Raw genomic sequence first — 72089 nt, 5'->3', positions numbered from 1 at the left:
CAAAAACAAAATATCATGTTAGTAAAGGCTGATCCTTTGATCGGGCGAGGGGGGGTGCTTATTTCAGGACCATCCCCTCTCGTACCCAAGTTCCCGAGTCGAGGCAGCTTTGGTGATGACAGACATGTGGCCTTAGGCATGGGTCAGGGTTTCCTAAATTTTCCCAAAATAAAACATTTAGGTGACAACTCTGTATCTGGTAATGCAGTCCATGTTTGGCACTTCTTTATTAAAAATTAGTTTTCCAAAATGATTTGCCGGATTTAGACTCTTTGGTGATTTATCGGTCATGCGTTGCACTTTGCGAGATTAGATTCAGAACCGTGACATTGAGTCCGAACTGTAGTAGCTACGAACAACGATTTCACGCCCTGGCGCGCGGAGCCGGGAGTTCCAGGCGGTCTACAATATCAAAAATGGTTTTGGAAAGTTTTAATAAAAGTTGATTTTGCTCAAATTAATCTTTTTACAACTTAGACCATTTTTGGACCAAACGGAAAATTTTCAGTACCCACAACCTTCAATTACATTGATTTCAGTACAGAGTTCTCCTACTCTTGAATACAAATTGAAATTGCTTTTTATTGCATTCATAAAGAAAACTTGAAAGAACTTATTAAAGCAAATAAACTCAGGGCATGGATAAGTCAGGTGTTCCTGCACCCCCTCCCAGAGCTTGTGGAAGCCTTTGAAGCCAAAGTAGGCCCGGTCTATGCCTCTTTGTCGAGCCAAGCTATACACTCACTGGAAAGGGCACAACTGAAAGTGGGAGCGGGGGCCAGGAGCTCTCACATCCTCCATGCTGTGGCATATCGGGCTAGCTGTGAGCCTCAGACTGGAAACGCAACGGGTACTCTACCTTATCTTCTGGGCAAGTCTGATCATGCCCAAACTGACGTCGAAATCTGAATGGGAAGTAGAAGACACAGTGTGTCAGGGCGACCAACTGAATACCGAGCTGCCGGGATATGCTGTAGCTCATCGCCGGCATATTAAGTCAGGGCCATCGCCAAGCAATGTTGACAGCAGATAGGCGGCAAATCCATTCGCACCACCATCCCTCGTCTGGGGCATCAACTAGTCGTTGCTGGAAGAAATAGCCACATGCTGAATATGCTGGGCAGGAGTCCACCACTCTCAACTTGTCCATCAACCATATCTGGGGAGGGATGAAGAATAAGAGAGAATGAAGAATAGAGAGGTGTACGCGGAGAGAAAAGAGAGGAAGGGTTTTGAGGGAAAAACCGTGCCTGAGGGCTTAGTGATGTGAGAAATACACATGTAAGTAGGGTGGGAAACATTACATACAACAGTAATAGACTCCCCACGAATCTAGTCGTCTCCCAACGATGGAAGGCATCCAAACACATCAGAGTCTCAGCTAGTGTCATGGCAATACAGCTCTTGCTCTCCTTCAAACCTTCGGCAACCTCAATCAAACGGACGCTAGACCCTCCGAAGCTTGGGGCAAGCAAGAAATGAGACAACATGCACAAGCAAAGGGCATGTCGCCGAAAACCCTGCTAGTGATGATCGCCGCGGTTTTGGCGTTAGAAAACTGATGAATCAAGTTGGGGATGTCCAACACGCCGTCGCGAATCAAAGACCGAGCTTCATGCAAAGTAAGCCCGCACATTCCTCCTAGAGCTTGGACGTGGCCAAAACGAAATTGGGGCAAGGTCTCTTCATCGCGCTGAGATTCCATCAAAGCTTGGAAATCTTCAAAGGTGGGACACATCTCCTGCCCGCTAAAGCTAAAAACAGGAGTTACTGGATTCCAACACCTAGTTGCGGCGTGGAGGAACGGAAAACACAGCGGGGTGCGGCTCAGCGTGAATAGTGCATTTATTCTGAAACCTCGAAAATTTAACTTTTTTGAGCCATCCAAGTTTGCAATCCAATTTGTGACGTTTTGGACAAGAAATTCTTCCATTTGGGGAAAAAACAGTGTTGAAATGGAGAAACTACGAAGCTGGGGCTTTTGTAGAAGATAGAGTGTTGAGTGGAAGACAGGTGACAACAATCCGGAGACATTCTGCATTAATGCCCGACTGGCCAAATGTGATGTCCGACCGACCATTTTTATAGCCGATTGGCTATTGATGGTGGCCGATGGCTCTCTATGGCGGCCGGTAGCCTCCTACCTTGGCCGATGGCCCCTCCTTTTGCTCTCTGAGTTGTCCATGTGTTTGAAGTGTTAAGAACTTGTGTTTTGTTCCACTTTGGGTACATTTTTTTGACGATTTTGCAAAGTTGTACCTGTGTTGTTTCAATTTGTTTATCGAGTTGTTGCAATTTTGTTTATTGAGCTATTTTTGGGTTGATTGTTAAGTTCTAGTTTTGTTTATCGAGTTGTTTTGTTCCTTCGGTTGTTAGTTGGTTTGCTACCTGATTAAGACAATGCAATTTGAGGGTGCAATTTTCAAACAAAGTTCAATCTCATTTTCATACTGTGCGATGTTATGTGATGCTTCGAATGCAAAATGTAACACTTTTTTTTAAACAAAAGCTGTTTTTATTCCATCATGGTTTCCTTTTTTGCAAAAGTACAAAGTTTTAAAGAAAATAAAACTGCCTAAGGCTATACAATGTGCAAATATTATTAGCAGAAAGACAAAACAAAACATCTAAATCGGCACCAGTCGCCTCAAGAGCGGGAAGCCCTCCTCGCCCTCTTCCTCAACGAAGGCCCAGAACTACTGCCGTCATCGCCGCTGCCCGAGTCTGAACCTGAGCCATCTCCAGCCTCATCACCATCCTGAGACGACTCTGACTGTGGACTCGCTGCCTCCTCGTTAGACTCATCATCACTTGAGGCGGGCTCTCGTGAACTACTCCCGGTGTGAGTACGCCTGGCTTTGCTTCGGCTGTGCACCGATGTCCTTCGTCCCTCTCTCCTTGCTGCTCAAGGAGGCACTGAAGGTCCCGCAGGGGCTCTTCCTGTGGCTGGCATCTGGAATGGGGCCTGAAAGGAATAATTTGACAAATGCATCAGTTATGATATGCGAAGTTGAGTATGGTATTAAATGCAAAGTATGAATGTTGTGGGCGGTATGTGGGTGCAGTGTATCAATGTAGTATGGTTGAATGCATCAAATCAGTGTGGAGCAGATTACAGAAAGTTTTGGAGTGAGGTAGAAAGAACTTACCGGAATACCGTAAATACTGAGAAGGCCCATGCTCGTCTGCACCATCCCCATCAGAGAAGCCGACAGCTCTAGAGCCTGCCCAGTGTACTCTATGGAAGCCTGCAAAAGTGCTGAGATGATTAGCAACGTACAAAGCATAAACTGAAATGAAATGAGTGTGCAGAATGTAAAGTATCGTACATACTAGGGTCGGGCCTCGAACTTCGACGAGCTCGTGATCAGCTGGGGCAGGAGCGATAAGAATTTGAAAAGTCTCTCCAGCGCATCCTCGGCATGTCATAATAGTGGGCAGGTTTGGCCACCCCGCCCTCTGTCTCCTCTGGGAACCTCTCCTACCATGGGCCTAAGTCACCCTGGATCCACTCGCTTTCTCTGCTGCAGCTGCAGGTCTGTCTCTCTCATTTCGGTGAACACTAGCCAGAGGCTGCGTGAGATATGTCTGGATGATGACGGTATAGTCGCCGTCGAGCCTGAAGAAGTCGGCCTCCCAACCTTTAGTGAAGTCGATCATCTCCTGCTCAGTGTACCTCTCTGCGATCCTCATATAGGTGAGAGGTGGCATCGGGAATATCTGCTTAGGCAAACCGAGGCTCTGTCGCAAGAAACGCTCTCCCAAGTACCATGCCCCACAGACTGGACCCTCGAGCAAGAGTCGAAATTGGGAAGCCTCCCGAGCACCCATAAACTGATCTCTAACCACGTCAGGTAGCATTGCCCAAGGCTGCCAGGTGATCTGCAAATGACGGATGTATAAGTTGTTAGCTGCTACTGAAAGTGCAATATGAAGTAAAGCTCAGATAAACTGTAAGGTTTGAAATACCTCTGTTGCGGCTACAGTGTCAAAATATCGGCGGAAGAATAAGAAAGACTCTCGGGGCGTTCGTTCGCACCTCACATCGTATCTGTGTGAATACGGGACCATGGGAGGCGTCTCTACTTCTGGCTCTGGGGCAAGCCTCGGGAAGTAGGCATATACCCACGGCTATGGAATGCGGAAGGGTAATGATGAGCATGTTTATTAGATGTAAAGCAGTATGCAGATAAAGCAGAAATTAAAGAGTGATATGCAGTGTCTTGTAAAGTGTGTGCAGTGTACAAATAATGTAAAGCAGAACTGTAAAGAAAAAGGGAAAGATGTACCTCCCAGGCTCTCCAGTAGCCTCCTAGCAGGTGCCCGCTCAGGCGAGATGAAGAGCTCATGTACCCATACAGTGTGGCCAAGCCTGCGCTGCCCCAGCCGTAGAGTCGGACGCGAGAAAGGTCCACTAGCGCACTCAAGAGGTAGAGGCCAACAGTGTTTGCCCGGTCGGCGAAAAGTGTGGTGCCAAGCAAGAACAAGAGGAACTCCCGGGTGTAGTGCTCGACCTCCTCGTGGGTCGTCGGCGTCTCCCCTCTGAAGTGGTCGGCGAACCACGAATATCATACCATCCCTGGTCGGGAGAGAGGTGGGCGAGTCCCTAGCAAAAAGATCTGAGCAGCATCCCACTCATCCATATCAGCGTTGTAAGGGATCGGGTCACCCTCTACTCCTATACCGGTGAGCATGGAGAAGTCGAAGGGAGTCATCGTCATCTCCCCTGCTGTAGAGAGATGGAAGGAATCGGTGGTGTCCCACCACCTCTCCACTAAGGTGCCTAGAAGAGGACGACTCGTAGTGAGGCGTGAGAGTCCCATACAGAATGCACCAAAACCAGCCTCATTGATGATGTGGCGAACAACATCAGGTAGCTCCATGTACCAGTCTTGTGCGATGGTGTTCCCATAGCCCCGGAAGGCATGAGAATCTCCCTGTGTCCAAGATAAATAGATGCAAGGCAGTGTCAGAAATACAGTGTATGCGTGTGTTCAGAATGAGCAAAAATACAGTATGTATTTGTATCCAGAACAGGCAAATGAAATATAGATGAAGAGCGTAAGCTATGCAAGAAATGTAGAGTGCATTCTGGAAAGTAAAGAGGAAGTGTGTACCTCAGAGGTGCCGTAGGATAAGTGTAACTCCGGCTCGCGTAGCAAGAGGTCCTCTGGTGCACCTCGCGCAAACCTCCTAAACTGACGAATGCCGTCGGGAGGCAGCACGTGTACCTCAGGGTCATACGTCTCTGGGTCTAATGGCCGAATGCCTAGCACTAAAGGCTCAAAATCGGGATCCATTTCCATCCCCGGAGGAGCTCCGCCAGCTAGCACGTCGTTTTCCATCTACGAAGAAGTTGAAAAATGAACAAAATGGGCGAAAAATGCCAAAAGCCTACAAAAGTCAACTCTTGGGAAGAGAAGAGGTCAAAAAGTCAAAACCCGAGAAAAGGGCACCAAACTCAAGGCAAAGTTGGGAGAAACATACCTCAAAGGGTGAAAATGGAGAAAAAGGCTCCGAAAACAACTTTTGTTCGGTTCAAAACGAAGAGAATCGAAAGTTTTTCGCGAATCAACTTCGCGCGGGGCGTTCAAAAACGCGTGAAAAGCCCGGATCTAAGAGGAAAATGTGTCTAGAAAGGAAGAGGAGTAGATTTCGGCACTTTGGGTGTGAGAAAAAGTGATTTGGGTTTGTGTTTTTAAAGCCCTCCATGCAAAAAGACAAAGCTGCCTTGAATCTGCTGCTTCTGGCCGACCGGCCACATTGTTGGCCGACTGGCCACTTTGTTGGCCAATGGACTAGTCTCAAGGCCGATGGCAGGCCGATGGCTTTCCAGAGTGGTCGGTGGGCCTCTAGTACTCTCCTTGGTTGTTGTGTATGTTCTTACATGCCCCCTTCATCTCAAGAAAACACAAGAAAGTACACTTTTGAAGCATGAGTGGCTTCCGTGGCAGCCCCGAACTGTGTTTTCAGTGTGCGGTGCTCAATATGCACAAAATGTATCCTTTTCGTATCCTTTTGTATATCGCAAGATTCGAAAATTGCTTTTGAAAATGTTACATTCCAATGTCCTTGTCACGTTTGCAAGGTTGGCATTTGTTATATACCTTTTTACTTCTCGCATTAAATGCGCATCAACTCGTTTTGAGGTTGTATCTTGATATTGTGGAAAACATGCCTTTACCATGCTTGTATTGAATATGTGCATCTCTATGTCGTTGCATGGAACATGTATTTTGCATCATCGCATGGAACATGCATCATCGCGCTTACATAGCATGTGCATTTTTGTATTAAATATGTATTCATGATTATATTGCATAGAGTATGCATGCTACGTTGAACATGCATTTTTGTTGTTTCGCATAGAATATGCATTTGCTCACTTTTGCATAGAATACGCGTCTTAATATGGCATGGAACATGCATTCGCCACGTTTGCATAGAATTTGCATTTCTCACACTTGCATAGAATATGCACCCCTTATATTCATATCGAACGTGCATTTGGAAGTTAGCATAGAAAATGTTGTTGATTTTGCATGGAACATGCATTCTTATTGCAATGTACCTGTGAAGCTTCTTTCAATTGCAGGCACGATATTGTCTGTACAGTTCGTTTGAAGCTGGCGCAACCTAGCGATATTATATGTACGGTTCATTCAAAGCTAATACGTACGGTTCATTCAGAGAGGTTCTGCACAAGATCATTTATGTCCTGGTAAGAGAACGTCTTTGTTCACTTTGTGTATCTATTGCACATTCGCTTTGTATATCTATCACACATGCTCACTTTGTGTATCTATCACACGCATTCACTTAGTGTATCTATCACACTTTGTTCGCTTAGTGAATCTATCACACTTTGTTCACTTTGTGTATCTATCACACTTTGTTCACTTTGTGTATCTATCACACATGCTCACTTTGTGTATCTATCGCATGTTCGCTTTGTGTATCTATCACACATGCTCGGTTTGTGTATCTATCACACGTTCGCTTTGTGTATCTATCACACATGCTCACTTTTTGTATCTATCACACATGCTCACTTTGTGTATCTATCACACACGTTCACTTAGTGTATCTATCACACTTTGCTCGCTTAGTGTATCTATCACACTTTGTTCACTTAGGGTATCTATCACACTTTGTTCACTTTGTGTATCTATTGCACGTTCACTTAGTGTATCTATCACACTTTGCTCACTTAGTGTATCTATCGCACTTTGTTCACTTAGGGTATCTATCGCACGTTCACTTAGTGTATCTATCACACTTTGTTCGCTTAGTGTATTTATCACACTTTGTTCACTTAGGGTATCTATCACACTTTGTTCACTTTGTGTATCTATCGCACATGCTCACTTTGTGCATCTATCGCACGTTCGCTTTGTGTATCTATCACACATGCTCACTTTGTGTATCTATCTCACGTTGGCTTTGTGTATCTATCACACATGCTCACTTTGTGTATCTATCCCACGTTGGCTTTGTGTATCTATCACACATGCTCACTTTGTGTATCTATCACACTTTGTTCACTTAGTGTATCTATCACACTTTGTTCTCTTAGTGTATCTATCACACTTTGTTCACTTAGGGTATCTATCACACTTTGTTCACTTTGTGTATCTATCACACGTGCTCACTTTGTGTATCTATCACACGTTCGCTTTGTGCATCTATCACACTTTGTTCGTTTAGTGTATCTATCGCACATGTTCACTTCGTGTATCTACCGCATTGAATCTTGTATGCCCTGGGCATTGTTGTTCTTTGTCCTTGCGTGCGTGGTGTGCTAGGCTATCTTTGCTTAAAAGCATTTGAAACGTATTCCAATGCTTATACCACTCCTTTTCCTTTCGCGTGCAACGCGTCGGAATCTTTTTGAGACCTCGGGTGTGTCCGACGGTGGCTTTCAATCTTTTCTACGCGGTACGTAGTTAGGATTAGATAATTTTCTTACATCCTTTCTGTTGAAATGTGTGGACTGCTGTTACTTGTCGATTTTTTTAAAATGTTGCATTTACTTTGCATAAGTGTTTCATTACTGCTCTCTTTCCATAATCGTAAGTTATGCTCTTGCATCATGCATGTCGTCTGCATTTTGCCCCGGCCTACGGGTGCGTCGTTGTGTTGTTATCTTGTATGTTTGTCTAAGTCTTCGGCCTTGTCAAAAATGGGTTGTCTCTGGGCTTTGACATTCACTCTCGTCATTTCATGACTTTCGAGTTCTATGAAAGAGAGGCAACTGTAGACACCCCATTTTTTACCGTCCTCAAGACTTGGACGTCATCATTTGAACACTCGATGATCATCCATGCACCTGTTCATTTTGAGTGCCTAAAGTTCTTGACGGAGTGCCTTGCCTTCGGACCTCTTGATTTGCCTCTTTTGTGCTTGGTTGTACACCAAGAACTTGTAGCTTTGCTTCTAGGGGAAGAAGATGGTCTGCTGGCCAGCCCTTCAACCCATCGGCCAGGCCCTCTTCCTATCGGCCATCAGTGATGGCCGGTCGGCCTCATGAATGGCTGGTAGACCACAAGTTTTGGCTGACGCCTTTTTTTCTGCTTTTGCAGATATTTTTGGTGCCAGCTGTGCCAGCTGTTGGGCACTTATGGAGGGATTGGAACAAGCTCTAGGCTTCTCTAGCAAGCTTCTCCTTGCATTGCTTGTAAAAGGGGAGGTCGCTCCTCCTTATTAGGAGTTCAGATGTTTTAGAAGCAAAAATTTGACTCTCTCTCTCTAGAACTCTCTCTGTATATATATATATATATATATATTGCTTGAAAGTGAGTGTTCTTCACATATTTTGCCTACAACCCCTTAGCCAATCATCTTGACCTTGGAGCTGAGATTCCATAAGGCTTGTTTGGACATCCTAAAGTTGGTTTTGGCTCAGAAAAGCTGCTGATTTTTGCTGTTCTTCAAGGGTGAGCATATTTCCTTTTAAAGCTTATTTTGGTATACCATCTTAGCCACCTTTGCATGCTGTTTTAGGCTTGGTTGTCAACTACAAAAACCTTTTGTTTTTAAATGTTAAAAATGGTTGTTTGAGGCCTTGTTTGAGTTAGGGGTGGTCTACCCCCTCTTGTGGCTTGTTTTGCTTTGCTTTGAGCTATCTTTTAAAGCCTTTGAGATCACCTTCTCTTGGCCTTTTGACCACTGAATTTCAGAGGAATTTCAGTGGTGGAAAGTGGGTTTTGAGGTCCCAAATAGGTGGGGGTGGTCCCCCCTCCTCTTGTCTTGTTAGCATGTGTTGTTGGCCTATTAAATGAGCATGTGTTTCTATTTCTTTGTGGCTTTGTTCAAGCCTTTTTTTTTGTGACCTTTTAGACCTGCCATAACCCTGTTTTTGGCTGGTTTGATCATTGGTTGCATGCTTCATACACTTGTAGTGTAATCCTACTTGCTAGCCTAACATGCTTCATGTCTTAGCCTGTAATTCTATCATGTTTTTGGTGTTATTTTCACATGCTTTAACTCTGATTTTAGTTGGTAGGGTCACCTCTTGCTTGGTTTTTGTGCTTGTAGTGCAATCTCACTCATTAGCCTTGCATGCTTAGTGTTTTGGCCTATTATTCTAGCTTGTTTTGGCTATATTTCAGTATACTTTTGGCCTTGATTTAGCATGCTTAAACTCTGTTCCGAGTGGTCTTGGTCATGTATGGCTTGCCTTGTAGGGCTATAGTATAATTGGCTTTGCTAGTCTTGAGTTTTGAGATCCCTAGCATGTCTTATTTGTGATGTTTGTGTGATATGGCATCATTTGGTATGTAATTTCAGAGCCTATATCTTTGCCATGCTTCCATTTAAATCACTCTTTAAGTGCTTTTTGAGAGTTGAGCTTTTTGCCTTGCTTGTGAGCCATCAAATGAAGATGCTTCTCTTGCTTTTGAGCATAAGATTCCACATGATTAGGCCACTGTTTTGGCATGTTTAACCTCTATTCGGGGTTGGTTTGGTCATTTATGCTTGGTATTGTATGCCTATAGTGTTATGTTTTTTGCTTGCTTTAGTGCTCTTGGTCTCTTAACATGCCTTGTATGTATTGCTTACATGATAGAGCCTTGTGCACGCCACTTTAGCATTGGTAGATAAGCATGTTGTATGCATTGCATTGTGTTTGGATCGGACGTTAATCCAAACACAAGGAACGTGGCACGTTTCATACTCAAAGTGATGAAACGTGTTGCGTTTCTTGGTCGTTACCACTCTTGATGATGCATGATAGGGTGAAGACACTTTGAGTCTTATGTGCGCATTCATCAACATTGTGCAAGCTTTACTCTTTGGCCATCATACATTGAGATACGTGATTGGTGGCTTGAGAGCCAAGCACTACACTCCTTTGAGCTTGAGACATGATAAGGAGTGTGGTTGCACACACATTTCCTTGCAAATACACTGCCATGCCTCTGTTTATGCTCTGTCGCAGCAAAAGGAGAAATTGCAGGAAGCAGTGGCCTACCGGCCATCAAAGCCAGCCGACCGGCCACCAAGGCTGCCGACCGGCCATTAGAAGTGACCGATGGCCACCAACTCTGGCCCATGATTCCCCCAGAGTGTCCTTAAGATCAGACAGAAGCATTCTGGAAGTTGGCATAATTTTCAGAGATCCAAATATGTGCAAATAGAGGCACTTAGAGGCAAGGTAGTGAATTTCTAGGAGGACGCAACCGAGCATGCATGCCTCCCTCATCTGTGAGGCCATTTTGTCGCTATATTGACTAGTTGAAATTGATTACATGAGCTGCAATTATATTAGCTTAGTTCATTTTGTAAATATTCTAATTAGCTTAGATTAGCTAATTGATTAATTCGGTTTATAACTAACTAGCTTAGCATAGCTAGTTTTCAATTTGGTTTGTAATTAATTAGCTTAGCATAGTTAATTAGTCGTGTTGTAATAAGTGGCTTAGTTTAGCTCTTATTTATTCAGACCCTCCATTGAGAGGGCACAATGTTGTAATAAGGGTGCATGTGTGTGTGCATGTCTTCCAACCCCCTCTTCTTTCTCCCTTTTACTTATCATCTTTCGATGGTTAGTTTTAGGGCATGTTTTAATTAGCATCCTTATGCTTACATGCGTGCATCATTCATTTGTCTTGCATGCACCGAGCTCGGTGCATCATTCAAACCACATTGTATTTCAATACTTACTCGAATACGTGTTTCAAAGCATGTTATCAAGTTGCTTCGTAGCCGAGCCTATTTAGTTGCATTTTGCATGTATTGCATTAGGCATTTTGTATAGTTAGGAGCATGCGTGGTTTTCTAACTAGTTTTCTGTTTTGGCTCGGAGTACACTGTAAGTGTTTACGCTTTGGCATCCTTGCATGAGTGTGAGTGTTGCCACGACATCATGCTTGCCATGAGGCTATTTGCTTAATTGATATAACTTCTTGAATGCCTGTGGGTGGAGGCTTGATTGCCTGAATTGGAACAATTCGATGATTGTGAGTTTTAAGCCCACTTGAGGGTGGCAAATTCACGCTTTAGCCTACTTGCGAGTAGCACTTTCAAACCATTTTCGAAAAACAAACATAAGTTGTTTTGTTCCAATTCTCGTGATTAAGTCTATAGTTGTTTGTTGTGCACATCACATAGTAAGTTAGCTAATAATCAGACAAGAACACATGTGTTTATAAAAACAACATATCATTTTTAGTAGAGGCCGATCCTTTGATCGGGCGAGCGGGTGTGCTCATTTCAGGACCTTCCCCTCTCGTACCAAGTTCCGGAGCCGAGGCAACTTTGGTGATGACGGACACGTGGCCTTTGGCACGAGTCAAGGTTTCCTAAATTTCTCAAAAAAAACAAAATATTTAGGTGGCGACTCTGTAATCTGGCAAAGTAGTTCATGTTTGGCGCTTTTTGATACAAAATTGATTTTCCAAAACCAATTGCCAGATTTGGACTCTTTAGTGATTTATCAGTCTTATATTGCACTTTGTGAGATTAGATTCAGAACCGTGGCAGGAGTCCGAACTGTAGTAGCTAGAACCCAAATCGTGCCCTCGCGCTCGAAGCGAGTTCGGGGCGGTCTACACCTTGCTGCTAGCACCAACTCCCTCTTCTTTTCTAGTCTCCCTTGTCTGTTCCTCAACATCTGACTCCTCCTCACTCAACCACCCGTTGCTTATTTCTAGCTAGTTGGGGTCCCACCACTCGATCTATACACTACTTGTATCCTCTTTTTCAAAAAATGAGGTTGTCTAGATCCTCTTCCAATTCTGTCAGGTCCTCTTCTAACTCGGCCAAGTGATTAAGGCCTTGTTCAGGCCAATCGTTCTGATGTTGCCCTAGCTCATCCTCTCCAATAGAATTAATGCTGAGGGAGTCTGGCAGTATGACTACTGGCTTTGGCTGATCAACGGCCACAATGTATAAGCTGGGATGATATTCCTTCGCGAGCATGGCCCCCTTCTCTATAATGCGGGTTTTAGACAACCTTGTCTTCCGTGCATTCTACTTTTCCTCCGTTTCTGCCGCCACAGGCCTGGGTTGGGTTTACGGTGTTAGGCCCATCATGCACATGTCTATGCCTTCTGGGATAGCCACCTCAGGTTTCGGTAAGTGGGATGAAGTAATATATATACTGGGGATAAATGAGGGTGGTAGTGTATGGATTTGGTTAATATTTCTGGGTAGGGGGACTTGGTTATAAGCAGGAAGTGGATTGGTGGTTACGTTCGGTTTGGCAGATGAAGAAATGACTTTATTGTCAATGAGATCCTGGATCTCTTGACGTAAGCAATAGCAGAGTGTCGACTCGACTTTCTTTGCCGGAGAGCATCGAATTGGTCGCACAATTCGGACTCCGTCACGGTTCTGAATCTAATCTCACAAAGTGCAATGTGAGACTAATGAACACCAAAGAGTCCAAATCTTGCAAATCATTTTGGAAAATAGATTTTAATCAAAAAGCGCCAAACATGGACTGTTTTTCCAGATTACAAAGTCGCCACCTAAATATTTTATTTTGGAAAAATTTAGGAAACCCTAACTCGTGCCAAAGGCCATATGTCCGTCATCACCAAAGTTGTCTCGGCTTAGGAACTTGGGTACGAGAGGGGAAGGTCCTGAAATGAGTACCCCCGTTCGCTCGATCAAAAGATCGGCCTCTACTAAATATGATATGATGTTTTATAAACCTCATGTGTTCTTGTCAGATTATTTAGCTAACATCACTATGTGATGCGCACAACATAAAAGTATAGACTAAGTCACAAGACTTGGAACAAAACTATTCATGTTTGTTTTCGAAAATGGTTCGAAAATGCCACCCTCACGGTGGGCTAAAGTGCGGATTTGCCATCTCACAAGATAGGCTTAAAACATGATGTGCCACTTCACAAAGTGGGCTTAAAACTCACATTTGATGAATTGTCCTAATTCAAGCAACAAAGCCTTTATCCACAGGCATTCATGCATTTAAGCATATAAGCACATAGCCTCATGACAACACTCACACTCATGCAAGGATGCTAAAGCGAAAACACTCACAGTGTACTCCGAACCAAAACAAAAGATAGTTAGAAATATGCAGGATCCTAACTATACAAGATGCCTAATGCAACACATGCAAAATACAACTAAAAAGGCTCAGCTATCTAAGATGGCATATGAATGCAACTTGATAACATGCTTTCAAATAAGTATTGAAATACGGTGCAGTTTGAATGATGCGCCGAGCCCGGTGCATGCAAGACAAATGAATGATGCACGCATAAGGTATGCTAATCAAAATATGCTCCTAATCTAACCATTGAAAGCAGTTAAATAAAAAGGAGAAAGACGCGGGTTAGGAAGACATGCACACACGCACACACACTTATTACAACATTGTGCCCTCGCGAAGGAGGGTCCGAATGAATAAGCCAAGCTAATCTAAACTAAGCTAATCATTATAACACAAAACTAATTAACTATCATAGCTAATTAATTATCACAACATGAATTGAATAACTAGCTATGCTAAGCTAATTAAAATAATTAAACTAATTAACTATCTAAGCTCATTAAATAATTACAACACTTGAATTAATTAGCTACAACTAACTAATAAAGCAATTTAAATGGCCTCGCGGGCGAGGGAGGCATGCATGCTCAGTTGACGTCCTCCCGAAAATCCACCACTTTGCCTCTTGATGCCTCTGTTTGCACATCTCTGGACTTTTGAAAATTATGCCAACTTCCAGATTGCTTCTGTTTGACCTCAAGAACATGATGAGGGATGATCAGCTAGAAATGTTGGCCATCGGCCACTACTGATGGTCGGTCGGCTGCTTTAGTGGCCGGTCGACTGGCTTTGATGGCCAGTCGGCTAGTACATGTGGCCGATCGGCCATTGCTTCCCTGAAATTCCTCATTTTGTTACAACAGAGAGCAAATAGAGGCATGGCAGTGTTTTTGCAGGGAAATGTGTGTACTACCACACTCCTTATCATTTCTCAAGCTCAAAGGTGTGCGGCACTCGGCTCTCAAACCACCAACCAAGCATCTCAATGCATGATGGCCAAAGAACCAAGCTTGTACAAAGCTTAATGAATTCACACATAAGACTCGAAGAGCCTCCACCCTATCATGCATGATCAAGGGCGTCGGTGACCAAGAAACATGACACGTTTCATCACTATGAGTATGAACGCCCCATATTCCTTGTGTTTGGACTAACGTCCGATCCAAACACATGTAATGCAACACAAATGCTTATCTTACACAAGTTTTACTTGGTTCAATTCTTGTGTACACATTTTAGATTACCAAACCATTCTTTAGCCGATTAGTCCAATGTGAAAGTCCTCTAATGAGAGAGGTCAACCAAAAGGGTGGTTTAGGACATGAGAGGGATTATGCCTTTGACTAGGAGGAACCCTCAAAAGAGGGTTAAAGCCATTTAAGCACAAACCCTACCTCATGCTTAAACACAAACATGAGATTAACCAACCCTCAAAACAAATTGAAAAATGAAGAAATGAGGGAGGTTGCAGATGCTTTAGTGAAATGGCACAATAAATAATGCTACAACATGCAAGCAACACATGGACAACATGTTAGGGGCCAAAGCATTGAAACTAGTGAAGGACACAACACTAGAGGCATGCAATACAATGCTCAAATGGTCAAACAGCTATGGACAGACCTAAAACACGCCAAAACAGTGGCCAAAACATGCTGAAACTTTGGCACAAAGAGCAAAAAATGCATGCTCATTCATTGGCTCGCAAGCAAGGCATAAGGCACAACTCTCAAACACGATGAAGGAGCGATATATGTGAGAGTGAGACAATGATATATGCTCTGAAATCATATGCTAAATGATGCTATGGCATACAAACATCTCATACAAATCATGTTGGAAGCTTTAAACACAAAGCTATTGAAGCCAACTACACTATAGCTATACAAAGCAAAGCATATATGACCAAGACCACTTAAAATAGACCTAAAGCATGTTAAATCAGTGACAAAAATGCGCTGGAGTTAAGCTAACACATGCTAGAATGATAGGCTAAATCATCAAGCATGCTAGGCTAGTAAGCAAGATTACACTACAAGTGCAAGATGCAAGCAACAAGTGGCCAAACCAGCCCAAAATAGAGTTAAAACATGTTAAAATAGGGCCTAAAACGTACTTGAACTAAGCCAACACTAGCCACAAAAACATGTTACTTTGTAATGCTAACTAGGCATGGCATAGAGAGACAAGGAAGGGAGGCCACCCTCTCCTATTTTGGACCTCAAAATGAACTTCCTACCAATGAAATTCCATTGGAATTTAGTGGTTTTAAGGCCAAAAAAGATGGACTCAAAAGCTTTAAAAAGAAGGCTCAAAAGGCTTTACAAGCCAAAAAGCAAAGGGAGGAAACCGCCCCTTAAGCAAACAAGGCTCTTAAAAATAGAAGTTTTTAGAAGCTGAAACCAGCCTCAAAGTAGTGTAAAAAAGATGGCCAAACACTTAACCAAAATGAAGCTTAAAAGGGACAAAGCCTTACCCTTGAAGCACAACAACAAAACAAGCAATTTTCTGAGCCGAAACCAGCTTTAGGAGCCCCAAACAAGCCTTATGGAACCTCAGCTCCAAGATAGGGATATTTGATCAAGGGGCTCTTTGCCAATATGTAAAGAAAATTCACTTTCAAGCACTATATAAAGAGAGAGAGAGAGAGAGAGAGAGAGAGAGAGAGAGAGAGAGAGAGAGAGAGAGAGAGAAAGAAATTTCAGCTATGAAATTTTGTAACCCCAAAAATGGGGGAGTGGCCTCTCCTTATATAGAAAATGCAAGCAAAAGCTTGCTTGAATCCCTCCATACACGTGTATGGAGGATACACTCAATGACCAACAGCTGGCACAACTGGCACAGAAAATATCTAAAAAAGCAGAAAAAAGGCTGCCGGCCATTATTGGTGGCCGACCGGCCATCAATGAGGCCCACCGGCCATCAGTGTAGCCGACCGACCACCACCGATGGGTACAAACCCTGGCCGATGGGTTGTAGGGTTGGCCGGCAGGCTACCCTCTCCCCCCAAAAGCAAAGATACAATCTCTTGGTCCACAACCAAGCACAAAACAGACAAGTTGAGAGGTCCAAAGGCAAGGCACTCTACCAAGAACTTCAGGAACTCAAAATGAACATGAGCCTGGATGATCATTGAGTGTTCAAACGATGACGTTCAAGTCTTGAGGACGGTAAAAAATGGGGTGTCTACACACAGGTTTGTGGGGTGGCCGTGTTGTTGGTGAAAGAGACAGTATTGGGTCAGGTTATGTCTAGGTGGTAGTGGGTCAAGGAGAGGTCGCAGATCAAGGGGCTTGAGATGCCCCCTTTCCATTAACATTTTGAGGGCGCGGGATGGGCTCATATGGAGAGGGATAAAAATTCTTCGATTTCAAGGTGGGCCAGTATTTTGTGAAGTTTGTGAGGCTGTTGTGGCAAAGACATCGACCATTTTGGCTATTGTGACAACAACACTGACATTTGCAGGCCGTGGAATAATGCTATTACTAACATTGGTACTCCGCGAGAATGGCCTTCTGGCGGGTTCACTAGTTCTGTGAATGATGCCCTTCTTGAATGCACTCTCAATCTGGACCCCCAACTCGTGTAGAGAAGCAAATGTAGATAACGGTGCCGCTATCATTCTCTACAGCATATCTTGCTCAAGGTTCTGGACTACTAGTCGGACCTGCTCTCTTTCAGAAGGTCTATTTGTCATATGGGCTGCCTTGGCTATCCACCAGCCAACAAAATCTATAAAAGATTCTTTGGGGTTCTGGGTAGTGGCCTCCAACTCACTGATGGTTACCTCTATCTGAGTGTTATATGAGTACTGGTTAACAAATGCCTCAGATAGCTCCTCTCAATTATGCTTCGTGGAATCCTCTAGTTTAGCGTACCAGATGTCGTCAAGTTAGTTTAGCGTACTAGAAAAGAGGACGTCGAGTCAGGGGAGAACAAAGTCCAAATTGGAGAAAAGTCTGAATGGGAATCCAGTAACAAGGAAAAGATGCCAAGGAAACTCAGATAGTATTGAAAAGCAAAAACTGAATTAGCCATAGAGGAGGAGCAGCGTGCAGATGGAAGGCGCGATGTGAACATGATTTGGGTAGAGCCCGACAATGGCCCAGTAATGACTGTGGAAGAATTGTGGGAGGACAGTGATCTAAGCCTTGCCTACAATGATGAATGGCGGAACATCGGTACCCCTGACAATACATGGTACACAGAAGAGATCAACCTCATCCCTAGACCAAGCAAAACCCTCCAGGAAAAAGGCTAAGAAGATGAAAAAGAAGGAGATAGAAGAAGACCTGGTGTTGAGGCAACTTAAAAAAATCCAGGTAGAGATTTCAATTTGGGGGCTGTTGATGGCTTCTTGAGAACACAGGCAAGCATTGTTAGAGGCGCTAAACAAATCCAAGCTACCTATAGATGTCACGACTAACCAACTGGTGTCTTTCGTCATATCTGGGGATGTTATTCCATTGTTGTCTTTCACAGATAAAGAGTTGTCACCCGAAGGGGCCAACCACAACAAACCACTGTATGTAACCTTGGAAAGCTGAAAGAAGTGGATCCCAGTAGTACTGGTGGACACCAGCTTGGTAATCAACATATGTCCGACGAGGACCGCTTATGCCATAGGCTTGAAGCCAACTGATTTCAAGTCTACGACCCAAGCTGTTCGAGGCTATGATAATAGTAGCCACGATGTCATGGGAACCTTTAAGAGTCAGATACTGATTGGTCCATCTGAACATGAGGTTGAATTCCATGTGATGGATGTGGCAGTGACCTTCAATCTACTCTTGTGTAGACCTTGGCTACATCAAATGAAGGTGATTTTTTCAATGGTGCACCAACTGGTGAAATATTCATTCAAATGGGGGATTATGACTGTTTATGGAAATTCTTAGATCCATCCTCCCCCAGGAATCACCACACCCTTGTTAGAAATACTGCACGGGGAAGATAATGTGTTCCTCTCTGGGTTCGCCTTGGTAGAGGCCTGATTGGTGCAGTTTATCATAGTAGATGATAGGGAGGGCTTTGTGAGCACCCAGTCTATATATATGATGAACAAGAAAGGACACCTTTCCAGATTGGGACTAGGCAGAAGTGGGGAGCAGGCAAATACTGTTGCCAAAGAAATAAGCCATAACCCCCAAGCTTTTGGTCTAGGGTACAAGCCAAATGTAGAGGATTGGAAGAGAAAGGGGGATGAATTGAAGGAGAGAATTAAAGAAAAGAAAGCAGAGAGACAATTTGAGTTGGTCCACAAGCCGATCACGGGGACCCTAAATGGACGCTTTGTCCACGAAGAAGAAGACTTCCCTTTCTGTGGTTTCCTAGAGTCATAGGTCGACCGGGAAACAAAGAAGAGATACCCTGGGTTTGAGATCTTTTTCAATCACTAGTTGTCAGACAACGAGGAAAAGAGAATCGACCCAAGCATTGATATATGGCAAGCAGAAACACAAGCTCAGATAACAATAAAGAGGAATTGTTGGGGATGGCACTGGCTGACCTACTGACGGACTCCAATACTGGGGCTAAGCCCATTAACTTAGGAGATAGTGTTACTATCTCTGTGATCGGGGATAAACCAGCTGTAGATTACTTTGGTCTCATTATGGACGCAACCGAGGCTCCATGCCTAGTTTGGCAACACGAGAGGGGCTCTATTGATAGTTCAAAATCGGATGATGAGCCTGAATCTAATTCCATCTAGTCTGTTGAGTCATAATCAAATTCGAGTCCGTCTAAGGAGTTTCAGTCTTACACTTCTGGGGGTGGTAACCCAGGTGCCAAAGTCTTGTCTAGGTCCTCTTTTGCATTTCTTTTGAGTCTGTTGTAACTGAGTGTGGACGCGCCCGCGGGCTTCAATGCCACCACAGTTCGAACTCCCTTTTGTGTCACGGTTCTTAGTTTGAACCAAAGAGTCCAAATCCGGCAAATCGTTTTGAGAAAATAGATTTTTAGAAAAGAAGTGCCAAACATGGACTGCTTTGCCAGATACAGAGTCGCCACCTAAATATTTTTTAATGGGGGAATTTAGGAAACCCTGACTCATTTGTCTAAGGTCACGTGTCCGTCATTACCAAAGTTATCTCGGCTCGGGAACTTGGGTACGATTGGGGAAGGTTAGCTATGAGCACCCCCTCTCGCCCGATCCGAAGATCGGCCTCTACTAATCATGATATCCTATTTTGAAAACGTTATGTGTTCTTATTCCGGTTTAATTAGCTAGAATTACTATGTGATACGCACAGCAAAACAAGTATAGACTAGATCACCTAATTTGGAATAAAGCATCGCATATCCGTTTGTTTGGAACATGTTTTGAAATTTGCTACTCGCAAGTAGGCTAAAACACGGATTTTTTATGAGTTGTTCCAACTCAAGCAATCCAACCTTCACCCACAGGCATTCAGGCAGTTCATATCACATAAGTATCTAGCCACATGGTAAGCATGCTGTCATGTTAACATTCACACTCGTGCGAGATGCTATAGCACAAAACACTTACAGGGTACTCCAAGCCAAAACAAAGAACTCGCTAGCAATCAATGTATGATCCAAGTCCATGTTAAGTGCCTAATGCAACGCATACAAAATGCAATTAGGATAGGCCCGGCTAATCCTAGGATGTCATGTGAAATGCAACCATTTGATGCACATATTCAAGTTTAGATTTGAAATACTATGCAGTTAGTATGATGCGCCGAGCCCGATGCATGCAATACTGATGAATGATGCACGCATGCATAGCATAAGGATGCTAAATTAAATATGTCCTTGTACTAACCATCAAAGCAGGTAAGTAAAAGGGAGAAAGAAGTGGGGGTTGGAAGACATGCACACACGCACCCACACTTATTACAAATTTGCCCTCGCTCGGAGGGACAGAAAGAATAATACAATTTAACTAACTATGAAGCTAATTAAATATTACAGACAGTTAACTAGTTAAGCAAATTAACTAAGCTAATTAAGCAGTAAACAGCCTCGAGAAGTGGGCCCAATGCAATGCGTGCTCGGCTCCGCTCGGAAGTCCACTTCCATGCACAAGTTGCCTCTGTCCACACTGTTTTCCCTCTCTGATCATTGTAAAATTCCCAAGGTGCACTCTATGAACCCTGTGGAATACCATCGGCCAAGGGAAATGGTCACCGGCCAAAGGAAATTATCACCGGCTATTGTTTAATCTATCGGCCACAAATTGTTGTTCGGTCGGCACCAAGGATGGCTGGCCGGCGAAATCTTCCTGCAAAATCCTGTTTTGACAGCAGCAGAGGGCAAAACAAGGCATGGCAATGCATTCCAAGCAAATGTGTGCACCCGCACATCCCTTATCATGTTTATGACTCAAAGGGACATGGTTCTTGGTTCTCGGACCACCAATCGCGCATTTCAATGTGTGATGGCCCAAGGGACCAAGTGTGCCATTTTGATTTCAAATGTAATGCAATGCATATAAACATACAAGGGGGCCTTCAACCTCCATCATGGCTTGATCAAGAGGTGAGGCATGCATGCCAATGTAATGCAACCTAGGCATGTGAATTAGGCATGCAATACAAACATGCAAGCAAGTAATGATGCTAGGCACACAACCTAAGGAATCAATCATGCAAGGCATGGAATGACAAGCATACAAAATGTAATGTGGGCATGCAAGTAGGCAAGGCATGTGACAACATGTTAGGCAACTTAACCAAGATAAATGCATGCCAAATGCAAAGCCACTTAAACATGCAACAACACATGATAAGCCAAGTATGCAATCAACACACAAGGTGAGCATGCCACAACATGCGAGAATGGACTTAGGTTAATTTAGGCAACCCTCAAACAAGCCTAAAACAGTGGCCAACATGCTCAAGGATGGAAGCCAAAACACATACAAATAGGCATGCATTCAAGATCCAACACTTAGGCACGTAGAGGCAACTTTTAAGCACACTTAAAAGAGAATAAACATGGACCACTGGCATGCATTATAAGCTCTGAAATTGCATGGGAAAGAGGTGCCAAACCGACCAAGCAACACAAGCAAAGCATGCAAGCATGGCCAAAACTTAAGGCAAGCTAAAAGGGTACTGAACTACACTTAGCAAAACCAAACATGGTAGGATTTAAACAACTGAAGTCAGGGTTTTAGCATGTCAAAATGAACCCCAAGAACCACTTAGATGGCATCTAAATGAGTTACACATGGAAGCATACAAGAAGTCAAACATGGAGCATAAGATGGCAACCTTATAAAGTATTAAAGGGCCATCAAATGTAAGCATACAAGCATGCCATGAGGACTGAAATGACATGTTAAGCGGTTCCAAACCACTGAAATGATGCAAGCAATGCATGCTCCACACTCACACACCCAAGGCCTACAAACCAAAATGCGAGGTGGCTATACTAAGCATGTCATCGTCGACCAAAACAACCAAAAAAAGAGCTTAAGCATGCTAAAACAAGCACAAAAGCTTCACAGAGCTAAGCCAAAAGCATGCTTGAAACAAGGCTCAAAGCACAAGGCATGTTAAGGCAATCCATGGCATTACCAGACATGTATGCAAGGCAAGCATGGTGTGTCCAAACCAAGTAAAAATAGAGGTAATATATGGCAAAATACTAGCAAATAACACTTAAAACATGGCCAACATGCACTTAAAAATGATGCTCATACATGAGGCTATAATGGCCATTATTGAAGACAATAAGGAGAGGGGATGGCCCTCTCCTTCTTAGGACCTTAAGGCACCATCCTCACCACTGAAATCCCTTAAGATTTCAGTGGTGAGGAGGCCCAAACAAAGTGGTCCCAGAGCTCACCAAAATAACACAAAAATAGGGCCAAACAAGGCCTAAGAGGGGTCAAATAACCCCAAACGACAAAACACTCTTAAACAACTATTTAGAGCAAGCAAAAACAAGACTTTTATATGTTATATGCTAAGCTCGAAACAGGTGTAAGTTAGTCAAAAAAGCTATGCAAAAATGGGGAATAAAGGGCAAGAACACTCACCCTTGAAGAACACTTCCAAGATCACAAGACCAGACCTCTTCATGGATCAAAACTAGCTCAAAAAGTTCAAGATCAACCCTCTAATGCCTCAACAACTAAGGAAAGGTGTAATGGTAGGTGTTTGTGTAATAGTAAGAACAAACACACACTAATACACCAAAAAGAGGAAGAGATATAGAGATAGAGTATATGTAAACCCTAACCCTAAAACTCAGAGCTCTGGAGCTTTTTTTTTCAACCCTAATGGAGGGAGAAGAGGCTCCTTCTTATAGAGCTCACTCTTGCAAAGCTTCTCAAGTAAGCTAGTCAAAAGGGAGATCCCTCCATACACGTGTATGGAGGGAAGCAAAGTGGGTGCCAGCTATCGCAGCTGGCACAAAAAATATCTGTAAAAGCAGATGAACAGTGGTCGGCCAGCCAAAAATGCAGTTTGGCCAAAATAGATGGCCAGTTGATCATCTAGAGTGCCGGTCGGCCAAACATTTGGCCGATGGCAACAAAACACAGCCGGTGGCCTCAAGCCATGGCCGGTGGAGTGTGGGGATGGCCAACAAGCCATTCCCTACCCTCCCAAGCAAAAACACAAGTGTTTGGTGCAAAACCAAACACAAAACAGTCGAGTCGAGAGGTCCTGAGGAAAGGCGCGTAGCCGAGACCCCCGGGAACTCAAGACGCACACAAACAAGGATGATCACCGAGTGTTCAAACGGTGACGTCCAAGTCTTGAGGACGGTCAAAAATGGGGTGTCTACACCGAGGTGCCAGAACTTCTGGATGAGAATGTTGCAAATTTCGTTTACTTCTCTGTGCCATTAATTTATTGCATTGACAAAGATTTTCAAAATTTTAATGAAAACAAAGAGTAAGAAATTCCTCGAGCTTTGAAAAACTTGATTGACTGAGAAGGGGAGGGGTGTGCTAAGCCTTGCATAGATGAGATCATTGCAGTTAATGTGAGTACTGAGATGGATCTTTGCTTAGTCCAGATCGGGTCCTCGTTGTCTTCGGTGGAACATGAGCATTTAATCGCTTTATTAAAAGAATTCAAAGATGTTTTTGTGTGGTCCTACGAAGACATGCCTGAAATCAATAATGAGATTATATAGTACTGGATCCCTCTTGACCTTGAGGCCTAATCAATCAAGCAGAAACTCCACAGAATCCGTCCAGATTGGGCACTGAAGACTAAAGAGGAAATCACCAAGCAAATTAACACTGGATTTTCATGGTGTCCGACTATCCGACTTGGTTGGCCTACATTGTTCCGGTTCTGAAGAAGGATGGCAGTATCAGAGTTTGTCTTGACTTCAGGGACCTGAATAAGGCTAGTCCAAAGGACGACTTTCCATTGCCACACATTAATGAATTGGTGGACTTTACGATGCATTTTTATCATTCATGGATAGATTTTCAAGGTATAACCGGATTTTGATGGCACTTGAGGACAGAGAAAAGGCTGCGTTCACCATACCTTGGGGTACCTACTACTACAGAGTCATGCCTTTTGGGTTGAAGAATGCCAAGGCTACATATTAGAGAGCTGTAACCACAATTCTACACGACATGATCCATAAGGAGGTCGAGTTTTGTGAGGATGACATGATTATAAAATCCAAAGAGTAAGAAGGCCATTACACCGGGCTAGAAAAATTCTTTGAACGGATCAAAACGTATAGGCTGAGGTTGAACCCACAAAAATGCACTTTTAGGGCGACTGTAGGGAAGATACTAGGATTTCTGATTACGCATAGGGAAACTGAAGTAGATCCATCCAAGATCAAGGCTATCTTAGAAATGCCACCACCAAGGGCTAAAAAGGAGGAGCCCGGCTTTCAAGGCAAAGTGCAATTCATAAGACAGTTTATCTTAAAATTAACCTATACTTGTGGACCACTAATTGGTCTCTTGAAAATGGGAAAGAAGTTTCGTTGGGATGATCGATGTCAGTTTGCTTTCGAACAGGTCAAGCAGTACCTTCAGAATCCACATGTATTGTCGCCACCAAAGCTGGGAAAGCCACTAATCATGTATCTATCGGTGACAGAATCAACCATGGGGTGCATGTGGTGCATGCAAGCACAAGAATCAGAAGTTAAGGTAAAGAGGGTCATTTACTATATGAGCAAGAAGATGTTGGATTACGAGACCCGCTACACTCCTCTCGAGAAGGCCTGCTTCATTTTGGTTTGAGCCACTAGGAAGTTGAGACACTACCTATTAGCTCACTCCGTAATTCTGGTTTCGAGATTGGATCCCATCAAATATATTTTTGAGAAACTAACACTTATGGGTAGGCTAGCTTGTTGGTTGCTTCTTCTCTCCGAGTTTGACCTCAAGTACGTCACTCACAAGTCAATCAAAGGAAGAGCAGTAGCGGAATTTATGGTGGACCACCTAGTGGAAGGAAATGAAGCAGTAGAGTACCTGTTCCCAGATGAGGAGATTCTGCAGGTAGAAGATGAGACGTGGACAATGTACTGTGATGGAGCCGCTACCCAATACGGTTATGGGATAAGTGTGTTGCTTATAGCACCCGATGATTCCCATATACCCCTAACTTTCAAACTCCAGTTCAAAGTATCTAATAATGAAGTAGAGTACGAGGCGTGTATCGCTGGATTGGAAGTTGCCCTAGAACTAGGGGCAATAAGGTTAGACGTCATCGGAGACTCAAATCTTATTGTTTCTCAAGGTAATAAAGACTGGAAGGTCAAAGAAGAGAAAATGAAAGTTTATCGTCAGACCCTGGCCATTCTAATTCCGAGGTTTGAAAAACTGACATTTACACATCTACTAAGAGAGAACAACTGGTTTACTGATGCGCTGGCAGCTCTATCCTCCATGGTAGACATACCACTCGGGGTTAAGATGCATCCTATTATCATTGAACAGAAGTGTGTGCCTGCTTACGAGACAATAGCCGCAATAGACGAAGCTTAAGACAAGAACCCTTGGTATTACGACATTCGGAACTTTCTGGAGAAGGATTTGTATCCACCAGGGGCAAATGCCAAGGATAAACGGGGAGTTCATCATCCACAGAAATAAGTTGTACAATAGAGGGCATTTGGGAATGTACAAGCTCTGTGTCGAAGAAGAAGAGTCGAAACATCTCAGAGAGGCCATCCACGGAAGAGAGTGTGGAGCACACATGAATGGTGCGATGCTGGCCAGGAAGATCCTTAGGCAAGGCTATTATTGGCCAACCATGGAGGAGGATTGTATCAACTTTGTTCAGCGATGCCACAAATGTCAAATCCATGCTAATCGCATGAATATACCGCCGTCAAAACTCTACAACATGACTTCACCATGGTTTGTCTTAGTCTGGGGAATTGACGTCATTGGAGCAGTGTCACAAAGGGCTCGAATGGACACGAGTTCATTCTAGTGGCGATCGACTATTTTACCAAGTGGGTGGAAGCGTAGTCATACTTAGTTTTGAAAGTGTCACAGGTGGCCAAGTTCATCAAGAACAACATCATCTATAGGTATGGGATGCCAAATGAGATCATGTCGGATAATGGCTCACATTTTAAGAAGAAGGTGGTAAATTTGCTTGAAAAATACAACATGGCTTTTCACAAGTCATCAACATATAGACCATAGACCAACGGAGCCATTGAACCTACAAATAAGAATATCCAGAACATCCTGCAAAAGATGGTGGAGACCTAGAAGGACTGGCCAAATAAATTGCCTCTTGCACTCTAGGGTTATAGAACGTCAATTCGAACATCTACAAGGGCAACCCCCTACTCTCTAGTATATGGAATGGAAGCTATTCTACCAATCGAGATGAAAGTACCGTCGCTGAGAATCATAGCCGAGTGTCAGATAGTAGAGGCGGATTGGCAGCAGAACAGATTCGAAGAATTGATGTTGTTTGACGAAAGAAGGTTGAAGGCGTTGTATCATATCCAAGGATACTAGCGCAGAATTGCTAGGGCCTTTAACAAGAAATTCAAGTCTAGAAACCTCAAAGAAGGAGATATGGTGCTCAAGGACAACTAAACTTCCATACATGACCCTAAGGGCAAGTTCCAACCCACCTGGACTGGTCCCTACATCATCAAATCTATCTTATCAGGAGGAGCAATCATCCTTATGGATTTGAATGGCTTGGAATTCTCACAGCCAATCAACATAGACAAGTTGAAGAAATACTAGCCTTGAGAGGCTTGCTAGGCCGAAAACCCGGAAGGGTGACCTAGGCAAACGTTAGAGCACACAAAAATTAGAAATAAAGAAAAATAGAGCTCGCAAGGTTGAAAACTCGAAATGATGACTTTGGCAAAAGTTAGACCACAAAAGGAGAGAGTTAATACTCGAGTGAACCTGAACCGGACTACATAAGGCCCAATCCCCATCTTTGGGCAACATAGGCAACTTCATCTCGAAGTTCAGCCGTAGCCATTTTCGACTCAACTGTCCTGTCCATTTGTTTGATTTGTGCATCTTTTTTCGTCATCTATTAGTTTGGTTGTGTTACCTTCATTTGGAAGAAGGGCCAGTTGAAAGACAGAGCAATGATGGTGAATGCAGTTGTGGGCAGTTGTGATCTTTTAGGTTCGGGGTTGTGCATCTTAGGGATTGATCCTATGTGTGTCAGGTAGTGACCGTTTGCGAAAATTGTTTTGAAAGGTTTTAATGAAGCTGATTTTCTCAAAATTTTACCTTTTACAACACAGACCATTCTTTGGACCAAAACGGAAAATTTTTAGTATTCACAACTTTAATTACATGATTTCAAGACAAGTACACTCTCCAACTCTCAGGATAAATCAAAGGTTCTCTTACATCATAAAAACTTGAAAAGAAAAGTCAAAGCAATAAATTAGGGGCACAGATAAGTCAAGTAACAATATTATGTCTCTTGCCTGCACTCTCGAAAGTCTCTGCAGCCAAGGATGGCCCAACTTGTGTCTCATTCTCGAGCCAAGCCAAGCACTCGCCAAAAAGGATGTAACTGAAGCTAGCAGAAAGTACCAGAAGCTCTCTCATCCTCCAAGCAACGAGGTATCAAGCAAAGTGCGAAGCACGAACTGGAAATGGAGCAGGGTATTCCACCGCCTCATCTGGATGGGTCTGATCACGCACAAAATGGTGTCTAAATTGAAATGAGAAGTAGAAGACGCAGTGTATGTGGCCGATCAACTGTATACCTGGTTGGCGAGACATGCTGTAGCTCATCTCAGTCAAATTAAGCCAGGGGCAACACCAAGCAATGTTAGTCACAGATCTACTGTACATCCAGCCGTACCATAGTCCCTCTGTGGGAAAGTCCACTAGCCATGGGTGAAAGAAGTAGAACTGGTGGAATACTCGGGGCAAGAATCCACGACCTTCAGCTTATCCATCAACTACACCTGGAAAGAAATAAAAAATATGAGAGATTAAATAATAGAAAAGTGTGTGTTGAGAGAAAAAGTAAGGAAAGGGCTTTGAGAGAAAATAGAGAGTGAGTGCCAAAGTGATGTGAGATATCATAAATAAGAAATTGTGGGAAATAGTACCTGAAGAAGCAATGGACTCCCCGAAAATCGAAAAGTCTCTCGCCGATAGAAGGCATCCAAATCCATTATGGTCTCGAGCAATGTCAAGCCTATATAGCTTTAGCCCTCCTTGAGGCGTTAGGCCACCTCAATCAGTCAGATGCTTACCCCATTGCCACTAGGGGCAAGAAGATAATGGGCATGTAGGCATATGCAGAGAGCACGTTAGGGATAACCTCGCCAAATGGTGAATCAGGCCAAGAATATTCACCTCTCCACCATGTCCAAGAGCCCGTGCATGGCCAAAAAGTGGTTGATGCATAATTTCTTCGTTGTGCTGGGACTCCATTAACGCTTGAAACTCTTCAAGAGTGGGACACATCTCTTGTGATCTAAAGCGAAACACATGAGTAACTGGGTCCCAACAGCGGGCAGCGACATGGAGGAACGGAAAACAAGGCGGCGTACGACTCAATAGAAAAAGAGCATTTACGCTGAAATTGGCGAAATTCACCTTTTCCGTGCCATCAAAAATGGTCGTCCAATCCTTGAGTCTCTCAATAAGAAAAATCTCTATTTTTAGGGAAAACTAGCAAAAAGATGGTATTCTATCGAAGAAGGAGCAAGAGAAGACCTTTATTAAAGATAAGGTTGTATGGGTGGTTAACAGCTATTGACAGCTATCCAGCCATAGGTCTTGGCCGGTCGGCCGGCCACTTCATCAGTCTGTCGTCCATTTTGTTGGTCGGCTAACCAAGTATGCTGGCCAGGCAGCTAGATAGCAGTGTTATGCTGGCCTTTTTTGCTTTAGAGTCTTGTTTTGAGACTTTTGTTTCTAGTAAGTATGAATGTCTGTGTTTAAATTGTTTTTACTTTGTTTTCCCTTATTGAGTTGTCTTTTTGCACTTTGGTCGATTGTAGGCTCAATATCCGATTAAGAACTCCTTTGAATATGATCGTTCTCAGTTTGAAATTCAATTACAATCATTTTTACAAATGTTGTGCCATTCTCGAGATGCTGTAGAAAAATAAAACTCTTTTTATAAAACTGCAAGGTTTGATCCTGATCATAGTTTTTTTTTTTACAAAAGAGAAAATATAAGTTGTTAAAGTAAAAAGTAAAAGACCTATCTGAAGCTATACAAAATTTTGTACTACAAAGCAAACAAAAAGAGTAAAAAGAGTGAAAAAATTAGTGCCGGTCACATCAGGTGCGTCGAGCGGCCCTCTTCGTCCTCTTCCGATAAGGGGACTCAGGATCGCTGTTACCATCAGCACTGCTGTTGTTAGAGAAGTGGGACTCAAAGCCGGTATCATCCTCTTCGCTCTTTGACCCAGAACCAACCTCATCTTCCTCGCTCCCAAACCCGAAGTGCCTGCTCATCGTCTCCTCAGTGTCACTAGTCTCGGCATCATCTCCACTCAAAATCAGCTCTAAAGATGAGAAAGTCTCCTATGCTTGAGACTCACCACTCTGACTCCAAGCACCGTACCTCTGCCCTGACCTCTACCCTCGCCCGTGCCATATACAGGAGTCTGTCTACCTCTCCTATCCGTAGCCAAGGGAGGTGTCGCCGGTGCAGCATGTACAGACGGAGGCTGAAAGTAAGAAACAGAGTATCAGAACAATATCAGTGCAAAATCAATATGAGTATGGAAAATCAAGATAATATCAGTACAGAATTAGTTTGAGTGTGGGAAAAAGGAAATCAGAGCAGCCAGATGAATGAGAAAAGTAGAGTACCTGATGACCATGGAGAGTAAGTAGTGCCTCCCTCCTCTATATCATCTAGACCAGAGAGTCAACAAACTGAAGGAGGCCATCCACATACTCCACCGGCACCTACAAATGAGTTTGAACATGAGTATATAGAAAAGGGAGTATGAAACACAAACTGCAAGGCAAAGTACATACCTATTGCACATTAGGGTCCCTAACGTACTCGTGCTCCTCCGGGTACTCTACCGAAATCTGCTAAGCCATCTCACTCATCTGCCAGTAGGTGATCATGCCTGGGATCACAGGCAAACTAGCAACATGTACAGTGGGGGCAGCCCTTCCAATATCAGGCTCAGCCGCAGGAATAGTACCTCCAACAGCAGGCATATCCGCTACACCTCTCGTGCGAGCTCCGATCAGAGGTGGCATGAGGTGGGTCCAGATGAACTGGGTGTAATCCTTGACCCCGTGAAAGAGATCGGTGTCCTGTCCCACCATGAACTGTATGTTAGCCTCGACTGGTGGACTATCAGCAATCCTCATCGATGTAGCAGAGGAGTAGGAACGATGGGGTTTGGTAAACCCAGGGTCTATCTCACAAACGTGTCCCCTAAGTACCAGGTTTGACAAAAAGGACCCTCCAACAAGATCCGTAACCTAGAGGTGTCCCAAGACCCGGCGTACTAGCCCCTTATCCCAGCCTGCATCGCCACCTATGGCTACCATGTCACCTGCAAACAAAGAATTCACAATTGTCAGTGGTTGTTAGTTGCTAGAGCATGGGATGGAATCAAAGCCGGAAAAATGAAATGGTATAGGCATGAGTGTCAGATTACCTTGCACGCTGTCACCGTATTGAAGAAACGGTGGTAATAGGCGAAGATAGTAACACTACAGCCCCGAGGGTGGCACATGTCGTCGTATCATCTGGAGTAAAGCACAACTGCCTCCACCTTATCTCATGGAATCAGGATGAAGGCTGGAAAGTAGGCATAGACCCAGAGTTGCAAGAAAATATCAGTTTGTAAGTCAATAGGTAGAAATAGAAACAAAGACAGAAAATGCAAAACAAAAAGCATAATGGGCAAACAGAAATGAATAGGAAGTGCAGTGTGTACCTCCCAGGCTCTCCAGTAATCTTCGACCTTGTTCTTCTTCTTGCGAGAACCGGAGCTCATGTAACCATACAGAGTGGCGAGGCCAGTGCCACCCTAGTCGTAGAACCATACTCGGGGCAAGACCACTAAAGCACTGAGCAGAAACAAACCTACGGCATTCCACCTATTCGCAAACAAGGTAGTATAGAGGAGATAGATGAAGAAGCCTCGGGTGTACTGCTCGACCGGCTCTTGAGTCTCTGGTTGGCTATCATAGAAGTGATCGTAGAACTAGCTATTTCTGACCATGGCCGGCCTGTCCAAGCGAGGGCGTGCTTCGAGCAGATAGATCCAAGCGGCCTCTCACTAGCCCATGTCGATGTCGAAGGGGATCGAATCACCCCTTACTCATAGCCTCGTGATCATGGAGAAGTCACAGGGGGTCATCGTCATCTCCCCAGTAGAGAAGAAGTGGAAGGAGTTGGTGGTGTCTTACCACCTCTCCACTAGGAAGTCGAGCAGGGGCCGGCTCACCTGCAAGGGTGAAAGCCCAGAGCAGAATAGGTTGAAACCTGCCTCATCGACTAACTCTTGAACTTGAGCAGAGAGCCCTTGGTACTTGTCCCTCACAGTCACTACCCCATAGCCCCTCCAAGCAAGAGCGTCACCCTGTGTTGAAAGAAGAATTTGTTAAGTACATGGAAGATGAAAGACTGTAAATGAATTATAGCAAAGTGCATAAAAAGGAGCAAAGATTCATACCTCAAAAGCATCGTGAGAAAGACGAGAGGTATGCTCTCTTAAGAGGAATTCCTCGGGCATACCCCTAGCAAAGTCTTCAAATCGCAGCATGCCTCCGGGAGCCATTGCATGCATGCATGGATAGTTGGTGGTAGGGTCAAAAGGCCACACCCTCAACAACAATAGCTCAGGCTCAAGCTCTGGAAGGTAGATCTCCTCTGCAGCAATATCGGCGGTAATGTCCTCTGCCGCTCCGTCAGCCTCCTCAATCATCGGTTTCTCAACACCCACAGTGGGTAGAAGCATTGGCACCTCGAGAGGGACACCATCATGTGGAATATCGTCTGCCATGGAGAAAGTAGTGGGTAGAGAGAGAAAAAGAAGCAAAATGAGGGAAATAAGTGAAAAATCCCAAAATCAAACACTAGGAGAGAGAGAAAAAGAGAGAAAAAATTCAAAACTTGAAAGACTGTACACAAATACCAAGAAAAACCCATGAGAATGAGCCAAAAACAATGAGAAGCCCAAAAACTCGACCAAAACAAAATCCAATCGGTTCAAAATATAGAGGGCCAAATGGGTTTTACGAATAAAGTTTGTGTGGATCGTTGGGTAACTCGAATAAAGTGAAAATATATAGAGAGAGAGAGAGAGCCTAGAGAGAGAGAAAATGTGTTTTCATATTGGTGGTGTGTGAAAGAATGAGCCAAAAATGTGTGTTAAAGGGCCTCGGGTGCAAAATCCTATTTTTGTGCCCTACGTGGGCATGAATGGCCGGCCAGCCAAAATAGTGTATGGCCGGCCCTTCTTTTGGCCGACCGATCCTTCAAGTGGTCCAAATGTGATTTTTGTAGAGATTCTGCATATTTTGTGCATAGAGGGTCTTGTGTTCATCTTAACAAGGAAAGTTGGAGTATTTGGGTTTGCTTTGACTTCAAAAAATTTCGAGATTGCATTTCGGATGCACCGTTCCAGGTCCCGTCATTTCTCCGAAGTGTGAAATTGCCTCGATCTCAAACTTGAGCAAGTTGTATCCTTTTTTGAGAATTTGAGAACCTCCAAATTGTAAGTCGGAGTTGGAATAGAGATCTTTATGAGGTGTTTTTGAAACCACCACTTTTTGTTTATCTTGTCAATTATGTTGCATGGAACATGCTTTGCATCAACTACAGCAATTATCTGACATTCATTTGCATCGTGCTTATTCATTTTATTGTACTCACCCTTATCACGTGAGTGTGAATTGGCTTGTACCCCTCACCTTTATCACGTGACTGTGATTTGGCTTGCACTCTCCACCCTTTCTACGCGAATGGCATGGAGCATTTACTCTTTCTGGGTGAAACATAGTTTGGCTCGCATCTTTTCACTTGGTTAAAATCTTCCCTCTCTCCGTTTGAAATACGGTGAGATATACCTTTTGGTTACACTAACCTTCCCTCATTTCGCTTGAAACGCGTTAGGATGTTGCTTTCCTCAGTTAAAACCCTCCCTCTCTCTATATGAAATACGGTGAGATATGCCTATTGGTTACACCACCCTTCTCTCCCTTCTTGTGAAACTCATTGGGATGTTGATTTACTCGGTCAAAACCTTCCCTCTCTCTGTATGAAATGCGGTGAGACAGTGTAGACACCCCATTTTTGACCGACCTTAAGACTCAGATGTCGTCGTTTGAGCGCTCGATGATTGTGCATGTTTGAGCTCGTTTCGAGTTTCTGGAGTTTTCGGCTGAGTGCCTTGCCTCCAGGCCTCTGAACTCTTTGTGTTTTGGCTGGGTTTGTAGACCATGCCTTGTTTTCCCTTGCCTGGAGGGAGAGAGAGGTCTGTAGACCACTTTTTTGTGGTCGTAGACCACTTTTTCCTCTTGTCGGCTAGTTTCCGATTTCCGGAGCCTTCGGCCTAGCGCCTTATCTTGCTTCCTTTTTGGTTTGGTTTTGAACTAAACCTTGTTTTCCCTTCCTTGGAGGGAGAGAGAGGTCTTGTAGACCACCTTTTTCTGGTCGTAGACCACTTTTCCCTCTTGTAGGCTGGTTTCCGGTTTTCGGAGCCTTCGGCCGCGCGCCTTGTCTCGAGGCTGCTTACCGTTCTCCTTTTGGCCGGGTTTTTGAACCATGCCTTGTTGCCTTGGTCTAAAGGGACACAGAGGTATTGGAGACCACTTTTTGTGGTCGTAGACCACTTTTCCCTTGTATACCACTTTTGGTGCCCGTAGACTAATTTTCGTGGCTTCCGACTGCGCGCCTCGACCCCCGGAGTCTTGTCTTGCATCCTTTTTGGTTTGTTTTTGGCTTGTTTTTGGCATAAACCTTGTTTTCCTTGCTTGGAGGGTGGAATGAGGGTTGGAGACTAGTTTCTCTCCTTGAAAACCACTTTTCTTCCCCGCCAGTCAGTTTTCTGGTCGGCCAACTGGTCTTCGTGACCTTTGGACCACCAAAACTGGTAGGCCACCATGCCACCACCTTGCTTTCTTGGTGCAGACCACCTCTCCCCCCTTGCCGACCACTTGGTCTCCTTGCAGACCAGAAAAAGTGGCTGGCCGACCAGTGTAAGTAGATGGTCGACCACTTCAACTGGTCAGCAGCTTTCCTGCATATTCTGCAAGTGTTGTGGATGCCAGTTGTTCCAGTTGTTGGGCGCAGAACTCATCCGCCATACACGTGTATGGATGGATTGATTCAAGCTCTTAGCTTGTTCAAGAAGCTTGATTCTTGATTTTCTATAAGAGAGAGCCCCCTGCCTCTTGTCTCAGGTTAAGAAATTTGGCTGAGGGCTATACATATCATCTATATCTGCACTTCTTCCTTTCCTTATATATTTGTGCTTGAAAGTGTAGTTTCTTCACACTTTTTCACACAAACACATAGTGAAACACCATACTCTTGGAGCTGAGACACCTAGAAGCTGGTTTTGGTGTTTTTGGATTGGTTTGAGCTCAGAAAAGCTGTTGGAGTTGCATCTTTGAAGTTATTCTTCAAGGGTGAGTCAACTAGCCCTTTAAAGCTTTATTTTGATCAAGCTTTTGGACCTATTTGCATGCTTATTTTGGCTTGACTTTCTACTGCAAAAAGTTCTGATCTTTAGTGTTTAACATATTTGTTTAAGGCTTCTTTGGTGTTGGGGGTGGTCTACCCCCTCTTGTTCCTTGTTTGGCATTGTTTTTGTGCTATCCTTTTAAGCTATTGGGACCACGTCTTTTTTACCTTCTCACCACTGAAACTCAGAGGAATTTCAGTGGTGAAAAAGGTGTTTTGAGGTCCTAAAAAGAAGGGGGATCATCCCCTCTCCTTGTGTCTTGTGCGCTTGGCTTGTAGCTCATCAAAGTAGCATGTTTGCTAAGCTTGTTTTGGGTCTATCTCAGTAGGTTTTTGGTGTTGTTTCAGCATGTTATAGCTCTTTCAAGGGTTGGCTTGTTAACATCTTGCATGCACCTTGCACTTGTAGTGCAATCTTGCGAACTAGCCTAACATGCATCATGCTTTTGACCATCATTCTAGCTTGCTTTTGGCTCTACTCAAAGAAGATTTTGTTCATGTTTTGCCATGTTTAAGCTCTGTTTTAAGTCATTTTGGTCATGGATGCCTTGCTTTGTATAGCCATAGTGCATTCTAGCTCACTAGCCTTGAGTTTCCAAGTCACTAGCATGCATTGCTTGGGCTTTTTGCATGATTTGGCATCATTTGGTATGTGATTTCAGAGCATGTTTCATTGTCATTCCCTCACATCTTTCATTCATTCAATGCTTTGGAGGGTTCATGCTTTATGCTTTAAACATGAGCCATTGTGTATGCCATCTTGCCTAGGCTTTTGGGTCACCATTTCAGTGTATTTTTTGTCTTGTTTTGCCATGATACAACTCTGATTTTAGTTGGTGAAGTCATCTCATGCTTGGTTTTGGTAGGTGTAGTGTATTCCTCCTTATTGGCCTTGCATATTTCATGTTTCATGCCCTTCATGCTAGCATGTGTTAGCTCTAGTCCATACATGTTCTAGCATCATTTTCACATGCTCTAAGACTGTTTTGGGTTGCCTTGGCCATATGGTTCATGTATTGCGTAGTTGTAGTGCAATTGGCCTTGCTAGCGTTGAGTTTTGAGCACCATAGCATGCTTCATTTGTAACATGTGCATGATTTGGCATCATCTATCATGTTATTTTAGAGCATATAGCATTGCCATGTTCCCACTTTTTCACTCTTTGAATGCTTTCAAAGGTTGTGCATTATTGCCTTGTTTGGGGACCAATGCGTATGCATGCTTATCTAGACTTTTGAGCTCCCATCTCAGCATGTTTTGGTCCTTGTCTCGATCTATTTGAGCTCTGTCCATGATTGGTTCCTTCATTTATGCCATGTGTTGCATGCCCCTTGTGTAGTCTCCTTTGGTAGCCTTGTGCCTTAGGCCTCCTAGCATGCTATGCTTATGTTGTTTGGATGATTTGGCACCATTTCATACATGATTTTAGAGCTTGTAGTGTTGTCGCACTTCCATATTTGTCACTCCTTGCTCATGTTTGAGAGTTGTGCTTTTATGCCTAATTGGTGAGCCAAGGCATGAGCATGCATCATCTTACATTTCATGCCATCATTTTAGCATTTTGGCCACTGTTTTGGGCATGACTGAGGTCTGTCCATATTCGGTTTAAGTCCATATAGCATGTTGTTGCATTCCATTGTGTTCGCATGTTGTTTGCATGTTGTTACATTGCATTGTTGTTTGCATGCTTATGTTGCATTCCATTGTGTTTGCATGCCATTAGCATTGCTAGGTTGATTATGTTGCATTAGCATTATTCGCATGCTATTAGCATAGGTAAGTTGATCATGTTACATTGCATTGTGTTTGCATGCTCATGTTGCATTAGCATTGTTTGCATGCCATTAGCTTTGATAGGTTGATCATGCATGCATGCATTGCATTGTGTTTGGATAGGATGTTAGTCCGAACACGAGAAATGAGGGACGTTTCATACTTGAAGTGATGAAGCGTGCCTCATTTCTCGGTTGCCGACCCTCTTGATCATGCATGATAGAGGTTGAGGCTTCATGTGTTATTCCTGCATTCATTCACATTAATTCGTGCAATCTTGGCTTCTCGGCCACCGTGCATTGCAATGCATGGTTGGTGGCCCGAGAGTCGAGAACTACACTCCCTTAAGCTTAAGAAATGATAGGGAGAGTGGTTGTGCACACATATCTTGCAAATACACTGTCATGCCCCTTCTTGTTCTCTGTTGCAGCAAACTAGAGAAGTGTAGAATTTTCTGGTCGGCAGACCAGTAAAAGTGGTTGGCTGACCACTTTTTCTGGTCTGCAGCAAAGGTAAGTGGTCAGTAGGTGGTTGGCAACACCAATAAGTGGTCGGCAATGCTCCTGGAGGTCTCCATGATGAAGCAGAAACTATCAGGAGGTTTGTACAGTGCTCGGAAAACAAATGCAAACAGAGGCAAGTTGGGGCATCGTGATGGATTTCCGAACGAGGTGACCGAGCTTGCATGCGCTTCTCGCTCCGCGGCCCCTTCTATTTTCTTTACTTAGTGGCTTTGCTTAAGCTAGCTAATGCATTGGTTTTTGTACTTTAAGTAGTTAATGCGATTAGCTATTCATTTGTATTTAATTAGCTAGTATAGTTAGCTAATTAGCTTGTTTTGTAATAATTAGTTAACTTGTTAGTTAATTAGTTCTGTTTTGTAATAATTTGTTTAATTAGCTTAGATTAGCTAGTTAGCTTATTATTCGGACCCTCCGTCGAGGGGGCGAATTTTGTAATAAGTGTGCATTTGTGTAATGCATGTCTTCCAACCCCATTTCTTTCTCCCTTTTACTTATCAGCTTTTGATGGTTAGTTTTAGGGCATGTTTCAATTAGCATCCTTATGCTTCCATGCCTGCATCCATTCATCTGTCTTGCATGCACCGGGCTCGGCGCATCATACGAACTGCATTGTATTTCAATTCATATTTGAATACATGTTATCAAGTTGCATTCACATGACATCTTAGAATAGCCGAGCCTATCTTAGTTGCATTTTCCATGTGTTGCATTACGCATTCTTGACATAGTTAGGATCATGCATTGATTACTAACTAGCTTCTTTTTTGGCTCGGAGTACACTGTGAGTGTTTATGCTTTAGCATCCTTGCATGCGTGTAAGTGTTGCCATGTTTAGCATGCTTGCCATGAGGCTAACTGCTTAAGTGTTTAACCGCATGAATGCCTGTGGATGAAGGTTGGATTGCTTGAATTGGGACAATTCATCAAATGTGAGTTTTAAGCCCACTTGATAGTGGCAAATCATTATTTTCTAAGCCCACTTGAGGGTGACAAATCCACAACTTAGACTACTTGCGAGAGCATTTTCAAACCATTTTCAAACAAACGAACATGAGATGTTTTGTTCCAAGTTGAGGGATTTAGTCTATACTTGTATGATGTGCACATCACATAGTAATTCTATATTAATAACCGGAATAAGTACACATGTGTTTTTAAAAACAACATATCATGTTAGTAAGGGCTGATCTTTGATCGGGCGAGCGGGGGTGCTCATTGCATGACCTTCCCCTCTCGTACCCAAGTTCCCGAGCCGAGGCAACTTTGGTGATGACAGACACATGGCCTTAGGCACGAGTCAAGGTTTCCTAAATTTCTCCAAAACAAAGTATTTAGGTGGCGACTCTGAAATCTGGCAAAGCAGTCTATGTTTGGAACTTTTTGATTATTATTGATTTTCCAAAACGATTTGCCGGATTTGGACTCTTTGATGATTTATCAGTCTTACATTGCACTTTGTGAGATTAGATTTAGAACCGCGATAGGAGTCTGAACTGTAGTAGCTAGAACTACAATTAGCGCCCTCGCGCGCGGAGCGGAGTTCAGGGCAGTCTACAGATAGTCCTGCTGGTTACACCACCCTTTCCTCATTTCACGTGAAATGCGTTAGGATGTTGCTTTCCTCGGTTAAAACCCTCTCACTCTCCGTATGAAATATGGTGAGATATGCCTATTGGTTACATCACCCTTCTGTCCCTTCGCGTGAAACGCTGTAACATACTCAGGGAGTACCCGCACGCGTTAAATAGTTCAGACTCTCGAGATCTCTTTGATCTAGTCTCACGAGTGCAATGTGAAACATAGATGAGAGTTCATATTTGACAACTTTATAGAAAATTCATTTTATTACAAAATTACTACCACAAACGGACTGCATTATCAAATCTCAGAGTCGCCACCTAATATTTTGGAAAATTAGAAAACCCATGACTCGTACCAAGGCCACTGTTCATCATAACCAAAGTTGTCTCAGTTCGGAACCTTAGGTATGAGAGGAGAAGGTCATTAATTGAGCACCCTCACTCACCCGATCAAAAGAACAGCCTTTACTAAACCATGATATGAATTTTATTTTCTTTATATGTTCATGTCTTGATTATTTAATAAATTCTAAAATTTACTATGTGAAGCATGCAAGTATAGACTATGTCACCCACTTTGAAACAACTTGATTTCATGTAATTTTGAAAAAGTTTTGAAGATGTACAATTCAAATAATTTGAGTTTACAAACATGAAAATCAACATCATTACAAATTAAGCAACACAACCTGCATCCACTGGCATTCATACAATTATATCACATAAGCAAATAGCCACATGGTAAGATGCTAAACATAATAAAAAAAATTATGTATATACGGGATGCTAAAGCATAACAACTTACATATTTACTGATGTCCCGCAAACAGCTACAAAACAAAGTTAGTAAAATATGCATGATCCTATATACAAAATCCTAATGCAATATATACACAAGAATGCTTCTAAAGATTCGAACTCTAAAACATGACATGTGAAACATTGCAAAACATGCGATGGCGCACAAAATCATGTAATAATCAATCAAAGCACAAAGATGCAAACTTAGTCGGATCTAGGCATGAATCATGTATATAAAAGCATGGATGGCATGTAAGATATATACATATGCACAGTTATGGAAAGCGATTAAAGAATGGGACAGATAAGAAGTGGGGATGGAGAATTATTACAACACTTGAAATATTACAAATCCAATGGAGATGAATAAATATTACAACACAGTATAAAAATCCTCACAAGCACATAAATAAAATAAACATAAGAAAACAGCAGCTTCAAGCGTCTCAAAGACCATCAGAGGTTGATCTTCTCAATGTCGGAAGGCTGCCCGGTTTTGCCTAGAGGTCACAGGCATGGTCATGAAGGTTGCAGAAGTGATGGTGTACTTTTAGGTGGCTACCCAACCAACTAACGGGCCAGGTAGCCCTGTAGGCTTGACCAAACTCTGTTTTCTTAGATTCCACAACAAAAATAGAACTAAAAACAATATATATGGGAGTTTCAACCCACCACTTTCAATTAGGTTACAACAATATATAATATAACAAGAAATCAAAGCAAAAGAGTAAAGAAATCAAAGCAAACAAGCAAAATAAGTAAGAAATGCAAGAAAATATAAAGTTTGTGAAGTTCACCTTCTAAGAAAAGGATGAACTCGTTAGTTCACAAACTCCTTCTTGATCACCCTCAAGTGTAGGAAGTGGGTTCTCAAGTCCTCAATTCGAAATTATGGAGTTTATGGTATGGAAAGTGGCTACCTCTCTAGTTTTTCTCACTTTCAATCACTAAGCACTCTTCCTTATGATCATGGCAATTGATCTTGGGCTATATCAGAATTTTTGGAGTTGTTTTGGTGTATGAAAATGAGGAATTTTAGTAGCTATGGAAGGTATGGGGTGTATATGGAAGATAGGAGTATTTTTTGCTCAAAAACTCAATTTTTCTCTCTTTTTTTACCCTTTTCTCACTCTTTTCTCTTCAATTTCATGGTCCTCTCTCTCTCTCTCTTACAATATGATCATTCTATACAGGCAATAAGGGAAAGTGAAGGTTAAAAAGAAGGTGGGAGACAAGGTGGGAGACAAGAATGTGATAGGAGGGCAAATTTTCAGGGTGGTTGCATGGGATACTCTTTTATGGTTGCAAAAAAAACTTCTTTTTGACAATGGGGGGTAAGTGGAGATAATGGAGGATGAATGGGTACACTTGAATGGATCAAAAAATGGCTCAATGGGGTGTCCCTACCGAGCCAAAACCAAAAAAAAAAAAGCCATGCTGCTGTTTTGGGCCGAGTCAACAAAATCTGCTATTAAGCCTAACTTCAAATGGGCATATCTCCCTTATACGGACTTAGTTTTAGGTGGTTCTTAGGTCTAAATTGAAGCCCCAGAAGTCTAGTTTCCAATGGTGGTAGCCTGTCATCAAAATTCTAATTTTACAAAGAGATATGTCTAATTCTGTGAAGGTTGTTCATTTCCTTCAAGCCAGCTCAACAAAATCTGCTCTTAAGCCCAACTTCAAATGGGAATATCTTCCTTATCCAGACTTGGTTTTAGGTGGTTCTTGGGTTTAAATTGAAGCCCCAAAAGTCTAATTTCCGATGGTGGTACCCTCACATATAAATTTCAAGTGTACAAAGAGATATGCCTAATTTAGTGAAAGTTGTTCATTTCCCTCGGGCCAGGTCAACAAAATCTGGTCTTAAGCCTAATTTCAAATAGGCATATCTCCCTTATCTGAACTTGGTTTTAGGTGGTTCTTGGATCTAAATTGAATCCCCAGAAGTCTACTTTCCAATGGTGATAGCCTCACATCTAAATTCCAAGTGTACAAAGAGCTATGCCTAATTTAGTAAAGGTTGTTCATTTCCTTCTTGATGATTTTATGCTCATTCTTTTCCTAAACCAGTTTTCTTCTATCCCCTCATGTTTCCTTCAAATCCAAACCAATCCAAACCTATAAAGAAGATGTTTTTAAATATTTTTTCAAAGAGTTCACCTCCCTTCCATTTATTTCCACTTTGTCCTTACTCAGTTTACTGAAAAGTGCAATATTTTAATTGAAATGGGAGCCTCAGAATATCGTAGAAACATTTGGAAAAATATTTTGAAAATAGGGTTTTAAGGTCTAAAATAGTTTGGCCAAAAATGTATGACGGTTGGGATTAAAGCTCAAATTCCATTTTTCTTGTTGAGGACTGCTAGGGAACACATTCTGATTGTCATCATCGGGTAATCAACAGAAAGCGCCCAAGTCTTAGCGCAGCAGATAATTTGACAACTGCCAGCTGTCCACATGCCCATGCCTTGCACCAACTATCTCTATACAGATATTTACAACGTGAGATGGTGTTTTCTAGGTTAGAAAATTTTGCTAAGAATCATAACTTATCAAACACTCTTCCCTCCTCTCTTGCAATACACATACACCATATATAAACCTCCTTAGCCAAAACCTTGAAGCCTCTTGCTAAGATTCTTAACCATAATTTCCGCTCTTGAGAATGTTCAACTTGTGGTTTGTGAACTAGAAGAACATCCTCTCTTTTAAGAGGTATACTTTGAGCTTTTGTACCATCTTTTCTCTCTATTTGCTTTTCTTTTTCATATTGTTTTCAGGGTATTTTGAGGCCTGAAATATGTGATTTTAAGCCACAAAAAAGAGGAGGGGTTAGCTACCCTTCCTTAAGCTTGTTGGTTGGCTGAAACCCCTTGGCTTTAGCCCATTTTTGTTCACGTTTTCCACCTCAAAAAAATGATTTTCAGCACTGTTTTTGTGCTGTTTCAGAGCTTTTTAATGTGCTAAATTATGCTTTTAAATATTATAGATGTGTTGTTGTAAGTTCTCATGGATATAACTTTCAATCCATTTGAGTTTATAATCTTTTCTTCCACTTTTTTATAGCTTTCATGCATGTTCATACCATTGTAATCACCTACTTTCCATTAGCACTCTACAATCTCCCTCATTTCTTTGTTTCTTTGATCAAGAATTGTATCAAACAAAAGATTATTGCTCAAAGCATAAGAAAGAGACCTCTCATGCTAAATGGTTTAATCTCTTTGGAGGTTCATTACCAGGGCATTACATCCCTCTTATGCTAAGCATGATCTCTCGTTTGATACTTCTCTTTATCGCCTATGCATTACTTCTAAGAGACTAACGTTCTAGTTAAACCCTTGGAAATCACAAAGGAAAGTGTCATTATAGTTTGTTATCAAGTTTGGATTTGGAGTGATTATCGCTCATTTTGGGTTTGATTAGTCATTATCGTTCTCTTTGAGTTTGACTAGTCATTATTTCTTATTTTGGGTTTGACGTAGAATTCATTATCGCTTGTAAATGATTTTGATTCTTCCTTTGTAATTCTCCCCCCCCCCCTCCCACCCGCCTCGTAGAAAAGGGCTTTAAAAGCTCATTTCTCTAGTTAAGTCAATGCTTGCTACTCTTTATTGCTTTTGGACTTAGTGGACGTATTCATCACTATTGGACAAAAAGGAAGAAAAGATAAGAAATGGAAAGGTAATGTAAAAAGGGTTAATAATATTGGAGTAAAAAACGTAATAAAATTGGGTTAGGTTCAATCGGACGTTCTATTGAACCTATTGCATCTTGAATCATTGCATACTTTTAGTGATGTTTAATGATTCATGAGGCAAGTCTATCCTTTCCTTTGAGATAACTGCATAATAGGGAAGAGGTGTTGTTTGTCTTTTGTTTCATTTTATTGAGCTATTGTCCTATTGTTTCTAGGATCATCACATGACAAATTTGTGATAATTGATGATATGACAATCAAATCTACTCCTCCCTTGATCATCTTCATGATAGGGAAGGGCAGAGAGGATAAATATCTCCTGGAAACACTCTATTTTGCTCTGTTTCAGCTCTATTGCAGCTGGGTATTGTCCAGTAGTAGTGGCCAGCCGACCACTATTCTATATGGCCAACCACTTCTCAAGGACGGCCGACCGTCCTTTTTGTACAAGCAGTAGCATTTTTACAGCAGAACCTGAGGCCAAAACAGAATAATTTTCTAATTGCAAACAGAGCAGATTCTGGTAACAAACAAAGAGATTTCTGGGAGAATGTTCTCAATTATGCGCATGTGGCTCCTCACCTCTCGTTCAAGTCCATTAAATTAGCATTTTAATATTAGTATGTTGTAATTAATTAGTTGCTTTACTTTTATTTGGACGTGTAATAGATAATTAATTCGTTTAGTTTATTCATTTGAGTTTGTAATAATTAGTTTAATTAGGACATTCATTCGGACCCTCTTGTACGAGGGAAAATTTGTAACGCTTGTAATATTTTGTATGTCTTCCAACCCCATTTCTTTATCCCTTTTAGTTATATGCTTATCGTGGTAGCATCATATTTTTCGTTTCATATCATTACCATGGTTAATATCTATTTTTTCATGCATTGGGTTCGGTTCATCATTCTAACATTGTTGTCATTTCCTACTTACTTGAATATGTGCGTTGGTGCATGCTTTCAGTTGATCCATATGACATGTTGAAATAAACTGAACCTAGTAATTGCATTTTGTATGTGTTGCATTAGTCATTTGCATATTAGAGCATGCATTTTTCTAATTATTTTCTTCTCTTTGGCTTGCCTCGGTTGAGTACTAGGTGAGTATTTTTTCTTTAGCATATTGCATGTGTGTTTGTGTTGCCATATCAAGCATACTACCATGAGGCTAAGTGCTTATTGAAATACCTCTTTGAATGCCTGTGGATGGAGGCTATTTCGCTTAACTTGGGATGATTTTGATTAATATACATATGAGCTTGCTTTTTCAAGTAGCACATATTCAAAACTCATTTCAAATAAACATGAAATCAAAGCATTCCAAAGTAGGTAACATAGTCTATACTTGTGTGCCTCACATAGTAATGTTATCATAACAACCAAAACATGAGCATATAATATTGATAAAAAATCACATCATGATTAATAGAAGCCGATCTTTGATCGAGTGAGTGGGATGCTCAATTCATGACCTTCCCTTCTCATACATAAGTTCCCGAACCGAGACACTTTGGTTATGACGGACAAGTGGCCTTTCGCACGAGTCACGATGTCACAACCCAAGCCAGCCCCTATAGGTTTAGCGTCATGACCGGCCAGTTATCATAAATTACCTATGGCCTCCATACCATTCATCCATTTAATATAAAGTACGAGGCTTAGCAGGAGTATGATATAACATAAAAATTATCCATTGAGCAGTGCGTATATAAAAAGAACTTCATATCATAAGCAAAAATTCATTCTTTATGTACATACACCACATTAGTTCCAAACATCCACATCTTATAGTTATACGAAACCCTAAAGTATATACAAATACAAAACCTATGAACAAACAAAAAGGGGTATAACTAGCACGGCTCCACCTGAGCCTAGTCACTTCACTTGGAAGCTCCTCAAAAGGCTAACTTGGATAGACTCGAGGCTTTCTTAACTCTGATGTTCAGCTTGCCCACCTACATAAATATATAAATAAATAGTGAGCCCAGTGAGCTATAAAAGAATAAAGAAGTTATACGAATGAAGTTCGATAACATTGCCCAACCAGATCTCAATAATCAATTCTCATTAACCAATAAATTTCATCATCGATATCTTTTAATATTAAATTAAGTGGCACATCCATAAGGCGATAATATTCCAATAACAATAGACCATAAAGGTCAAACCAATGGACCACGAAGGGTCAAGCCAATAGACCACGAAGGGTCAAACCAGTGAACCACGAAAGGTCAAACCAATGGACCACGAAGGGTCAAACTAATGGTATTCGTGTTTCAATTAGCCCAATAGCCATGGTATTGTTACCCACAGGAAAAAGGCCCATAATTAATGGATGCCACAATGTAATTTCAAAAGTAAACTTCATTCATCGATAGAAACTAACATTTTAATAAACCAGTCAATCAATCACATATCGATTTCGGGAGTAATATCAATTTCAAAAATAAATGTTACATGAACATATCTTTATAAAGTTACTACTCACAATGGTTTGTGTTACCACTAAGCCTCAGACGCCCACCTAAACAAAACACATAACAAAAGCCAATTGAAACACCATTTCATTTTCATTCAATTCCTCTCATGTGTCTCTAACTCATTCTATGATTATATGAGTCCATTTGATGCTTAAGAATGCTAGAAATGACATGAGAGGGCAATTCCGCATTTAGAAGGGCTAGTCAAAATTTGCTGAAACAAGTTCCTCGCTCGAGCGCAACTTCCTTCACTTGAGCAGGGGTTCAAAAATAAGGGTGGTCACTTGAGCGCAACTTCGATCACTTGAGCAATCTGTAAACTCTGCAAAAACTACTAGTTGCATGAATTTTTTACTCGATGGACGCTCAACGGTTGCTCAAGCGGAAGACTGAGTAAAAGTGGGTTTGCTCGAGCATACACTTTGTCGCTTGAGCCACCGTGCAAATGTCTGCAAAAATGCTGGAAGCATAAAATTTATGCTCGAGCGATAGTAGCAAGTCTATATGTAGTAAATGAAGTCTTTAGAAATTGGTTGTGTACCCAGTATCACATCAATGGTAAATTCAATTTCTCTATCTACCAATTGTCCAGGTAATTCATTCGGAAGCACATCAGAAAAGTCCCTCACTACTGGTATAATATCTAGGGTGACATCCATGGTTTGCTCAGTCATCACACAACACAAGTACCCACGACATCCCCTTTTGAGTAATTTACAAGCTTTCATTGCAATCAAATAAGGTGGAGGTACTACTCTATTACCCACAAACACAATTTCATCATGTCCTGGAGGTCTAAATAAAACTCGTTTCATTACACAATCAATAGTTGCACAATATTTAAACAACCAATCCATCCCCAAAATTACATCAAAGTTTCTAATATCAAGAGGCAATAGATCCACAAACAATATCACATTATCAACACGTATTTCACAAGCATGATAAACAAATGAACATAAAGCAGGTTTCCCAGATGGGATGGACACACACAACATATAGGGAAATGATTCCATTGGTCTATTTAATCTATGTTCAAACACAGAAGAGAGAAAAGAATGTGTTGAACCCGAATCAATTAACACATATGCATCTCGATGAATGCTCGACGGTCGCTCAAGCGAAAGACTGAGTAAAAGTGGGTTTGCTCGAGCGTACACTTTGTCACTCGAGTCACCATGCAAATGTCTGCAAAAATGCTAGGAGCATGAAATTTACGCTCGAGTGAAGTTTTCCTTGCTCGAGCGAACTGGCCGAATTCTGGAATTTCCAGAATTATTTTTGAAGTTCAAATTTGATATTCAAAGGTCCAAAACTTGTATTTTTGGTACAAAAACATGGGAAAACATTATAAAACATGGAAACATAGTTAATTTGAAACCAATTGTCCAAAATCATGGGCCAAATTCTCAAAATTAAACTTAAAACATGAGGTTGAAACATGCATGATATGCATTGCACTCATATCTTTTCAAATCTTTTCAAAACTCTCATGCATGTGATGAAAAGTGATAAAACTATGAAACATCTTCAAAAATGTTAAATATAGCTTCATACATGTGGAAAAATCCCATGAAATTCAAGCCCAAATTGGTGATTGATTCATATATGTCCATAATTCAACTCAATTCTTCCAATTCAAAGTAATTCATGCCTCCATTATACAATTACATGCAAATGAGTCCAAGAACTAGATGAATTCAACTTCAACATGCTTTATTTACAAGGATTAAGGTTGAAAATCATACCTAGGCCTTGAACTCAAGTGTATTCTAGCTTAAATTCCCAAGTCCTCCATAATTTCCTTCAAGTTCTCCTTTCTCTCTCTCTCTCTCTCTCTCTAAATGTGGAGTTCACCCTTGTTCCTTCTCTCTAATCTCAGTCAAGTGTGCATATTCTATGAGTACAAGTCATGAGTTGGCATATATATGGTATAATTAACTTAGCCTAATCAAAGTTGATTAAGGTTAATTAATTAGGCTCAATTCTAACTGAGTTCAATTAGTTTATTCTAATTATTTTGGTCCGAATCAAATTTTGACGAAAGTTGCCTTAAAATTCTAAATATTCTAATTGGCCTATTGGGCTAGTCAATTTTGCCTTCTGAAGCCATTCGGGCTTTCAATTTCTGATTCTAAGTGGTTAAGTGAATAGATATTCCATGTAATAATAGATAACTACAAAATAGAGCATTTAATCACACAATTAAACACACAATCATGCAATTAAGCTTACTGAAACAATATAATATAATAAGACGAAAGTTGAGGTCGATACACACGAGTTTCCTAAATTTTCCAAAAATATTTAGGTGGTGACTCTGAAATCTGGCAATGCAGTCCATTTTTGGCATCTCTAATGATTAATGGATTTTTTAAAGATTTGTCAGATTTGGACTCTCATTTGTGTTTTCCTATTTCACATTGCACTTTTGAAAACAAATTCAGAACCATGAGGGTCCGAACTGTAGCGCTATCATACCTGAGGAGGCTCAACCCCTCTGAGGAGCACGAGAAACTAGTTACACATTTCCTCGTGAACTCTTTTTTTCCTTTCAACCACACTGTTTTGTTGAGGAGTTTGAGGAGCAAAAAAATTATGATCAATGACATGCTCATTACAAAACAAAATAAACTCATCATTATCAAATTCTCTGCATGATCATTTCTAATGCTACAAATAGCAAGACTAATCATATTTTGAATACGTTTACAAAGACCAGAAAATGCAGAGAAAGTATTACTTTTATATGCCAAGAAAATCACCCAAGCAAATCTAGTATAATTATCCACACAAACAAGGCAATAGGATTTACCACCAAGACTTAAAGTCCTAGATTGTCCAAATAAATCAATATGCAACAATTGAAAAGGTCTAGATGTAACATTTTTGGATTTGAAAGAAATTTTTGTTTGTTTACCTTGTTGACAAGCATCACAAAGTCTATCTTTTTCAAAATCAATTTTTGGTAAACCAACAACTAAATCACATTCTGATAGTTTTGAAAGAAGTCCATATGAGCATGTCATAATCTTCTATTCCACAACCAACCTGATTCATTAATAGCAGATAAACACTTAACATCATGATCGGAAGATAAATTGTGCAAATCAAATACATACACATTCTCATGGCGATGACCAACAAAAAGCACTTTGTTATCAGCAAAATTCTCAATAGTGCAGTGAGATTTTTCAAAAGTAACACGATTTCCTTTATCACGCATTTGGCTGCTACTAAGCAAGTTATGTTTAAATGCTTCAACAAGCAATACATTCACAATAATGGGTGAAGTAGTTTTACCAATACAACCTACACCGATGATCTTTCCCTTACTATTGTCTCTGAAGCTTACGTGACCTCCTTTTTTGGCTTTAAAAGATGAGAACATCGCTTTATTGCCGGTCATGTGCCTTAAGCATGCACTGTCGGGGTACCATCGGTTGTTGCTGGATTTTAGCATAAAACACACCTGTAAAAATCAGATTTTTGTTGGCCTTTTGGTACCCATTCTTTCTTGGGTCCATGAGAGTTAGGATTTGAAGTATTGTTGGAAACCCACTACTTTTTCATTCTAACAAACGAATTTCTCTTAATAGGACATAAAGGAGAGATGTGTCCTTTTCTACCACTCCAATGACATGTGAGATGAGAATGACTAGATGATGCCTGAACGAAAATCCTTTTGGGATTCTTTACTTTTGAAAATGGTTTATATCAAATCCCAACTCTTCCAAAGGTTTGAGTTTGACTATTAAGAATTTTGTCTAAGGTATCTTTACTTTGAGTAAATTTTGAAAGAACATTTTTCAAGTCTTCTATATTTTCTGTTAAAACAACTTTCTTCTATTTCAGAATCTCATTTTCCTTTTGCAAAACCTCTATTTTCTTTTCAAAAGTGGAAGACTCTTTTAACACCTCTTTCTCCTTTTCCACTTTCAAGGCTTCATTTTCTAAAGCATTGATCTTAGAATTCAAGGATTCATTTTCTTATGATAAACTTGGAATCATGTTCTTTTGACAACTACTTTTTGAACTAATCTTTTTAAATTCGGCATGTAATTCATCAAAAGAAGATTGTAGTTCTTCAAAAGTAAAGGGTTCATCATTTACCTCATCTTCATCTCCAAGCGCCATCAAGCATATGTTAACAACTTCATTTTTGCACACTTCAGTTTCTGGGTCGCTATCATCATTATCTTCTCCCCATGTTGCAATCATGGCTTTCTTCTTGTTCTTCTTGAATTGTTTCTTGAGCTCCAGACATTCTAATTTGTAGTGTCCCAGTTTGTTGCATTTGTAGCAAGTAACTTCAGATTTTTTGTGATTTTCCCTTTTGAAGATCTTTGTTGAAGTCTTTTATGAAGAACTTCCTTACACCTTGTTTCTTCTTCACAAACCTTTTGAACCTCTTGGTAATGAATTCCATTTCTTCATCATCTTCCTCTTAATCATTTTTTTTTTTTTTGGGTGGATAAGTCATAAAATAAAAGGCAAAAAACTTACACCACTACAAGAAGCATACTCCAGGCCCTAGCCAAGCACTATACAAGAAACAGGACCAAGGACAAAATAAAACAAAGCCAAGCCAAAAGGGCCTAAACAAAACCAGTTTAAAATGTTAACATCACATATCTAACGGTCAAAAAAAGAAAGGAAAGAAAAAACAACAAAACTAGAGAACCCAAACATAATAACAAAATAACTACCAATGTGTTCATGGGCCGCATGCAGATGTGATGAGGAACATGAACACACCTATATAACTAGGTAGCAAATAGCCGAGAGTAACCACACTGATTTGTACCCCTGTGCACATCCCGCACGGGTAGGCCATCTAGCAAAACAAACTAAATAAAACAAAATATAATAATGACTTTCTTCACACACAGAGGCGCCTTCAACAGCCATCAACACGAGCATAGTTAGTTCCAAAGCTTGAAGGAATCTAGACTGAACACTGAACCAGACAGCATCAACAAGGGAGGTACTGTTATGCCGCCCCATACAATCCAAACAGAGATTAGACATTATAGTAAACCCTTCCATGAACAAGTACCAAAACAAGGTTAGCCAATCCACAAACCAAAAACAATTAAGAAACAGTGATAGATTGCTGTTTACAACACACATATAGCTGCTCACTACACTCAACCCACAAATATATATGCTCACATCACTCGAGAAACATAGCCCCATATACCTGCAAAATAAAAAGATACAGGAAATATATAAAAACATGTTAGTCCCTCGCAATATGGCTAGTGATAGTGGGTTAGGAGTTAGTTTATTCCTCACACTATACTCAACCCTCATAGAAAATGGCACACACTCAATCTTCTCCTCCCCAGTGGGCCGCATACCTATATCAATAACAAACATTAGGAAACCCCACATTTTATATGCTTTCCTTCACTCAACCCACAATTTGTGAACTCACATCCCTCACAGCAGGTACGGCATGTTTCAGCACAGTATGGGGAATTCTCCAAGAGCTCAAGTACCATATATCAGTATGGTGTGATTTCAAATTGGTTATATGCATAACCCTGAATCTAACCATATCCACAATATACTTTATAACCACCTCTTCAGTGACCATATCCTTACTAAAGACTCTATTATTCCTAGAAATCCATAATTGGTACACAGTACAAGTAAAGGCAAGCTTGGTAATAATAGTCCCTAAAGATTTCCCTTTCACAGATTTTGCAATAAGCCGGACCAAGTCACTCCAAGGAATTGATGGCCAATCAACATTCATCTTTCCTTTGATACAAGTCCACACTTTTTCAGGGAATGGACACTCAAAGAAAAGATGGTTGTGGTCTTCACAAGGGTCCTGGCAGAAAACACACTCAGTAGCTTGAGTCACACCAAAGGTTTTCAACCTATCTCCAGTGTTCAATCTGCCAAGGATAGCCATCCACACCACAAAACTCACTTTAGGAATATTATGAGCCCCCAAATAATCTTAGACCGGTTCACATGATCAAAATGATGCCTCAAAAAATGCCATTTGGACTAGATAGTGAATTTACCACTAGCTGCAGGACTCCAACTCACATCATCAGACCCACCAGTGGGAGATAAGTAGGAGGAGTACTCTAAATGAGGTCCATAAGCTCCCATGAAGATGGGAAAGGCCACTTCCAAGTAGTACCTTCCACAGTCTCACTAACCTTAGCATCTATACCCAAAGCAGAATCATAAACAATTCTGACCCCAAATCTATCCCACACAGATCCCATAGGGTGCCAGTTATCAAACCATAGAAATACCCTAGAACCATCTCCCACCCTATGTTTGATTAAAGGGTAAATGATAGGTCTAAGAGAAAGAATTTTCCTCCAAACCCAAGAGGGGTCATTTGGCACCCTAACTCTCCAAAAACTTCTACCTTTGAGGATATAAGCTTTAATCCAAAGGCACCACATAGATTGCTCTCTCCTAGAGAAGAGGAACCAGACATGCTTAGCAATAGCAGCCTTATTCCACACATTGAGAGACTTAAACCCCAAGCCCCCTTCATTTTTAGGGGAACACATTCTATTCCAAGACATCTTAGCCCCATACTTCTTCAGCTCACATCCAGACCAGAAGAAGGCTCTAAACAGACTCTCTATGGAACGAATGACCTTCTTTGGAAGAATAAACAGCGAGGTCCAGAACACTTGCATAGAGAAGAGAACAGATTAGATCAACTGGGCTCTACCAGTATAAGTGAGACACTTATTTGTCTAGCTTTTAATTCTCTTGTGAAAGAAAAATATTATCAGCAATTCTCCTCCTAGGGACAAAAGCTGATTGCACAGGATCAATGAGATCATGGTGAACAATTTTAATCCTATCAGCAATGATCTTCGAGATACACTTATACAAAGTATTACAGCAAGAGATAGGTTTGAAGTCCCCAACTTTTTCAGCATTGGGGGTCTTAGGAATAAGAGCAATGGAGGTACTATTCAATTCCTGAAGAAGCTCCCCCGATGTAAAAAAAGATTTAATCGCTTCAACAACCTCTCTCCCCACAGTATCCCAAGCTTTCAGAAAGAAACCCGCAGAATACCCATCAGGGCCAGGGACCTTGTTAGCTTTTAGTGAATGGAAAGCATCAGTGATCTCCTTCACAATAACCTCCCTAGCAAGGGTTTGATACTGGGCTTCAGAAACTCTTTTGGTGACCAGGTTACTAATCCTATCATACCCATTATAATGGTCATCGAAAGGCTTCCCAAACAAACTAGTGAAAGAGTCCACAAAGGATTTATGGACCTCTTCACTTTTAGTCACTCTATCCCCATTAGGAAGAACAACACTGTGGATCCGCCCTCTATTCACATTTCCCTTAACAGTTCTAAAGAAGAATTTGGAACTTCTATCCCCCAACCCTAACCATTGGACACGAGATTTCGGATGAGCGAGACTTTTCTCATCTTTACTGAGATCCACATATCTGCCATAGGCAGCCCTTTCCTCCTCCTGAAGAGTTAAGTTCATCGGATCTTTGTCAAGCTTAATCTGAGAATTAAGGAGATGATCCTTTGCAATCCCAACTCTAGTAGAAATCTCACTATACTCCTTTTTGTTTAAAGCTTTTAAAATAGGTTTTAGAGATTTAAGCTTTTGACAGACCCTAAACACTCTAGAAAGGAATTCAGCATGGTCAGCCCAAAAATCAAAAAACTTAAAAGGTTTATTAAGTTTAACCGCATCAGATCCAATATGCACAATCACAAGAGAATGATCAGAGACTCCAAGAGGCAGAAAGAGAGCATATGAGTTGGGATTAGCAGTTAACCACCTCTCGTTAACAAGGACTCTATCAATTTTAGAAGTAATCGAATTACCACCACCACGCTTATTCAACCAAGTAAATTGACACCCTTTATAACATAAGTCTTCCAACTCAGAATCCAAAATCAGATTATTAAAAGTATCAATTTCACTACTCCAACCCTCCTTCCCTCCCCCCCCCCCATTTTTTCATAACTAAAACCTAACAACATTAAAATCAACAAGGAAGACAGAGGGGTGACTAGCATGGTTGATAGCAATTTTCTTCAGATCACAAAAAAGGGGGAGTCTCAACTCATGCTTATTTTCTGCATAGACAAAAGTAGCAAAGAAATTGAAATCGTTTTCAAAAATAGTCACCTTAACGAAAATGAACTGGTTTGACTTTTGAACCACCAAAATATCACAAAAGTTTGGGTCCCAACAAATCCAAATTCTAGCTGGCAGATCTGGTTGTGAATTAGACAAAAATTTGCAATTTTTAAAGCTATGTTAAAAAAGTTTAGCTTCATTTTCCATCTTAATTTTTGTCTCCAAAACGCCCATAATTTTAATGTCTTCTTTTTTCACAAAATCAATAACTTCTTTATGTTTTGAAGGGTTATTAAACCCTCTAACATTCCAAAATGAAAGTTTTATAGACATGATTAAAATAACAAAAATGAGAACACAACCAGATCACCACAAAAAGGAACACTATTTTACCTCTTTTTCTTCCTTTGCTTCCTGAAGTTCTGCCAGAAGACTTATTCTTGGTTGAACTGCCCACATTTGTTCCACCATCTCCCTTTCCTCCCTGCATTTTCGATGTGTTTGCTCTGACGTCCTCATTTTCCGCATGCTGAATGCTTCTAATAAAGTCCTCTGCTACTGGGTTTATGATTTTTGCAATCTCCACAAGCTCAGAATGGAATGCAACTATCTGGTCGGTAGCATTAGCAACAATTTCTTCAATCTCAGAATGGATGGCACCCCCCTTAGGCTGGACTTCAGTCACCATATCATTCCCCTTAGTGGCAGATGAACTCATTTCATCAACATGGACATTTTGGACAGGAGCTGAGTGGTCACCAATTTTCCTTTTTCCCTTATCCTTCACTTTCGTCCAGCCCCCAACAGATTCAACCCTTTCCTCAGTATTCTTCTGTAACTCAACAAGTTTTTCCACTTGAGCAGAAAGACAGGTCTTTGTATCATGCCCAAAGACTTGACAATGCAGGCATCTAGAGGGAACACCTTGATACTCCACTTGAATAGTAATAGAATCATCACCACTAGTGAGGGCAAAACTGTCAGGGAAAGCAGAAACTGCTAGAATATCCACACATACTCTAGCAAAAGAAATTCGGCTTCCTGAAGATGTAAGTTGATCCATAAACAATGGTACCCCCACTGCACTAGCTACCCTACTTAAACCATCCCCATCCCAATATTCCAAGGGTACATTGTAGAATTTCACCCACACCGGAATAGTTTTCTTATCTTCCTTAGACAGCTTCATCATGCGATGCCACTGTTTCAAGATGAGAAGGAAACCTCCTACATACCACGGCCCTCCCTCTAACACATCTATACAACAGTCCCGATTTTCAAACATAAAGAAAACAAAACCATCATCATTCTTCATGATTTCTACAAGCCCCTTATTCTTCCACAATCTTCCTCTTAATCATTTTCTTTTTCCTCTTGACATTTTGAGGTAGAGTTAAAGGCTATCCCTTTCTTCTTGTTCTTGTCATCTTCTTCCTTTCCTTCTTGCATAATGAGCTCATGAGTTAGGAGAGATCCCATCAACTCATTAAGGCTTAATGTTGATAAGTCCCTTACTTCTATCACCGCAATAACTTTGTTCTCCCAGCTTTTTGGCAATGACCTAAGGACTTTTCTCACAACTTCTACATTAGTATAAACCTTACTGAGAGATTTCAGACTGTTTATAATATAATTAAAGCGAGTGAACATTTGGGAGATGTTCTCATCAGGTTTCATTTTGAAGAGCTCATAGTTATGAACAAGTAAACTAACTCTGGACTCTTTGACTTGAGTAGTTCCCTCATGAGTTACAATAAGTTTATCCACAATTTCTTTTGTCGTTGTACAAGTACAAATTCTATTGAACTCAGCAGTATCAAGTGCACAATACAACATATTAACAGCTTTGGCATTGGCTTGAATATCTTTATAATCAGCACTAGTCGATAAATTGGATATGCATAATAGTATGGGTTTTCCAATAGTTGGAATTGTGCCGTTGTAAAAGGGTGGTCTGCTCGAGGCTTGAACGTCAGGAAGAGAGGAGCTAGGGGTTGCCACAGATCACTCTAAGATGGTTAAGGCACAGAGCTAAAGACGAGTCTCTAATACCAATTGTTACCCAGGTAGGCAACCCAAAAGAGGGGTGAATTGGGTAATAAAAAAAAAATTGATTGTAATTAACCAAGTAAATAATATTCAGCATGCAGTTAATAATACCGAGAATAGAGGAGAAGGAAAAAGAGCTCAAACACAAAGATATATAGTGGTTCAGCTCACCGGCCTATGTCCACTCCTCAAGGTACCTCCTTGAGAATTCCTCCACTATGAATCGAATCAATACACCACCAAGCTTCACCTAGCTTGAGGATTTTTACATAGGACTTACTTTATCTATTGACGGCGTCTTAACTAAATGCCTTACCTTACAAGTGTTTCACTCAGAAAATAAGAGAATAAGAATAAGAGGTACAACTATCCTTTTTTACAAAATATTTCTCTCAAAAAATAAATATGAAAGTGAAATAGCAGAGGGATTTTTTAATACACTCAGATATGAAACTGGAAATACAATAGAGTATGATAAATGAATGTTATTGAATGCTTAGAAATTCTGTATTGAATAGAGGTATTTTTAGATCTGGAAAGCTTCTTCATTTATAGCTTTAATGGCTTCTAGCCGTTGGCGAGAAACATGGGTGAGAATTCTAGTTGTTAGAGCAGATCATCTTCTAACTGTAATGAGTGGAGTATGGGTGATATCTTCTAACTGTAAGGAGCAGAGCATAGGTGTGCAGAGGCTGTCATAAAGTCTTTCGAAGTGAAGCCTCATTAAATGCACAAGCTCATAAGTCAAATCTTGGAAGCTAATAGTAGAAGATATTGTGTCATAAAAGTCTGCTCACAGATCAAAAATGATTGTAATTTTGCGCATAGATCAGAAAAAGTGGCTTAGATTTGACTTGTGTCAAAATAGATCTGAATGGGTGGCTGGGTTTTTTTTTAAACCCAGATTTAATTGTTTCGACCCCTGTAGATTGGTTGTCGACCCTTTGCTTCTCTTTTCTTCTTTGTGTGATTTCCAAGTGTTTCTGGTGTCGACCCTTTCATAACTAGGTGTCGACCCTTTGTTTTCTGGAAGTTTGAACTTTGTATACAGAAATTTAGTGTCAACCCTTGTCATTCTTGGTGTCGACCCTTACTGATGGATTGTCTGAGCCTTGTATATTGAAATTTAGTGTTGACCCTTGTCATTCTTGGTGTTGACCCTTGCTGCTGGATTGTCTAAGCCTTGTATATTGAAATTTAGTATCGACCCTTGTCATTCTTAGTGTCAACCCTTGGTAACTGTAGCACCTAGACATTGTGTACTGCATTCTAGTGTCAACCCTTATTGTCTTGATGTTGACCCTTGGACTTATTTAAAGCACAAATAGTGTTTTGCATACAAGTGCTAATCCATGTTTTTGAGGTACCAATATTCATGAGAAATTGACAATTTTATTAGAAATAATGAAGAGCAATAATATAATATTATGATGAAAACTTTGAATAAATAAATGAGTTCAAAATATTTGTCGATAATCAAAATCAATTAGAATTTAAATTCAAATAACCTTAGGGCTAACAACAGACTAACAAAAGACATGTTTAACCAGTAGTAAAAAATAAATAAATAAGTAAATAAAAAATAAAAAATAAAGACAGAAAGAAAGACAAAACAAAACAAAAGATAAATCTTAGTCATTCTTCACAAAAACAGGACCACTTCTCAAATGGGAACCTCCTCGGGAGGCACAATGGCTAGTTGACAGAACAGAACTCTAGGCAATCAACTCTGTTCTTGGTCATGCGCCTGGTCACTACATACATAAATAATACGGTAAGCTCCCACTAAATAACAATAGAGTAAAAGGTTTATGAATGATGTCCAAACAGTTTCAAAATTCAGAGTTCATATCAGAAACAGATTCAGATTCACATACTTAACCAAAAGTCATAAGTAGTTATATAGGGTACATCCATTAGCTATCATATCAAATTGGTCCTAAGACCTACATGCATAGTCGACGCCAACGACCCCAAAGGTCCATATCTTGTGCACAAGTAACCATGGTATTGTCTTCCCTGGGCGAAGGCCATGTGAACATAGACCATGATATAATTTCCCCCGGGCAAGGGCCATATTATCATAAGCCACGGTATTGTTTCCCCCAGGCGAGGGCCATGTGAACTAAGGATGCCATAAATACATTTCAAAAAAATTGACCATCCATTCATTATTCATAAAATATCATTTCATAAACCAATAATAACTTATCATTCTGAAATTACTTTTATTCAAATGTACTGTTACAAAGTTGTTACTCACAAATAGCTCCGGTAGCAGAATGGACAGAGCAGACAAATCGTATAGTCTATGGCGCGTGCCCTATACAAACACATAATGGATACACATTGAAACACACGCCCGAAAAACACTTAACTCATTCCCTTTCTATCTGGGCGTGTTTCTAATTTTTATCCTCAATATAATGACTCAATTAAGTCTTATGAATGCCTAAGATGCAATGAGGATGCCAAAATATAAGTTGAAACACTCAATCAAATTTGCTTAAAACATGGTCTTCACTCAAGCGCAACTTTAGTCGCTTGAGCGGTCTGCAAAACTTTTGGGAGCTCTTATTTTACGCTCGAGCAGAACTTCCTACGTTCAAGTTGAGGATCAAAAATACGGGTGGTCACTCGTGTACAGGTTCCGCTACTTGAGCCAACCCCCAAACTCTGCAAAAGTACTGAGAGCTTGCATTCTTCACTCAAGCGCAGACTCCACCGCTTGAGCAAAGTGTGCGAGTTCTGGAATTTCCAAATTGCACTCCCAGCTTCAAAACTCAACTTCAAAGCATCAAAACACACCTTTTGAGCCCAAAACTTAAGAAAACATGTTTGAACTTGTAATATATCAAGAATTAAAGATCATTTCACAAAATAGAAGCCCAAAGCTAAGTCAGTTGTGCAAACCAAACTTGAGTTAAAACACATGCCAGAATTGACATGATTTCATTTCTTCCAAAACATGATCATTGAGATAAAATGTCTTGAAATGTGATGAATTCACAAAACAAAGTCAAGATGAGCACATGCATGCATGGTTAACTTTTCTTTCCTACTTCTTTAGCTCATTTCATGCATCTCATAGCTTAATTTCCTTGAATTCATGCATTAACCAACTTAATTACAAAACTAGAGCCTTGAATTCTTACCTTAGATTGTTAATTGTATTCTAGATGTTCAATTGTTTGAGTTTTGAAGTCAAATCCTTCAATTCTCTACAATTCTTTTTCCTTTCCTTAAATCCAAACTCTTTCTGGGATTCTCTCTCTCTCTCTCTCTCTCTCTCTCTCTCTCTCTCACGTTTTTTCTGAGCTCAAGGAAGATAAGGGAGTGTAAAATACGAGTGAGTTCAAAATCAATTAGCCTTGTATAGGCTCAATTAGTGGAGTCTAATTAGACTTAGCTTAAGGCTAGTCAATTATAATTATTTTATTCTAATTATTTGGTTCCGAATCAGATTTCAATTAAACCTATAATAAAATCCTAAAAATTCTAAATAACACATAAGTCGGGTCAATTTCATGATCGGATGTCGATAAGGCCTTCAATTTGCATACCGAATCAGAAATACGGGCAAATATTTCTACATCAAACAGATATAAGCACAAATAACACGATACACATGCAATTAATTTAGAATTTCTTCTTAATTACTTATTAGGCATTCTTAATCATGTTTTAGTGAATAATCACAGTTCAGGGTTGTTACAGTCTTTCCCCCTTAAAGAGTTTGGTCCTCTAAACTCGAATTACCTTTAATTTAAAAGAATGTCGGGTCTAGCGGAAACAAGTTAGGGTATCTGTTCATCATGTCCTCTTCGGTTTCCCATGTTGCACAAGTTCCTCCATGATTTTTCCAATCTACTTTCACTAATGGGATTACTTTGTTTCTCAGTCTTTTGATTCGGCAGTTCACAATCTGGATTGGTCGTTCCTCGTAGGTATAATCATCTTTTAGAAGTACATGTGTCGGTTCAATCACATGGAGTGGATCTCATAGATATTCCTGAAGCATCAAAACAAGAAAAACATTATGCATGTTCTCCATAACTAGAGGTAAAGCCACTCGGTACGTCACAAGATTGATTTTCTCAATAATTTCAAACGGGCCTATGTACCATGGTGCTAGCTTGCCTTTAACCCCAAGTCGTGTCTAGCCTTTCATAGGAGTTACTTTGATGAATACATGGTCACCTACTTCATATTCTCTGTCTCTCCTCCAAATATCTGCATAACTCTTTTGGCGACTTTGGGCTGTCTTCAAACGTTCTTGAATTAATTTCACTTTCTCGGTTGTTTCTTGCACAAGTTCCAGTCCCAACAATGGTCTATCACGTACTTCGGCCCAACAAATTGGAGATCGGCACTTCCTACCATACAGAGCTTCATAAGGAGCCATTCCAGTACTTGAATGATAACTGTTGTTGTACACAAACTCAACCAAAGGTAGGTAAGTTTCCCAATTTCCTTGAAAATCTAACACACACATTCTGAGCATGTCTTTCCAAGGTTTGAATGGTTCATTCAGATTGGCCATCTATCTGTGGATGATAAGCACTGCTAAGTCTCAGTTCAATTCCCAAAGCCTGTTGCAAACTCTACCAAAATCTTAAAGTAAACTTGGGGTCTCTTTCAGATACAATAGATACTGGTACTCCGTGTAATCTCACAATTTCGTTCATATATATGTTAGCCAATTTGTCCACATTATAAAAGGTTTTCGCAGACAGAAAATGAGCAGATTTAGTTAAACGATCAACAATAACCCAGATACAATCCATACCACTAGAAAAACGAGGTAGGCCAACAATTAAGTCCATCGTGATATGCTCTTATTTCCATTCTAGTATTGGAAGCGGCTAAAGTAATCCAGCGAGTCGTTGATATTCAGCTTTCACTTGTTGGTAGTGCAAGCATTTAGCTACAAAATCAGTAATACACTTTTTCATTCCAGGCCACCAAAAATTTTGTTTCAAATCATGATACATCTTCGTGTTTCCGGGATGCATAGAAAATTTTGAATTATGAGTTTCGGTCATAATGTGCTTTCTCAAATCTAAACAATCTAGTACACAAAGTCCTCCTTGAAATTTCAAGACATTGTCTTTGTACACAAATTCGGGTCTCGATTTTGAACCAATCTCATCAACCACCTTCTTCAAAAATTCATATTGTAATTGTTTTTCTTTAACTTCCTCAAATATAGCTAGTTGTGCATATATGGCAGCTAAAACTCCACTATGTTCATGCAATACAATTTCAATTTCATTTCTTTCCAGCTCATACAACAATTCTTTCTGCCCAGTAAGCAAACATGCCAAATTCCCGATGGATGTTCTGCTCGAAGCATATGTAACTGTATTTGCTTTCCCAGGATGATACAAAATCTGTAAGTCATAATTTTAATCAATTCGAGCCATCTTCTTTGTCTCATATTCAATTATTTCTAGGTAAAGAAATATTTTAGGCTTTTGTAGTCGGTATATACTTCATAAGTCACTCCATATAGATAGTGGCGCCAGATTTTCAACGCAAAAATCATAGCTGTAAGTTTAAGGTCATGGGTCTGATAGTTCCTTTCATGTGGCCGGAGTTGTCGTGAAGAATATGAAATTACTTTCCCATTTTGCATTAACACACATCCCAAACCTTTGTACAATGCATCATTGTAGATTTGGAACCCATCTGTACCATTAAGTAGAGTCAATATTGGTGCAGTCACCAATCTAGTCTTCAATTCTTAAAAAGCGAACTCTCTTTCATCATTCCAATAAAACGGTATATTTTTCTATATCCACTGTGTTAATGGCATGGCAAGTTTCGAGAAGTCCTTCACAAATCTTCTGTAATAGCCGACAAGCCCCAAAAAGCTTCTAACTTCTGACACATTTATTGGTCTTGGCCAATTCACAATAGCTTCGATTTTCTGTGGATCAACGGATATGCCATCTTTATTGATCACATGCCCTAGAAAACTCACACTGTCAAGCCAAAATTCACATTTTGAGAGTTTTGCATACAATCTCCTTTCTCTTAGAATTTGTAGTACAGTTCTCAAATGATTTTCATGATCTTCCCTGCTTTTGGAGTAAATCAAATTATCATCAATCAATACAACAACAATTCATCCAAATATGGTTTAAACACCCTATTCATTAGGTCCATGAAGGCGACAGGTGCATTCGTTACTCCAAATGGCATTACTAGGAATTCATAATGTCCATATCTAGTTCGAAAGGAAGTTTTCTCTACATCCTCTATTTTAACCTTCAACTGATGGTACCTGGTCCTAAGGTCTATTTTTTAAAACACTTGGGCTCCCTGGAGTTGGTCAAACAAATTATCTATTTTGGGGCAGTGAATATTTTCTCTTGATAGTTACTCTATTTAATTCCCAGTAGTCTGTACATAGCCTCAAAGACACATCTTTCTTTTTAACAAACAAAACTGGAGCACACCAAGGTGAAATGCTCGGACAAATGAACTTCTTATCCAACAGTTCTTGAAGCTGAATTTTTAATTCTTTCAGTTTAGAGGTGGACATTTTGTATGAGGTTTTGGAAATAGGTTGTGTTCCAGATACTACGTCAATGGTAAATTCAATTTCTCTATCAATCAAATCACCGGGTAGTTCATTTAGAAACACATCAAGAAATTCATTGACTACAGGGATGTTCTCTACATTACTACTATATGTGGGCATAATCAATACACAACACAAATAAACCTGGCACCCCTTTCTCAACAGTTTATTAGCTTTCATTTCAGAGATTAAATATAGGGGAGACCATTCCCAGCAAACACAAATTCAGGCAACCCCGGCGGCCGAAACACAACAAATTTAGCAATATAATCAATGGTAGTATGATACTTTGTTAGCCAATCCATACCCAATATGAAATCAAAATGATCTATATCCAATGGCAGCAAATCAACATGTAAAAGTACTTCTCCAATTAGAATATCACATGCAGAATACACATAAGCACATATCATACAACCCCTAGATGGTGTAGATACTGACAGCAAACAGTTCATAGTTTCTAAGGGTCTAGTCAATTTCTAAGAAAAAGCATGCAACACAAACGAATGGGTAGATCTAGAGTCTGTTAAGACATATGCATTTTGAGCACAAATAGGGATTATACCTAACACTACTGATTCAGTGTTCTAGATGTCTCCAGGCACAAGTGCAAAAACTAGGCTTGATCTCAAACTTTCCAATCTGGTGTCAGCTCTGGTATTAGTTCTTAGTGCAGGAGTGGATTCGGCTGAACTTGCCACAGGACGGTTGGAATTTTCAATTGTGAGTGGGCAATCTTTCATCATGTGGCCAATCTTGCCACACCAGAAGCAAGCTCCTGTTGATCGGTAGCAGGGGCCCTTTTGTTTCCTTCCACATTCTGAGTAAGTAGGTGTTGTACCACTACTTTGACTTGAAATACTGGAGGACCCTGTATTTTGCTTCTTTGAAATTGACCGACCTTTTCTGGAATTAAACCCAAATCTTTTACCCCTCAATTCAGTTGTTTGAGCTTTTGTTTGTTTCATTGCAGCTAAATTAGTTTCCGTCATTAGAGCTTGATCAAGAACATTCACATATTTGGGCGGCTTTAATACACCGATCCAATCAAATACATCTAGGTTAAGAACTCCTTCAAACTTTTTGGCCTTCTTCTAATTCGTATCTACCATATGCGGAGCAAAATGGGCCAACTCAGTAAATTTGGCTTTATATTCAGCCACAGACATGAAACCTTGCTTCAGTTGCTCAAACTCTGACACTTTTCTGTCTCTAAAGCACTGAGGGAAGTATTTCTCATAGAAAATTTCTTTAAATTGATCACAAGTCATGGCTCCATTGTCATGTCGAATAAGCATCCACCAATTGTGAGCTTTTTCCTTTAGAGTATAAGTAGCCAGCAGTACTTTCTGAGTTTTGGAGCACATAAACACTTCAAATAACTTCTCTGTCTCTAACATCCATGTCTCCGCTTTTAGTGGTTCAATACCACCCATAAAAGTTGGTAGCTTCATCATGTTAAATTTTTTAGTCAAACTGAGAATGTTATTGTTGACCGGCTCCACTTGGACCGGAGGGAGTGTGGGAGGCAGAGGTTGTTGTCCTTGTTGCTGTCTTAGTGATTCTGTTAAGGCCTCTAGCATCTACTCCATGCAGTTGATTCAGGCCTCAGAAGATTCAACTGTATCATTACTTTTTGTATTTCCATTGCTATAGGTAAACAAAGTACTAATAAACACAGGCAAATAATTCTTTACAGTTCCACAATGTTCATGTTCAGTTTAGATATGTTCATGTCAATTCATTTCACTGTCAATGTTTATTGGTTCAAATATGTTCACATGATGTCACACACTCGCACATGCAGATGTAATGTCCTTAATTCTTTTCTAAGACATCCTATAGCTCATTTGGACTCGTGTGTGCGGTATGACACACGCTCTGATACCACTCTGTCACGACCCAAATCTGCCTCTATAGGTTTATCATTGTAACTAGCAAGTAATTTTAGGATTATGCAAGGCCTCTGAACAAATTAAACAAAATACAGGGGCTAGCGAACGCAATTGCAAACGAACAGTGTCCATGGAGTTGTGTAGACATACATGGAATAGAAAATTTAAAACTTAATTTACATAGTTAAGTCGTCATCCCTGCATCACCATATAAAGACAAACAAAAGACATGTTCAACCAGTAGCAAAAGAAATACAAAAAAAAAAAAAAAAAAAACAAAACAAAAATAAAAACAAAACAAAACAAAAGATAAGTCACAAAAATAGGACCACTTCTCAGATGGTAACCTTCTCGGGAGGCACAGTGGCTGGCTGATAGAATGGAACTCCAGGTAATCAACTATGTGCCTGGTCATGCGCCTGGTCACCTACATACATAAATAATACGGTGAGGTGAAACCCACTAAATAACAATAGAGTAAAGGGTTTATGAATGATGTCCAAACAATTTCAAAAATTAGAGTTCATATCAGAAACATATTCAGATTCACATACTTAACCAAAAGTCATAAGCAGTTATACGTGGTACATCCATTAGCTATCATATCAAATTGGTCCTGAGAGCCACATGCATAATCGGTACCAATGACCCTAAAGGTCCATATCTTGTGCACAAGTAGCCATGGTATTGTTTCCTCCGAGCACTGGCCATTGTGGGAGCCAAATTTTAAAGGAGGCATACTTTAACATAGGTATTTCCGGCTCTATTCAGAACGATGGGCCGAATAGGCACCGAGTTATGAAGCCGAGTAAATATGGGCATAATGAGCGAAAAGTGGACCAGGCCCCGAGGGCCAGGAAATGAATATAAATAAAGGAATAGCAGACTGAGAAAGGTATGTGATAATGATAGAGTTTAACTTACAATACAAGTAATCTAGAACGAGAGACTGACTTGTCCATCGGAGTGCTAATTCCGGCACCCCCGACCGGAGTGTTTAATTCATTTCAGGTGGCTATCGGTGGAGAACTAGCGTCCCCCAGGATCTGAGGAGTATTTTCAAAAACCACTTCCCCACCGCCATGTAAACATAGACCACAAAATTGTTTCCCTAGGGCAAGGGCCATATGATCGTAAGCCACGGTATTGTTTCCCCTGGCCGAAGGCCATGTGAACTAAGGATGCCACAAATACATTTCAGAAAATTGAACAGTCATTCATTATTCATAAAATACTATTTCATAAACCAAATCATAACTTATCATTCTGAAATTACTTTTATTCAAACATAGCGTTGTAGAGTTATTACTCATAGATAGCTCCAGTAGTAGAATAGATAGAGCAGATAGATTGGATAGTCTATGGCGCGTGTGGGGGCCGAGTATTGGGAGTCGTAGTGATTCCGGATAGTCAAATCTGGGAGAGTCGAGATTCGAAGCACTCGGCCATCGGCTCGAATATTCAAATCCAACCCTACTCGGCCAAATAGCCGATTAAGCAAGGGGTCGAGTGAAGATCGGTCTATTATAAAATGTATCGATTAGGAGGTTGGAAATGGATCTAATCCCGAGGCCCAAAGAGGAAAAGATATAAGTAGAAGAGACATCAGCCAGGAGGAGGTATGTGAAAATTATTGTACTTAACTTAGAATACAAGCAATCTTGAGTGTGAGACTGACTTGCCCGTCGGAGTGCTAATTCCGGCACCCCCGACCGGAGTGTTCATTCTTTTTCAGGTGACTAGAAGAGGATCAAGAGCGTCCCCCAAGATCAAAAGAGTATTTCCAAAACTACTTCTCCACAATTGGCGCCGTCTGTGGGAAAACTCAAGCATATCCATAGCGGATGTGACGGAGGACCCTCCAATGGTCACTGATGATACCACGCAGAGAAACGACCTCACTCCAACAAACATGCATGGACCGGATATTATCCCTGCCCGACGCGCTTTGCACTACGCCTCACCTTCAACTCCGGAGCATGAGGCAACACAAGCGATCATGAAAAAAGTAAAGCAAAACGAACAGAGATTGGTGAACATGATCGCTGAAAATGAACGTCTCTGTCAGGATTTGGCCTCGGAGGTGGAAAAGTCCAAACGAGCTGTACGCCAAGCCCTGGAACAACTTCTGAAGGCAATTGGTCGACGATCTCGAGCCCTGTGACATGACGCTGATAGCGACTCCGACTTATTATCCCCAATCCCCAAGAAAAAAGGACGACCTGAAGTTTCCAGTTCCTCCGAAGAGAGTCCGCATATAAGGTGGGCCCTCTCGTTTTTCAAATGGCCATAAAAAATGATAGGACCTCCCGACACGAGAAGAAGGGATAGGCGGTGTGAATATCGCAAAGATCACGGTCGTGACACTGACAATAGCTATGCTTTGAAAGACCACCTTGAGGGGTCGGTCCCAAATGGTCAGCCCCAGCAACATGTACAAAAGAGCGCAACCAAAACAATTGCACTTCGGCAGGATTCACCTCCACTTGGTGTCGTTCATATGATATACAGCCTGTCAACGCCCCCAGCCGTGCATACAATTCAATCACACCCAGTATCCCAGAAGCAACTCACCCCGGCAAAACGGCCACGAGAAGCTCCAAGTATCACCTTTGATGATTCAGATCTTATCGGCATAACAGTCCCCCACATTGATCCACTGGTCATTGAACTACACGTAAACCGATTTACCATCGAGCGCGTTCTCATAGACCAGGGAAGTTCTTCAGAGGTTATGTATTACAAGACCTTCATCAAACTTGGCTTCAACGAATCAGACCTGTCTCCGGCTCCTTATCCATTATTCGGCTTCAACGTAAATCCAGAATATCCGTTGGGGAAAATCATACTACCCGTTCGAGCGGGTTTCCGAACAGTGGATGTGGAATTCTTAGTCGTCAAGCTTCCTTCGTCGCACAATCTCATCATGGGACGAACTTGGTTGCATACTATGCGGGCCGTCCTAAGCACCTATCATCAGCTTTACGTTTCCCGACAGAACACGGCATTGAGCAGATCCGTGGTTCCCAGCAATCCGCACAAGCATGTTGTCTCCTCTCCGGAAAGACGCCAAAGGAGTTGCACGTTAATTCCATTGAGGTGCCGGATCAAGATAGCCTCGACGATGTCAGGCGACTCCCAAATGTGAAAGCCACGGAAGATCTAGACCGAGTTGAGATTGACGGCAATCCAAAGAAGTTCTTCATGGTCGGCGCCTCCCTAAGTCAAGCCGACAAACAGCAGCTAGTGTCCTTCCTGCTCGACAATCTTGATGTCTTTGTGTGGACCCCATATGAAATGTCGGGCATAGACCCATCTGTTTCAGAGCACCGTTTGAATGTTGACCCTAAGTGCAAGCCGGTCATTCAAAAAAGTCGGCGATCAGCTGTGGAGCACACTGCCTCCGTCGTTGAAGAGGTTGACCAGCTGGTTGATGCAGGGGCAATCAAGGAAGTGACCTACCCCACATGGCTCTCTAATACTGTGGTTGTGAAGAAGAAGAATAGGACCTGGCGAGTCTGCATTGATTTCACGGACCTAAACAAAGCCTACCCCAAAGACTGTTTTCCTCTCCCAATGATAGACCAACTGGTAGATGCTACAGCATGTCATCAACACATGAGTTTCCTCGATGCCTATAGAGGCTACCATCAAATCGCCATGCATCCGGAGGACTAGGACAAAACTGCATTGCTCACCCCAAGAGGAACCTATTGCTACATGGTTATGCCTTTTGGGCTGAAGAATGCAGGGGCAACCTACCAGAGACTAGTCACCATCATGTTCAAAAAGCAACTCGGCCGCACAATGGAAGTGTACATTGACGATATGGTGGTCAAATCCAAGGTAAAGCAAAATCATATAGCCGATCTTAAAGAAACATTCGGCATCTTACGCGAATATGGAATGAAGCTGCATCCTTCCAAATGTGCTTTTGGAATCGGCTCTGGAAAATTCTTGGGATATATTGTCAACCACCGAGGAATCGAAACTAACCCAAGGCAAATCACAGCAATCCTGGAGCTCAGCTCCCCTCGACCAGTAAAAGAGGTTCAAAAGTTAATCGGGATGGCCGCTGCGCTCAACAGGTTCATCAGCTAGTCCACAGATCATTGCCGACAATTCTTTCATACACTACGGCAGGGCAAGGCTTTTTAATGGTCCGCCGAATGCCAAGCCGCTTTCAACGGCCTTAAGACTTACCTCCACTCAGTACCACTCTTGGCAACGCCCTCTCTTGGTGACCCGCTCATTTTGTATCTGGCATTTTTCGACCGGGCCGTCAGCGCCATACTGATAAAAGAAGAGCTGGGAGAGCAACGGCCAGCGTATTATGTGAGCAAGGCAATGGTTGACGCCGAAACACGCTACCTTCCGCTGGAAAAGCTCATCCTAGCCCTAGTCATGGTGGCAAGGAAGCTGATGCATTACTTCCAGGGGCATAACATTGGGGTGCTAACAGACTATCCCCTCCGGTCAGTATTACGCAGTGCGGAAGCTTCCAGACGTATATCAAAGCGGGCTCTGGAACTCGGCCAGTACGATATTTAGTTTCTACCCAGAACCTCAATCAAGGGGCAGGTGCTTGCCAACTTTGTTGCCGAATTTACTGGGGGCCTGGTCGACTTCAAGACTGATGAAATTCGACCGAAACCGAACTGGAGGATTTACGTTGGGGATATTTGGCAGTTGTATTGCGATGGATCGTCCAATCAGCAGGGCAGTGGAGCCGGAGTTGTGATCATGTCTCCCGACGGCGTAATAATTGAGCAGGCCGTCAAGCTCGGCTACGAAGCATCAAATAACGAAGCCGAATACGAAGCCTTTCTAGTCGGTTTGCGGAACGCGCACGTTCTTGGTGCTCGGCGTTTGCTTGTGTTTTGTGATTCAAAACTGGTGATCAATCAGCTAAAGGGGGTGTACGTAGCAAGGAATGACCGTATGGCGGCCTATATGAAAACGGCCAATTCCTTGTTGGCAAAATTTGACCATCATGAGTTGAACCAGATAACACGTGATTAGAACACCCATGCAAATGCCTTGGCTTGCCTAGCCTCCGCCATCAACTCAGAGATTAAACGGACCATCGAAGTAGGTTTCATCCTAGAGCCAAGCATTGGCCCTTCGGAGGAAGTCCAGATCAACATTATAGAATCTGCCCCGAGTTGGATGGATCCCATTGCTGCATTCCTGTCTTCTGAACAACTCCTAGAGGACAAGAAAGAAGTGCACAAGCTGCGAAACAAAGCCATGTGATACTACTTGGATCTGCGAGGAAGGCTCTATAAAAAATCCCTCTCTGGTCCATATTTGGAATGCGTGCACCCGAACAAAGTCGAGGAGCTTCTAACTGAGATACATGAAGGCAGTTGTGGTGCCCATTCTGGGGGGCACTCTTTAGCCCATCGAGCTATAACGCAGGGGTATTATTGGCCAACAATGAGAGTGGATGCCGAGTGTTATGCGAAAAAGTGTGAACAGTGCCAGAAGTTCTCCCATTAACCCATTTGCCTGCAGAAGAGCAAAACTCTATCACCAGTCCCTGGCCGTTCGCCCAGTGGGGGCTTGTAGACACCCCATTTTTTACCGACCTTAAGACTCAGACGTCACCGATTGAGCGCTTGGTGATGTTGCATATCGTGCTCGTTCAGAAGTTTCAGAGTCACGGCCGTGAGCCCTGCCTCCGGGCTTCCGAACCTTCTTTTGTGCCTTGCCTCGGTTTGTGAACCAGACTCGGTTTTCTCTGTTTCTTTTCCTGAGGGGAGGGAGAGGTCCTGTAGACCATCTCTTAGTGGCCGTGGGCTACATTTTGTGGCCATAGGCCATTTTGCCCATTTCGGAGCCCGGTTTCCGGTTTTTCGGGACTGTTGGCCGTGTTCCTCGGTTCGGGACCGCTTAACCGTCTCCATTTGCTCTGATTTTTGGCATACATCTTATTTTCTCCCTTTTGAGGGACACTGGGGTCTGAGAAACCCACTTCGTGGCCAAACGCCACTTTCGGTGCTCGGCAGCCCATTTTCGGGACCCCAAACTGCGTGTTTTGGCCCCCGAGCATTTGTTTTGCATCGATTTTCGTTCATTTTTGGCAGGTACCTCTGTTTTATAACCAGGAAGGTCACTGAAGGGTGGGAGGCCAGCAATTATCTTGGCAAACCAGTTATATTCCATTTTCGCCCTCCGACGCCCGTTTTTCTCACTTCCGAGCCAATGTTGAGCAACCTGGGCCCTTTTTCTTGAACTTTTAACCACAGGGTTGTGTTGAGGGCACATGGGAGGACACCATTATCTGGTGGCCGGCCACTAAACCAACTTGACCCTTTTGGCCCCTAGCCGGCCGGCTAGGGGATGTGGCCGGCCGGCCACCTGCAACAAAAATACCTGGCCGGCCATGATCCTCACACTGTTCACTTTACAGCTGTATAGCTTTATCCCCCAGAAAATATCTCAATCCGGGGGATATTTTGTGGGGGAAAACTTGCCTCCTTTTCCCCCACCTTTTCCCCACCTTTACTCCCTCTTTTTGGTCCATATAACCAGAAGGCAATATTGGTCTTAGAGGTTGGAAGAATTCATCTTCAAGTTTGCATGCAAGAATCCTCCTTCATCTCTCTCATTTCCTTGAAAAACCTCCAAGTCCAACACCACCATTTCTTCTACACCACCAACCCACACCCTTCCATCCTCCATTCCAGAAGTTTGAAGGTGTTCTCCAAGGCCTAAGGAGCCACAAACTCAAGCCAAGAGGCAACCAAAGTCAAGCCTTCAAGGGTAAGTCCACTTTCCCCCTTTTGTGGCTAAATTTTGCACCAATTTCTTAGCCAACATGCTTACTGATTTGAGCTCCGACCAAAACTGAAAAGGTAATTTTTTTGAGCTCATTTTCTTGTTTCATTAAGGGCTCAACCCTGTTTGAGGCCCCCATATTGCACTTGCTTCAATATCCCCTTGTATGTCAATTTTCTTGCATGCTTTGGCAACCCATTATGCTTCCATTTTTGGGCGTTTTACAGAACTAAAAATAGGCTTATTTTGAGTCCCTCTTCAACATTGAAGAAGGGCTCATCACTGTTTGAGGTATATTTTATACACTTCATGTTATATCCCTCTTTTGGTCCCCATTCTTGCATGCTTTGGCAGCCTATCATGCTTCTGTTTTTGGCCTTTTTACAGTTCTGTAAATATGCTTATTTTTGGTCCCTCTTCAATGTTGTAGAAGGGAATTTTTCAGTTTGGGCTGTGCATATACCACTTGCCTCTTTGGCCACCTTTTGGCCCATTTTCTTGCATAAGAGCTTAGCCATATCTATGTTTGTTTTTGAGGTTTTTACAGTTCTGTAAAGTGGCTTATTTTGGGCCCCTATTCAATGTTGTTGAAGGGCCCTAACCTGTTTGGAGTTAGCAGCTGTGAGTTGCTTCATAACCTCATGTTTAGGGCCATTTTTGCATGCCATTATTGTCCTATCTTTGCTTGCTGTTTGGCCATGATTTGTACTAGAAAAATACTGATTATGAGGCTGCCTTGCTTCTGTCTTTTCATTGCATATCCATATTGTGCATGTTTGGAATAGCTATAGGTCATTTCGGGTCCCAAAATTCATGTTTCGGGACTATTCCTTGCATCGGGTGTGTTTTCGCCTCATTTCGGGGCTGTTTTCCCCCACTTTTCAGTGCTGAAATCCCATTAACATGTTTGCATGCCATTCCATGTCATTTGCATTGCGTATGCCATTGCCTCAGTTTGCGTGCCCGTGTGCACGCATTTCGAGACACTTCATTTTCATCCACCGGCCTCTTATATGAGTGTGGCTGAGGCTCTCTCTCATGTTAGTATAAGTCCATGTTGCATTCTATACGCCATTTCCATGCCATTGCATTGCTTATGCATTTTCTCGATTTGCGTGCCCGTGTGCACGCATTTCGAGGCATCCCTTGTTTACAGCATAGTGCATACTAGG

The 72089-nt window shown here is 41.5% G+C and overlaps 4 protein-coding genes across 4 annotated transcripts; 1 reads left to right on the top strand and 3 right to left on the bottom strand.

The window, feature by feature from the left end:
- The first annotated feature begins 24923 nt into the window (after positions 1-24923).
- Positions 24924-25481, top strand: LOC145819915 (uncharacterized). Its single transcript, XM_082913917.1, has 2 exons — positions 24924-24992; positions 25113-25481. The coding sequence occupies exons 1-2, from the start codon at positions 24924-24926 to the stop codon at positions 25479-25481; spliced, it is 438 nt and encodes a 145-aa protein (XP_082770043.1).
- A 25187-nt stretch (positions 25482-50668) lies between these two features.
- Positions 50669-51418, bottom strand: LOC145819913 (uncharacterized). Its single transcript, XM_082913914.1, has 2 exons — positions 50933-51418; positions 50669-50695 (listed from the first exon to the last, which is right to left on the bottom strand). The coding sequence occupies exons 1-2, from the start codon at positions 51416-51418 to the stop codon at positions 50669-50671; spliced, it is 513 nt and encodes a 170-aa protein (XP_082770040.1).
- A 181-nt stretch (positions 51419-51599) lies between these two features.
- On the bottom strand, positions 51600-52055 carry LOC145819911 (putative mitochondrial protein AtMg00310). The gene has a single exon (XM_082913910.1). It carries the CDS (start codon positions 52053-52055, stop codon positions 51600-51602), a length of 456 nt encoding a protein of 151 aa, XP_082770036.1.
- Positions 52056-52239: 184 nt separating this feature from the next.
- On the bottom strand, positions 52240-54916 carry LOC114263483 (uncharacterized). Its single transcript, XM_082913904.1, has 2 exons — positions 53995-54916; positions 52240-53393 (listed from the first exon to the last, which is right to left on the bottom strand). The coding sequence occupies exons 1-2, from the start codon at positions 54914-54916 to the stop codon at positions 52240-52242; spliced, it is 2076 nt and encodes a 691-aa protein (XP_082770030.1).
- Positions 54917-72089: the final 17173 nt, after the last annotated feature.

Source organism: Camellia sinensis, chromosome 1 (genome assembly GCF_055761805.1).
Source record: "Camellia sinensis isolate YWXY chromosome 1, ASM5576180v1, whole genome shotgun sequence".
NCBI lineage: Eukaryota > Viridiplantae > Streptophyta > Magnoliopsida > Ericales > Theaceae > Camellia > Camellia sinensis.
The sequence above is the reverse complement of the archived record's forward strand: the minus strand, read 5'-3'. Positions and strand labels throughout refer to the sequence as shown.

Bases quoted from the DNA above. Each gene is read 5' to 3' on its own strand.
- LOC145819915 (XM_082913917.1), top strand. From the start codon at position 24,924: ATGGTGGACCACCTAGTGGAAGGAAATGAAGCAGTAGAGTACCTGTTC. The intron at 24,993-25,112 runs GTAGAAGATGAG...TTCAAACTCCAG, and splicing joins CAGATGAGGAGATTCTGCAG to TTCAAAGTATCTAATAATGA.
- LOC145819913 (XM_082913914.1), bottom strand. From the start codon at position 51,418: ATGGCTATCCTTGGCAGATTGAACACTGGAGATAGGTTGAAAACCTTT. The intron at 50,696-50,932 runs GTGAGTTCACAA...TTTATTTTGCAG, and splicing joins CCGTACCTGCTGTGAGGGAT to GTATATGGGGCTATGTTTCT.
- LOC145819911 (XM_082913910.1), bottom strand. From the start codon at position 52,055: ATGTCTTGGAATAGAATGTGTTCCCCTAAAAATGAAGGGGGCTTGGGG.
- LOC114263483 (XM_082913904.1), bottom strand. From the start codon at position 54,916: ATGAAGAATGATGATGGTTTTGTTTTCTTTATGTTTGAAAATCGGGAC. The intron at 53,394-53,994 runs GTAAAATAGTGT...CTGAGTTGGAAG, and splicing joins AAGCAAAGGAAGAAAAAGAG to ACTTATGTTATAAAGGGTGT.